Genomic DNA, 57,762 nt, shown 5'->3' with positions numbered 1-57,762 from the left:
GGTTTTTCCGCAGCGCCCATGGTGGGGGGTGTTCGCTCTGTGGGGTTAAAGCGAGCAGGTGGAAGCGATGGAAGCTGGTTGCAGCAGTTTACCGGGGTGCAGATGTCCTGGGCCCTCAGTCCTTGGCCTGAGGAGAGGTTGGCCCCGCTTTGCGGTCAGAGCCGGGTCCGGGCTTACGTAAGGGACACCTGCAAAAGCCCCGGCTTGGCCATGGGCTGCGCTTGCAGCAGAAGACGGTCAGAGGATATGAGGGTGGAAACATGCCGTATTTTCAACAATCACTTGCTAGTAGGTTCAGAATCATGATTCACGTGGTTTGTCTAAAATTGCTGGTAGCTGTTAGGGAGATATTAAAATCTCTTTACCTGGTGTCTTTTACCCAAAAGGCCATAAATTATATATGATTGAATTTTCTGTAGTCATGCTGTGGTTAGGATTAGTGAAGATTTCATTCTAAACATCTTTACATAATGCCCATACTGGGAATGTTAAACTCAGGGTTCTGGTTTGTCAGGAAAGAAATCGCAGCATGTTTTATTAACAGCATAAGTAGTCAGCACGTTCTCCTATTCAGGCATCTGGAAATATCTAGCTCATCCCATACATATGGCACTTCTGTTATCATTGCATCTTTGAATTGTATAGTCATTCTCCCCACACAAACACACTAAAAATGGATATATATCTCTAGCCTGACAATGGCTTATACAAGAATATACTTGAGGGGATACATTTCTTGCAAGGGATATTGAGGCAAAGAACGATTTGATGAAAAGCCCACCTCAGCTAGATGGCTGAAAGGCCTTACCCCCTTCATTAGGGATTTAGTGAATGCTCTTCTCCTGTTACTTTGGTTCCCACGCTGTTGTTTGCTTTGAACACAAGCAGTGTGTTTCTCTTTTTGTAAAAGGAAACTTGAACTGTTGAATATTTCTCAGGTGTGAATTGCGCTTTGTTTGTTCCTCTGGTCGTGGAGCACCGGAGGAGCTCATCTGTGTATGGCAGAAAGTTCATTTCACTGTATACAAAAAAAGAAAAAAGTTAAGAAGGTATTTTCATCAACTGAAAAAGCCAAATTGTCCAATGCTAGAAAGAAGGACTTAAGGTTCTCTCGTCCGGAAAAAACAAATAGCTTCTTTGTTCATTCACTGACATTTGATTGAAAATCAGCAATTGTTCAGAGATCATTTCTGCTAAAAGAGGAAAATGGAGTATTGAACTGTAACCAAACACAAGTCATTGCCAGTTATTGGCTAACGGTAAGTTAAATGTAAAGTAAGATAATGATCAACTGATTTTTACCAATGTGTTTTTCATACTTCCTTGGAGTACATCTTGCCATAGCCCTATGGGCAGTACCCTGAAATGAGTTTTAAAGAGGGTGAGAAAATCGATCTGAAGGAACCCCCAAACTTTCCCAGTAGAGGTCTTTGTATACATCTCCTCACAGGAGGTGATTCTCACCACACACTTGGCATAAAATGCTGTCCTGGCAGAGGGTGATCCTGGTTGCCTCTTGATCTTGGAAGAGCAGTCCTGATGCAGCGGTAATGGAGTGCTAGCCCAGTTTGATCCCTAGATTTGCTTGTGTTTGGACATTTTAATAAGCCTTTTTGCTTTTTTATCCTACCTATACTGGGTTCTACACCAGGTACAAGATCTGTGCTAATATTTGTTGGCTGTACAATTGTTAGAGCTCTGTTCAGCTTCAGCATTTAAGTGTTGACGAGCCATTTATTCATACTCCGGCGCCTTAGGCCCTGTTGAGCTTTGCAGTTAGGAGGAGCACTAAAAATTTGGAAGACACTGTAGATAATCAGCTAGTCCTTTGCACTCTAAAAGCAGGGGTACATATTAAGCCTCTTAACTTCTTTTCTGTAGTGTGATGGATCAGCTCTTTGATTTGGCTGAAATCCAGCCACTTATTTATAGATTTCAGCCAGACCAGTGAGCTGATCTGGCTAAAATGCAGAGGTGCGGAAGTGCTCAAGGCAGCACAGTGGGAAATGCCCAGGGTAGGAGTGGGTGGAGAATGGAGCTGTCCCTTCTGACTCCACGATCTCATATTGGTTTAGGATTTTCAGAAACTGCATTTTCAAAGGTGACTTGCTAGTTATATACATATATTTAAAATGTTGGACAATGTGTAGGAAGCTGTATTTTTATATAGCTCTTCTAAGAGCTGTTTGGAAAAATCTGTTGTGTAGGAACACCTACTGATAAAATCTCACAATTCAGCACATAGATGCTGTACGAAGAGACCTCTGTCAGAGCTCTGACTACTGAACATACAATGCAGCACAGTATGAAACACGAACCTCAAGCACAGGAAAATTGATTTTTATTTGCTGTCTACTAATTTCAGCAGTGGAGTGGTGAGACCATAAATCTTAGCAGAGATACTACACCAGCTGCAAACCTTCCACCTTCAGACAGGGTAATCACACGTTACATAATCTTTTGTGCAGTGCCATGTGTGCTGATACATCCAGAAGGGCTATAGCCCTTTGAGACAGAACAGAGGTTTTTCCCAGCATTTGTTTTACTCGTGTAAGAATAGCAGTGATGCGAGGTGCGAGTAAGAGAACTGATTATTAAATCGGCCTTTTAAACTTGATTGTTTTAATTTCTTTTTGTCAGGCTAGGGGAAAAGGAAAATACTGTAATGAGAGAGATGTGAGTAAAGAGCATCTCCTATTCCATACCAGTGCTTCCTTAGGCACTCCCATCTTTTTCTATGTAAAGAAGTCCTTGGGACTTTCCTGCATGTTTAGCCACTTACTCTTCAAGAACGTTCTCAGCCAACAGTGACTGAAATCAAAACCCCTTTCTTTTCTCCTTCTCTGTATATCAGCAATAAGCTCTTGCTCCCTTGAGGCCTGGGGAGAAACACAGCAGATGGAGCAGCAGAAAACAATGAGAAACCTATGCTTACTAAGAACCTAAAACAGTCAGGACCTGTTACAAGTTTCTTGATTCTCATCCTAATCAGTTTTGCTACAAATCTCACACTCATCACTGATCTTTCTTTCTACAAGGCCTAGCCTTTCTTAAAGTCCTTGAATGATTGTGGTATGTCTACTCTGTTCATTCTCAATTTTTACTGGGAAAAGGTTTTCCTAACAAATCCCTCTTGCTGCCCACGACCTCTTTGCCTATATGCCAGATAAAAAGAAAACAAATTCCACCTCTTCTGTGGAGGGGCTTTCTAGACATATAAAGACTGTCGTTGTGTCTTCCATCAATCTTTTAAATGTAAAATTAAGACGGACAGAACTCAAATCCTGCAATTCCTTGGATGTTTTCTCATAAGTTATGTTTTTATTGCTGTGGTCTGAATTCTTTCCAGGTGGTCCCCATCCTTTTTGAAATGTAGTACCCAAACTGGACATACTGCTCCAAATAGAAGAGTAGAAGATCATTTCACAAGTTTGTGAATCCCAAGTACTTGATGATATTTTTTATTTTTTTTATTTTTAAGACGGTTTTCACTCATGCTTGGTTTGTGATGCATTAAGTACTCTAGATCTTTTCTTGCAGAACTATGGGTGGGGGGTTGTTCCTCATCCTGTAATTTTTCAGTTATTCTTGCCTAAATATAAAATGTAGGACTTGTATCTCTTGAATTGCATCATTTTTTGAGACCATTTTGTTATTAGTCAGGACATTTTAAATTCTAATACTGTCCTCCTGTTTACCTGTTGCCTTTCCAGTTTCATGTCACCTGCAAAGCTAAAAAACACGTTTTTCAGTCATCTAGACCACCATGAATAATTTAGCATTATAGTAAGTGTTTTAAGTAGCATGAGGGGAAGAGGTGACAGGAATTTCTTTAGATTATATTTAGTGTATTTGATTAAATGTGTGCTATTTACAAGAAGAAAAAACTCTTTTACTCCCTTTGTTCTTTAAATGCAAAAAAATACTATTTCATTTTAGAGCATAAACTTCAGATTTTTTTAAGATTAAAAAGTTCTTAGAGTAGTATTAATGTATTTTGCAAACTACAGCAAATACCACAGTGACTTACACTTTGGTCAAAGTTGCTTATCACAATTATAATTTTGGGACAGATTTTATTTAAAATGTAATTAGTTGTTTCAGTAAAGAAAGTGGAAATATTCCAATGTAATTTGCTCTTATCACAAAGTTGAGAGGCATTGTCAAAGGAGCAAGCTGTTATACAGAAACGACTAGATGGGCTTGATGAGCAGTGTTACTGGAATGAGATGAAATTCAGAACTCTAAATAAAAAGTCATGCACTTGGGGACAATTCTAATATGGTGCAGGAACACACGGCTGGAGAGGGTAAAAGGATCACAGACCCACAGAATGACAGCAAGTTGCCACTTGTGCGTTTTAATGCTCTGCTTTAACATTGACCAAAGTTAATTTTTACAGATTTCTTAGGAGAAGCTGCTAATCTGTTTTCCTTCTGATTTTATTAATCAAGATTAATCAATTTTATTAATCAAGGAAAAGACTCAGAGCTTTCTCTCAGCTCTGTCCTGTCAAAAATCAGTCACCCTTACGTAGAGCTTCTTTGCGTATGACACTGAACACTTCTTCAACTCTACCTTTTATATGGGCCATGAGTGTTTTACCAAATGATTAAAAGACGAAGTCTACTTCAAGCTTTCAGGTGTGCCATAGTAGTGGGAAGGTGATGTGGTGGGTTGACCCTGGCTAGATGCCAGATGCCCACAGAATCTGCTCGATCCTTCCCCCTCCTCACAGCTGGACAGGGGAGAGAAAATATAATCAAAGATTTGTGGGTCGAGATAAGGACAGGGAGAGATCGATCACCAATTACCATCACAGGCAGAACAAACTTGACTTGGGGAAGAATGAATTTAATTTATTACAAATCAAATCAGAGTAGGTTAATGAGAAATAAAACCAAATCTTAAAAAAACAGCTTCCCTCCACCCGTCCCTTCTTCCAGGGCTTAGCTTCACTCCTGATTTTCCACAGTGGCCCAGGGGCGTGGCGAATGGGGGTTGTGGTCAGTTCATCACACCTTGTTTCTGCCGCTCCTTCCTCCTCAGGGGGAGGACTCCTCACACTCTTCATGAACTGCTCCAGTGTGGGTCCCTTCCATGGGGTGCAGTCCTTCAGGAACAGGCTGCTCCAGTGTGGGTCCCCCACAGGGGCACAAGTCCTGCCAGCAAACCCGCTCCAGCCTGGGCTCCTCTCTCCATGGGGCCACAGGTCCCTCCAGGCTTCCCACGGGGTCACAGCCTCCATCAGGCCTGTCCACCTGCTCTGCTGTGGTGTCCTCCATGGGCTACAGGCAGATCTGCTCTTAAATATACTATCACAGAGACACTACCACTGTTACTGATAGGCTCGGCCTTGGTCAGCAGCAGGTCCTTCTTGGAGTCGGCTGGCACTGGCTCTGTCGAACGTAAGGGAAGCTTCTAGCGGCTTCCCACAGAACCCCCCTCTGTAGCCGCCCCACTACCAAAACCTTGCCACACAAACCCAATACCACTGGTGATAGAATTATTAATAAAATGTACCTATGGCTGTAGGTAGGAAGCTAGACAGCAGTGGGAAGTTACCTATTACCAGAATTATTCCATGTTATATTTTAGGTAAATTTTGACCATGTTTGAACAATGGTTTTTAAATGTAGGTTATACTGTATTGTTTTTTGATTGATGTTTACTATCTGATTATTTTCCCTTCCTATCTCTGCTAATTTTATCTGTTACATTTACTATGGCTATGTAGTATCTAGCTATTTTAATATATTTTAAGGATTGTTACTAGCTTCTCTAGATGTACTACTGTGGTCTCCTCTCTAGAAGTATTTATCTCTTAGATTGCAAAGATCATATTGCATTTCCTGCCTATTCTGTCTCTGTAAAATACTTGTTCTTTTCACCTTACAGTGTAGTAAGATGATAGACCCAAGTATCTAAGGTAATAGGATACAATGTCCCACTGGCTATTTCCCTTTTGTCTCCACTTCTTACTGTCCTTCCTGACACTATGCATGTAGACTGTACAGCACTGGTGGAAATGAAATTGAGATATTGGGTAATTTCAGACCCATATGATAAGAAACAATCAGGCACTTTAAGTTAATATACCATTAATGGCAGAATGAATCTCCTTTTCCATGTTGTGTGAATCAGCCCAGCTTTTCAGGTACATGGTTTATTGTAACTTTCATAAGCAGCTGCATAAACACATATGTACATATCCACACATATAAATAATCAAAATACTTTTGTAGTTAGAAGCTACTTTACCGCTTCTGTGAATCTGTGCTGTCTCATAATCCTCTTATTTTGAGACTGTAAAGCAGCTCCAAGTAAACCATAGTCCTAATTAGAGCCAGCCAGAAGTTTTAATCCAAAGCTTTTTAACAAACGAACAAAAAGTTACATGGAATTGTTTGCAAAATTTCTATTGATTTCATTGAATCATTTGTGAAATTAGAAAACTCTATCAAATAAAACACTTTTCTAAAAAGGCTTTTAACAATATTTTAAAATATTGTGTAATGTTTAAATGATTCAAAACCAAATCAATACTTCTGATGTTGTTAAATTATATTTCTTATTCAGCACAGGTTTTCTTAGTTGCTGAAAATTTCAAAACCACTATTTTGATCCAGTCAATCTCTCACAATTGCCAAAGAACCAAGTTATTAATATTTGTCCCTCTCCTCATTGACGCTTTTTTCAGAGCCACAGTGGCATTTCTTCAGCTACTGTACACTTTCCTTCTCCATCCTTTCTCACTTTAGAGTGACCCTTTGCTTTGTATTACTTTCCACAGCTGGTTTAGTTTCCTTTGCAGCTGAAGGAAAGGAGATGGCAGGACAGAAGTAAATGACTGCCTGAAGGTCTGGATCTATAGTAGGAATGTGTTGCTTGAAAAGTTTGAGAGAAATCTGGGTATGTGTGAGAGTAGGAGGGATGGGCAGAAGGCCGATGGTGGGGAAAGACAGAGGCTAAAAAAGTTATATTAGTGCAGTAGGAGAAAAAGTATGAAAATCAGTAAGCATAGAAAATACAGTGAAAGCAGGAGAGTGAAAAGAAGTAGGATGGCATTTAGGTGAAGTGGTGCCCAAAGATGCTGTCTTATTGATGTACCAGACGGGAGGGGTTCGCAGTGCTCCTGATCAGCTAGGCTTTCTTCCCGGCCCCAGCGGGTGATTTCTGTGCGGGAATTCACCACTGCAGTGAACACTCAAACTGCCATTCTTCCCTCTTAGTGCTGGTTTTCCTGGATTTAGAAAGAATACACGTAAAATATGTTACTTAAATTTATTTTAGAAAACTGATATGAGCTGTAGTTTAAAATAATCCAGACTGCTGATAATCCAGTCTCAGCAACTGCTGTGGTTGTATGCTGGCTGCGCAACCTCCATTTTTCTACTTCTCTTACTTTGCTATCCCTCCTACTTTCTTTCTCTGTCACCTTCACAGTTTTAACAGCTATGGTCTCATCAGCAGTAGCTGCTATATATTAAAAAGAATTTTTGAGAATCCTGAGACCTGGCGGGTTATATAAAAATCATGTATTTTAGTCCCAGAGTCTCAGTTTAAGCAAGTGTTCGAGCATGCAAAAATTCTTTACCATTGCTGACAAGAATTTATGGATGTGTATCAGTACCATCTAGTGGCAGTAAGACGTACAGCATTTAGCAAGCTCACACAGGAAATGCCAGGTTTGACTTCAATAACCAGGATCCTTCAGCATTCCTAAGCAGTTGCTAGCTGTCACCTGTTTTTCTAAAAGGAGAAAAAAAAAAAAAAAAGGACATGATGGAATTTTAGCTGCAGGCTTCCTTGGTGCCATTCCAAACCCACATAAGTGCAAGATTCTTCACTGGTAATGAATTTTTAATTCTTTCCCGCAGTATTAAACAGGATTATGCCTTTTTGTTTTCTGTAATTAAAAATAAAATCTGGCAGGATTCTGCTGCAGGACCACTTTCATTTTCCTAATTAACCCTTCTGCTGCTACTAGTCAGTGCAGCTTGCAGCTGCAGTTTGCTACACACCACCCATGGCAGAATGCACCAGGTGCATTTGCCTGCAATGGATGAGCATGCTCATCGGGAGGACTGCAGGAGTTGGGATGTGTGTGGATGGCTGTGTAGGTGTAAATGGCTATGTGCATATGGTTGAAAAGGAGGAGAAAGCATCGTGTTTGTTTAGCAGGCTTCAAAAATATGAATTTGTTGCAGCTGGGCTGAAGTATGTGTATTTATCGAGACAGTAAAATGGGATCATGCTGATTGTATTCTAACTTGTGTCATTTTAATTTGATAATTGTTTCTTGGGTGTATTGTCTTACTCAGAAATTGTTACTTTTTATTGCATTTGCTATATTTTTAGTATGGTTACTCAGGAGAAGGACTGTTGAGAAAAATGCTTGAAGGCTACACCAGAGATCCCGTTTATGATTTCAGATCAAAGTATTTGCATTCGGAGTTCTTTTTAACTGAACTGTCTGGAGACATTAAGAAGAGATGGTTCTGCTCTTGTTAGTGAAAATTGTGAAAAATATATACAATTGATATGGTATCAGACGTAAAATATCTAAGTGCAGTATGTAATGATTAAAGATAATTTTTGTTGAATTCAGGAATTCTTCCAGTGCACAGTGTGTTGCCAGGCAGGGGATCTGAATACAGGTGCTGGTGCCTATGCCTGAATCTTGTTTCCTGAGCTAGCAGCTCTGCAAAGGCAGCGTATTTGTACCCGAAGAGTGCTTCCAACTGATCCTTCTGGCCTTAAACGGCAGTAGTGGATTCTAGGAGTCATGTCTGGTCCTTCTAGCTAGAGGGAGGGTTGATCCAAGGTGCAGCTTTCAGGATAAGGAGGAGGTGAATTATCTGGAGTCTTAACACCAAACCAGAAACACTTCAGAACTGTTGATTCCTCACACTGAATGTGATGGAAAATATCTCCTACTTTATTCACTGGAATGGATGTCATTACCCTTGATAGAGGCAAGAAGATGTTATTATATTGTCTGTGACTTTTTTTTTTTTTTATACAGTCTATAGAATTGGCAATCTGTCATCACAAGCAGTAAGTGAATTTTAAGCTGAATGTTTTAAGAATTGATACCCTCAAGACAACTCTAAGAGGCCGGCTGCAAAGGAAAATAGTTTGTCTTGAAATAAAAACAAATGAAAATCCATTTCACAGCAGCTTCCTCTTGGATGATAATTACTGAATTTAACAAGTTGTCCGACAGAAAATTCTGTGGAGGTATATTCCTGTACATTGTTTGTAGCTATTTGTGTTGCTCTAAATTTTTTATGTGTTTTTTATATTTTTAGCACTTTTTTATGAGAGAGAGGCTAAACAGTAATTAAGAAGTGCAGGATGAAAAGATGGCACAATCAGTGCTGGTACCACCAGGACCTGACAGCTTCCGCTATTTCACAAGAGAATCACTTGCAGCTATTGAGCAGCGTATCAATGAAGAAAAAGCGGCAAAATCCAAACAAGAACGTAAAGATGATGATGATGAAGATGGCCCAAAGCCAAATAGCGACTTGGAGGCAGGAAAGACACTGCCATTTATTTATGGCGACATACCTCCAGGAATGGTGTCTGAGCCCTTGGAGGACCTGGACCCATACTATATCAATAAAAAAGTGAGTGTGGTATATATTTCTATCAGACTTTAAGAAGATTAAATTACAAGGAACCCTCACACAGACAGTATTTCCAGTATTGTGGACCTGGTCTTTACATGTAATTCATTCCCCCAGCAGCTGATTTAACTGGCAAAAATCTCAATTGTAAGAACAGAAGTTAGTAATGTAAGTTTGTGGGACCTGGTCTGTAGTCAGAGATGCATTTAGGTTTATTTTAATATACCTGGTATTTTACTAAAATCTGTAACTTTCAGTGTTTTACATGCAGGAGAGTAGAAAAAGTAGCATGGGGTTATCTTTAGATTTCTTATTTTATTAATTGCTGTATTATAAATGTGAAAGGAGCAGCTGTTCAGTATGAAACCCATCTCAAAGGTTGCTAGACACCTTCTCACTAGCTTTCTTCACTGTCACATGGAAAGTCTAGGTTGCATTCTCTTGTTGCTGTGATGAATAGGGAAGTATGTAAAGGTAATTTCTCAGGATATGCCAAAAAACTCCCTCTTCCATTCTGTACTCTATAGAGGCATCATATATCTGACTTAGGTAGTCTGGGTGAAAAATTTTTCATATCCAGATTTATATTGTTCTATGATTGTTATCAAAGAGGAGGTGTTTAAAAGAGGGAAATAAATAAAGATGAGGTAGGAATTCCTCTTGGCGTGTCAATAGACTGTTACGTAATTTAAAAAATATTTTATAGAGATGTTCATTATTTAAAAAATAAAACCACATTTTATTTTTGTTTAAAGTAACTCAAGCACAAAAGTGCTGAACTTTAGGCTTTTGACCAGATGGCCTTGGGTGCCCTACAGAATTCCAGTCCCTCAGATTTTGGCATCATATGTATTGCACCATTGTTATTCTACCAGTAAAGAAGAAATTATCAATATTTTTTATTATTTTTGAGTCTTCATAATTGCTTTCTTGTGCTTTCTTTTCTTTCCTGTGGAAATTAGCTAGTGAATAAAAACAAGTGAAGTAAAAAAAAAAAAAAAAGGCAAAAAAACTGCTTCAAAGAAAAAGCAAGAAAACACCCAAGAATTGTTAGGAGTCGAACTAAGTAAAAAATACAAATGAAGATATTTCCTGCAAGGATTAGGGGTATGCCTCATCACTAATATGTTGAAAAAAATAACAATATAGGCATACCATGATAAAGTAAACAGAGAGAACAAGCTTTTAAAAAAATCAGCTGTACCTTAAATGTTCATTGCAGAATTTCTAAAACTCAATTAATGCTGTGGAGAACCATGAGTTAAATTTGAAAGCAATATTTTCATTAGATATGGTGCTCTGCTCCCTTTACTCAAGTGATTTACTGTTGAAATCTGGAAGTAAGGCAAATGGAATTTGGGTCAAAATGCTGGTCCTTTTCCTTCCTTCTTTCCCGGTTCTGCAGTAGTAGATATCTAAATTCAGAGATGGAAATCCTAAACTTATCACATGTATTATCATGCTTTGGAAACCAGAAAAATAATTCTGCAATCAGCTGTGGACACGAAGTAAAATCCTGCTTAATTGCTTGTTCCTGATTGCAAAACACATAACAGTTGTCTTGATCTTTTCCAAAAGCATAGTGCTTTCTAGTGGGAGATGTAAGACTCCAAACTGTATGTGCGTTGCAATCATAATTTCTTCTATTATTTTTCCAGGTGTTCTTTGCATTTCTTTGAACATCCTTTTTTAGGTCAGGCCCCATTTTAATTTTCAGCATCACACAAATGGTGCTTCATCAGAGGTTTTGTCAGAGTAAAGGGAACAGAAAATATTTGAAAAACTCTAATTAGAGGGCAGCTTTTCTTGATCTCCAGGAAGAATAGTAATAGAGTTGAAAAGCAATGGTAGCAAAGGCAGTACCTTATAGACCAGTCCTATCTCCTCTACAATAAATGTGGCTTAGAGAATCAATGGATATCTGGGTATACAAATATGTTCAGTTTGGAGGAGCTGAAATTTATTACTTCAGGCAGGAGGAGGCATTGTGTTTTCAGGATTTCAGCTGCTGTATTTGGCACACCTGCTCAGAAAGTAGAGCATAATCTTTACAAATGCTTCCCTCTGGTTCCAGCTGAGGCAGATCATGGCTACTGGCAGTGCTCCAGGTTTGCATGGCTCATATTCCCTTTGGGCTTTTTAGGGCTGCCACAATGCTAGCTAGAACCACTTACCTTCAATGAGCATGACATTTCACCTGTGTGTAGAAAGAAGAGATGATAGAAATAGATAGGAATTTCCCCAAATCTATGAAAATTAAATATTTAAAAACTTACTGCATGTTAAATAATGGCTTTATTATTCTTTATTTCCCACTCTTTAAGAAAATTATTACATTTATAAATGCTTTTTAAATGTTGGCAGTATACATGAGTTATTGCTGAAACTGTGTAGAGAAATAAATGGACTATTGAATTCTGCATTAGGTAAACGTAAAGCGTGACATAAGAAAAATAGACAGAATTGCAGGTATGAAACTCTCACAAGAAACAGTTGAAAAGAGAAGCAATATGCTATTCTTTTCTTAGAGTACAGCAAAAGCTATCCAGTACATCAGTGTTATGTTGAAAAACTGGTTATTGAACACCCTTAATTTCCTTATTTTCATGAAGATCACTCTTGAAATCTAGATCCTTTGTAGTACAATTGTCGTGGTACTTTGATGTGATAATTAATGCTGGTTATTTGATTCGGGGAATGTTGAAGTTCTAATGGCTCTGATTTTTTTTTTTATGTTACATACCTCAGTGTATATATTATAAGGTACAAAAAGTATACTAATTATTCACATATTACATATATTAGTACCTTATATACCTGTCTTTGTTTTCTAGCAATATCAGGGTTACTTATGGTTTCTCAATAAACTTATTCAAATGTTTTCATGCAATTGTATTTATAGTAATTTGGCTGGACTCTACTATGGAGTACTGTGTTCAGCTGTGGGGCCCCCAACATAAAAAAGACCTGGACCTGTTGGAGCGAGTCCAGAGGAGAGCCATGAAGATTGTCAGAGGGCTGGAGCACCTCCCCTATGAGGACAGGCTGAAAGAGTTGGGGTTGTTCAGCCTGGAGAAGAGAAGGCTCCAAGGAGACTTAATAGCAGCCTTCCAGTACCTGAAGGGGGCTACAGGAGAGATGGGGAGGCACTCTGCATCAGGGAGTGCAGTGAGAGGACAAGGGGTAATGGGTATAAACTGAAAGAGGGCAGATTTAGATTAGATGTTAGGAAGAAATTTTTTCCTGTGAGGGTGGTGAGACACTGGCACAGGTTGCCCAGGGAAGCTGTGGATGCCCCATCCCTGGAGGTGTTCAAGGCCAGGCTGGATGAGGCTTTGAGCAACCTGGTCTAGTGGAGGGTGTCCCTGTCCATGGCAGGGGGGTTGGAACTTGATGATCTTTAAGGTCCTTTCCAACCCAAACCATTCTATGATTCTGTGTGTGAACTCGACAAGGGGATTGTGATTCTGGGGGACATGTAAATGGAAGAAGAGTTTGACCAAATATGATTTATGATGAAATGGAAATGATTCTGGGTTTGAACTTGTAACTTGTTTGTAACATGGAATGTTTTAAATGCTATTTTTGATTCTGTGTTTCTTTTTCCAGACCTTTATAGTATTGAATAAAGGGAAGGCAATATTCCGATTCAGTGCCACCTCTGCCCTGTACATGTTAACTCCTTTCAATCCTCTTAGAAAAATAGCTATTAAGATTTTGGTACATTCATATCCTTTTCAAGTGGTTAGTCTAAAACTGTAGTGAATGAGATGTTACTTAGTTTTTAAATCATTCTCTGGCACGTGTCCCTGGATCAATATGATCTATAGTGCTTTGTCCCTCTTCTGTCTACTATTTCTGTATTCTGTTCTTTTTCTTATTCCCTTTTAACGTTTGTGTTCATTGCTGGATCTTAATGTAGTAATATCAGAAGCCAGACAACCAGTCATCGTCCTTTGCAATTTCTTCCTGTGTGTTTCTTCCCCCGCCTATTTTTTCACTTCCCTCTTATTTTTCCTATAATCATCACATCTTTTTTAATCTTTTCCCCTCCTCCACATTTTTCATAAACTGCAGGTATATTGCTCAAAATACTTTCAATTCTTCACTGTCACTTTATTTTAAAAATCAAATCTTTGATCACAGGTTTTATTATTCCTTTTTATTTTCTGATTCAGATCACAATTGCAGAAGGATAAGTTGATAAAACTGCTTAGGTTTCTTGTTTTATTATACATTCTCAGTCCTATATGTATCTTACCTGTCTGTTTTATTTCTTGGTCGTTATTGCATCATGAACTCGTCATCTTGTAGATGTGTAATCTCAGTCTTCAAGTAGGTCATGAGATTTCCACATTGCAGATAGAGATTTGCAAAACTAAATGATCATAATGACTTACGTATTTTTTTGTCTTTTCCAGTGTTCTGGTAGCTGACTACAGTAGGCATCCTGCTAGTCTGATCCCAAATGCTGGTACAAGCAATGAGGGCATTGACTTCAGCAAGTCTGCTTACTTTAAGAGCAAATACAAATGCTCACACACTTATATTTTACAAGAGCCAAACATAAGTGCATGGAAAGCAGTTTTGGGTAACATTACATATAGGGATCCTAAGATCATGTAGAATAAAACTTGAAAGAATTTTTTTAAATCTTGGTGTAATGGAAGTCTGATAATTACAGTGGTTGTTATGTGTTGGATGTTGTTATCGATGGCTAGCCTACAAATTACTTCAGAACACTACATAGCCTGTTTTGTATTTGCTTGCTACAGGTGTCACTACAAATAATTATTTGTCAATTATGTGACACTCCTTAGCATGTTATAGAGCATTATTCAATTACATGGAATAATAGAAGATCAGGGGAGTGAGATGGTGATGAAGAGCTAGAGTCACCAAAGTCAGAATTTTAAATGTTTAGAATTGTGGGAAGGTATAGTGTAGTTTTTTCTCCACTGATGAAAGAATTGTGATGATTTGCAAGTCTGAGAGGACATTTCATCAAAAAGGATTTTGAAAGCCTATGTAAAATACAGGCTTGTGAAACACAACACATTATTTTTTATGGTTTTTAAAATACCTTTCTTTCTCTCCTGCTCTTTTCCTATATGAATTATATATTGAGCAGATAAATTCTCAGTGAAGGATTTGGAATATATTTACTGAGCAGAAAACCCGAAGAATTTTTGAGTGTAATGCCACAGTTTGACAGTTCAGAAGGCAGAGGTATTTACTGTCACTTAAAGTTTTTTTCATTAATGTAGACATGCAAAGAAAACTTTGTGAGGGGAACCCCCCAGTACTTCCCACCGAATTGTACTCTTATTTCTATTGAGCAGCACCGTGTGAACCTGCCTTTTGGTTACGGAAGCTAAAGCTCTTCTCAAAATTGAGCTTTGTCCTCTTTCTAGTTTTAGATGATGGTGCCATCAGGTGGACATTTTGTGCATCTTCTCTGTGGTTTTCATTTTCGTGTTTGTATTTTCATTTCTAAGAAGGTCATCAGTCCTTAAAGGTTGTACATCCAGAGGAGTTCTGTTAAAGGCAGTGACCTGTTCTAGAATTCTTTTTGGATTTCTTTTTTTAATAATATAATGTGCCTTCCCCTCCACCAACATTTATATTAGAAAAGCCATATATAAAGCAAACAGAAATAAAATATTTTTCTCCATAAAATTTCCCTATGCTCTCTCTCTCTCTCCTACTATGTGATAACTAGATTTCAATATATGTGTTATAATGATAACCAAAAATGTTGATACATGCCAAATTTTATGGTGAAACATAGAAGAAAAATGAAGAAAATTTATTTTTCACTGTTTTGTGTGCATGGAGTCTACTCAGATTTGTCTAGATCATCCAAAACAAATGCTTGTTGTGTTATTCCACTAAATTAGAAGATACTACTTCAAACTTTCACATTTTTATTAAAAATAAAGAATCATCTAAGGTCATCTTAAAATTAAGGGTTGGGGGTTTTTTAATATCTTTCAGATTCTCTAATTTTTAGTATGTGATTGTTCTCTTCTAGCTATAAAGTAGGGACTATGGAAGCTTTAATGCATTCGGGGCTTTTCCCTGAGTGTTAACAGAGCAGTGGAGGGATAAATAACTCCTGATAGTGGAAACCTGCCAAAGCAGTGTGCTATTTGATACTCTTGTAATGAGATTTTCTGTCTTACATTCCTTAACTCTTAACCTACATTATTCAGCATGCTTATCATGTGCACTATTTTGACCAACTGTGTATTTATGACCATGAGTAACCCTCCAGACTGGACAAAGAATGTAGAGTAAGTTAAATGGATTTTCTTTGAATAATATTCAGTAATCTGAAATAAACTGCTGTGAATTATTTTATATTAGGATGGCATCCACTGCAGCAGCTACCTTGTTGGCATATCATTTCAAGAGCTATTCTGATGCTATTCTCTTCTGTGTAATATTAAATATGTATCTTTTAAAACACCTCCCTCATTATAAGTTGTTTAATGTCCATCCTCTGTTTGCAGCACTAGATGGGAAATGTAAGAACCGAAGCTCGTCTTATGACCATGCAAAAAAGTGGATTACAAATATTTTCCACTGCATTCTGTGCTATGTCTGTGCAAGAATGTGGGAAAACAGACTCTTCCATCTGTATTGCAATTACCATTACAGATAAAGGGATCATCTAGTCGATGGCAATGTTCACCATAGTGCGGCTCTCCTTTACGGAAGACAATCTAACGATGGAAAGCTTGTATAAAAAATAAGCTATTGAAAAAGTGTTTAAGTGGTTAGCTATTCTTCCCATAGGAAGAGAAAAGATCCAATATGATGTCAGCTAACTGGTGCCAATATACGATTGGTGCATATTTTGTGATAGTTCCAAGGCTGTAGACTGCAGTGTGAAACACTGCTCTGCATGGTGCTTCATTTTTGCAGTAGCATTTTATGCTTCTGCTTCTTCATTCCTAGCTGCTTTGGATGATACGTACCTGTTTAATCTTCAGTAATCAAAAGTGAAATCATAGGTCTGTTAAAGTCAGTGGAGGCACTCTCATTTTGAGTTCAATATGAACATATATGTATTTGGGATGTCTAGCATACAGTAAATAATTATGAATAAAGATAGATAGCTTGAGTATTTCTTCATGTCATTATATTGTGCCATTCAGATACACAACCGAAGTCATCCTCATCTGTTGAGTAAAGTTGTGCAGGAAGGAAATTTTTGGTTTAGTAATTGAACTGAAAAAAATCACACTGGAAAATTGGTTTCAGGTTGGCTCAAGTCTGAAAACCTTTCAAGCCTTTTAAGCAGTTTAATTTGAATTCTTTTCCATTAAAGATATAAATGAAACTAAATTTCAAGATTACATCATTTGGAGATAGAAAATGGAAATTACTCAGAATGCCAGAACTAAATATTTTTACTTTTTTACAATTCAAACACATTTTTTAGTCAAAATGAGTAGCTGAGTTTTATTGGCATTTGTAAATATTTTTGGTTGTTCTTGCACAGGATTTTTCATCTGAAAACTCCCGTTTAATTCCAGTACTATGCCTGTCTTGCTGAATGTGAAGTACTGGGTATGCTTACTCTAACAAAGTCAATGAGGGCTGATGAGGGTGGGCGCATTACCAGCTCATGGTACCAAGCAACATTTCAGCATAAAAATAACATTGAAGAAAGAAATTTTTAGTCTGTAAACAACATAATCCATCCAAGTGTTTGGTTATAACATGGATTCAGATTGGACATAAACATGCACCAATGAAGTAACGGGGAATTTTGCAACTGTCTCATTGGTATAGATTATAGAATTTGAACTGAAGCTATAAGTTGTCATTTGTCTTTTAATCATAATTGATTCCTCTTTCCTTATGGTATAAATTCTGCAGATGTTTAAGGTTGGTTTTAACTTGCCTTAGATTCTTATGTCACTTAAAGAAAAGAAGATAATAAAGCAATGAGAGCATAATGTGTAATGATAACATGTTTGTGTTTCTATAAACTCTGTCTTGCATATTTTCCTCAGATACACGTTCACTGGAATTTACACCTTTGAATCACTCATTAAAATTCTTGCAAGGGGCTTCTGTTTAGAAGATTTTACATTTCTTCGAGACCCATGGAATTGGCTAGATTTCACTGTCATTACGTTTGCGTAAGTCTTCTCTCTGTCTTGTTTTTTTTTTTTAAATCTTTCTGATAGCATGAAATTAGTGACTAAAAATTGCCTCATATTTTGTCAGCCAGAACATTTGGAGCCTGGACTTCCTGCAGTTTCAATATGTTTCTTCTACCTCTTTTACACATTTTGGTATTTCTAACTAAGCATGTGCTGCAGAGGCCAGCATGGTGTGCCAGCCCATTAGGATTGTGAATGCCATCAGCCTGAACTGTTCATATCCTGTCTCCTTTCTGCATACCAGAATGAAAGGAATCCTTCTGACTTCTTGCTATAAGCTTACCAAATTAGGTTTCAAACATCAAATCAATATGGTTTATTTTGCTATAACTTAAGTCTATAGTCAGAAGCATATTTATAACACAGGCAAAATACAGTGAACGGTGAAGAGGTCTTGATCAAAGACCCAAGCAACTAGGATAAAATCTGCCTCAATTCTGAGTAACTGTGATTTAATCCTACAGGTATGTAACAGAATTTGTAAACCTAGGCAATGTTTCAGCTCTTCGAACTTTCAGAGTATTGAGAGCTTTGAAAACTATTTCTGTAATCCCAGGTAAGAAGTAGTTGGTGTAAGGTGTTAGGCCCCTCGTATCTCCAACTGTTATTTGTGTGCTGTCATTGTGTTTGTGTGTGAACTCCCCTATTACAGATATGTGACAGAGTTTGTGGACCTGGGCAATGTCTCAGCGTTGAGAACATTCAGAGTTCTCCGAGCTTTGAAAACAATATCAGTCATTCCAGGTGAGAGCTAGGTTAAACACTGAGGCTGACTTTTGTTCCACAAAGGCTGTACTCACATTTTTAAAGCATACGCCTTGTTTGCTACACATTGTTAACAGAATAAAAAAGCAAGAATCAAGACATGTAATTTTATTTAAATCGATTCTTGCTTTTCTTATATGTTTTTTATTTTCAAAAAAATCAGCCTTTGAGTTTAACAAATTCTTGCATGAGATATTTGCAGTAAACAGCCTATGTGATTTGCATCTTATGACATCAAGCTTTCCTTTACATGTTTTAAATATAATTTTAAGCTTTCATACTGATGCAAATTTTCTCATTTATTGCAGGCACTTGATATAGCAACTTAATTCAAATTTAAGTCATGTATAAAAAACTAAACTCTAAAGGATAGCATGGGCCATGCATGGGGTATTGTTTTAAAGATGTCTTTCTTCTCCAAACCATCATCCCTCTTATATTGTAAGAAGATTATGAGGATATCATTCAAATATGCACTTATAATGTCTTTATAATGGGTTTACTAATGCAGAATACTTTTTAAAAGGTTCATATAAGAAAGGTTTGGGCAAGAAGCATCAGCAAAAGCAAATGATGCTTTTCTACATAGGGTTGAGATATAGCATGAAAAATGAAATCACTTGTTTTGGCATAAACAATGTGTTTGGTATTATCTACTTTTTATTTCCGTACACTATAAATGAAGCATAAATGTACAGCTTTTCATTCATCTTCACAAGTAGTAAGTATTTTAATGAAAATTATTGTATCACAAATATTAGACTCATTTAGTTGTCATTTTGCATGAAATCTTTAACTTGTCAGGAAAAATCACATCTTTTTTTTGGTGTGTTTGGTATCTGTTTGGCATCATAATAAAATCTTTTCTCTTTGCAGGCTTGAAGACTATCGTGGGAGCCCTAATTCAGTCTGTGAAGAAGCTCTCAGATGTAATGATCCTGACTGTGTTTTGTCTGAGTGTATTTGCACTAATAGGGCTGCAGCTGTTCATGGGCAACTTGAGGAATAAATGCCTGCAGTGGCCTCCAGACAATTCCACTTTTGAAACAACTGTTATTTCCTACTTTAATAGCTCTGTAGGTGAAAATGGTACATTTATTAATACAACAATGACAACATTTAACTGGGATGAGTACATCGAAGACAGAAGTAAGAGTTAATTGTATCATTTACTGCATTGATTTTATGGAATTTTTTTAAACAGATACAAAAACATCAGTATCTTTCCATTGCAATTAAAATGGTGTAATCCAGCCAAAGGACATAAAAGCACTCATTTTGTGTAGTAAATAAAAGAACAGTCACAATGTAGTTTAAAATACTCATAATATTGTACTTGCTACCAAAATATTTTTTTACCTTTTACTGAATATGACTTTTAGAGTAAATGCATGTTGTAGCACAAAGCAGAAATTTCCGTGCTAGCTTCCAGCCTCCTTGAAATAGTGTGACAGTCCTAATATGAGATTGGAAATTGTATAGCCACATTAGTGCAAGGTACTGCCCAATATCATAAATCCACATTTGACTGTCAGTTAGCTCATGAATCCTGCCATAGCATGCAAATGCAGCTGCATTGTTTCTTCTGGAACTTGGTGACTGTCCCCGCACCACACTCCTTTGCATAGCACAGACATGCTCAAATTTAGTTTACTATATTTAGAGTTTTAACTTAGTAATTAGGCATACCCTTAGTTTTTTTTATAAAGTCCGTATAAATGTAACTGATGCCTGTATGACTGAAAGTTAGGAAACCTCAGTTTAACAGCTAAATGCTTTTGAATCCAAGTCTCATTGACTTATAATCTTTTAATATACATATCGTCTTAGCGTGTTTGTAGTAACATAGAAATGTAATCTTGGAGAAGATTTTGGATGATAACCTGTTCTTTCTTGGAGAAGATTTTGGATGATAACCTAATCTTAAAAACAGATTCCATTTCATTCTATTTCCCTTTAGACGCTGCTGGTACTACATCACACAAATAGAAAGTTTTTTCTAAATATCTGACCTAAATTTTCCTAATTTCAGACTGAATATATTGCTGCTTCTCCTGCAGACTTAGAAATAAAACAATCATAGACTACGTTGTATTAGTCTTTATGAGATTTTAAAATCGTTACCATCTTTATTTCTGGTATTTTCTAAACCAAGCAAGCTTATTTCCTCTTTTGCATTTTCGACATCTTTTAACTTTTTTTGCCTTTTTTTGGACTTTTTTCCAATTAGTCTGGGATTTTGGTTTTTCTCTTTTCTTTGGTTTTTTTTTGTTGTTGTTGTTTGTTTTTTAAATGAGATGCTCAAATCTGGTACTTAGTCCTATAATAGAGGTCCAAATTTGAAGTAATTACCTCATGTGCCACATATGGAACATTCCTCTAACACATCTCAAAATGGCATCATTTTTACATCAGCACCATATTGTTTATTCACAGTCAACTTGCAGTTCTTGACAGTCACCTCATCTTTTTGTACAGCAGTGCCTATGGCGAGATCCTGACTATTTTGCATTTACGTGTTTGATTTTGCTTTGTGAACTGTAGCATTTTCCACTTCTCTCTGTTGAAATAAATCCAATTGCTTTTGGACCAGCTTGTCAATTTGTAAAGGTCATTCTAGATTTCAGTCATCTCTCCTGACTTGATGTCTTCAGGATACTTGATGCGTTTTTCTATTATTTCCTGTCTTGAGTTCGTAATGAAACTTGTTATGAAAACCGTATATAGCACAGATCTCTGGAGGATCTTCAGAAAGATGCTTTTATGAAGTGACATTGGGCCACAGAAAACTGCTGTCTGAGAATCTTTTTTCAAGTATTTTGTGATCATTCCAGCCAGAACATATCTTCCTTATTTGCTTATGAAAGTGTCACGTAGGACTTGTACCCATGACTGTTGCCCTGGCAGGAGACAGGAATAGTTTTATATATGGCATATTGTTTATAAACTCATATTGACTAGTTTTATTACTTTATCATTATCATCTTTGTATTGAAAAATTTATTGTTTAAGTGTTTTCCATAATAATGGTCTGAGAGTTGAGCTGACTGGATAGTTTAACTGGATCCTCTGCTTACCAGACTCCGGAGGACCTGTGCCACATATGAATGTGAATTAGGCCCACAGACAATTCTGAAAATCCATCTTGGTACCTGTCTGCATCTTTAAACTTTTAAAGCTTTTTAAGTAGGGGTTGGATCTCTCATGGGCGTGACTATGTGAGCACTGGAATGTCTGAAAATCCAGTGTTTTCTTAAGTTTTTTTTATCTGATAACTGAGAATAGATTGCAGGTGCATAAATTATGCACAAATCTCTCTCTCTAAAATAAGCAGATTTTATGCTGTCTCTATCATATACTGGTGCTGACAGAGTAGAAGCAGTCAATAGGAACTGGTTGCAGTTCCCTGCTTGTCTCTTTAGCATTAGCCCTCAGTTAGTTTGTGCCAGCTAAGCTAGTCCATGCCAGCTGGCAGTGAATTTCAAGGAACCATCTGCTTCCTGGGAACAGCCAGAACATACTTAATTTTGGCAACTTTAGCTTAATATGCCATCTGACCCAAAAATCTCCACTAGAGATTCCTGTTTTACCATAAGAACCCCAAACTAGGAATTGATGGCAATTGGTTTTCCCCTTCTGCCTCAAAGCAGAACAAGGAAAAGAAATTAATGTGCCAGGGGCTTTTAAGACATCCATCACTTTAAATTATCTTTTACTTCATTGTAATAGTTAGCCTATTAACCAAATACATATAGATACTTCAAGTATATTTCTCTGCTATTGAATTTGGTGTAGTAAATTTTTGTAACACACAATAAAAGCTTGGTTTCTCCCTCAGCTGCTCAAGTCAACATCCAGTTAGCAATTTCTTGTGTACGTTTTGGTGTGTTTTCACACTGCAAAAATGTCAGTACTTTTTCATGTAACATTTGGATAAAATAGTATATAATGAATAATAAATTAATAACACTAAATGGTATATATCAAAATGCATGAACAAAGGCAGGGAACTGCCCTCATCCTTTGTCTTGTTTTCCTGATATTTGTTCACTTATTTGCTGACATACACAGTTTCGTAATCCACCTACTGTATCTTATTCATTTGGTTAGGTTACTGAGAATTAGCTGTACAACTACCTTTCTATTTTCTAAAGAAAGACCAACTTCACGACTCTAGAGAAAATAATTTTCCTGTCAAAACAGTATTTTCCATCCTTTTTTCCTTTCTAATCATTAGATATTGCAGTTAAACTGTTTGTTAGCTCTGCTTATTTCTTTAAAGTGTAAGTCTGTCATTGCTCAATTTCCAGTAGTTATATAAGATGTCATTCTCATAACTTTTTCATTTATTTTTTTAAAAAATAGATCACTTTTACTTCTTGGAAGGACAAAATGATGCTCTGCTATGTGGAAATAGCTCAGATGCAGGGTAAGAAAATGGTAATCATTTTTCATTATGCACCAAGAAAAAATAGTTAACTACTTAGAATAGCTCAGGTGGTCAACTTTATCAACTGTACTGTAGAGATGTAAATTACTGATGTTTTGCAATTGAAGCTACACCTAAATATAACCATCTATGTGATCTCAATCTCAGGTTACACAGCCACTTTCTTCAGCATATTAAGCTAATTTTGTAAAGGTAACCACGTGAATGTTATGTGCGTAAGTGTTGCTGCCAGCTTGCTGATAACTGTTTATCATCAGGCATGCTAGTTGACATTCTTCTCTTGTCCTATGGAGGTGTCTTGATATGACAAATTCTGGAGAAGGGTGGATTACTATTAATTATATTATTAAAGCATTGAAATATCATTAGGAAATTGAATTAAAAGTTGAAAAACAGTAAGATGTATATTTTTATCTTAGGCATGTAGAATAAAATTTCACTTGTTCATAATTTCATTAGCAACTGGTACTCCTGAACAATTTTGTGATTTACTATAGCATATCGTAATCTAGAGTAGTTGTTAAAAACAGAATTTCCTCTTCTTTTGTAGTCAATGTCCAGAAGGATATATATGTGTGAAAGCTGGTAGAAACCCCAACTATGGCTACACAAGTTTTGATACATTCAGTTGGGCATTCTTGTCACTGTTTCGATTGATGACTCAGGACTTTTGGGAGAATCTTTACCAGCTGGTGAGGACTTATTAAAATAAACAGCACCATCACCAATACCATTACTACATAGTACTTGCATAGTTACTTTCATTTGCATGTCCCTAAGGCCTTTGGGACAGAAATCACCTTTTATTTCATATATGTAAGTTGTCTAAAACAACAGAGGCCTTGTTCATGATTTAGGTTCCCACGTGCTACTCAAATAGATAAGAAATAGCTGCTATTTTATGGAAGTGGTTAAGCATTATTGTTTCTTTTCACAAATGATTAAATGAACTTAAGTTGTTAAAGCTTCTTACCCAAACATGCTGTAAATAGATGCTAGCTAATTTGATTTGCAGTCTGTTATAAATATGTTGTCTTTGAAAAGGTTACATCTTGTCCCTGAACTACACATACCCTTAACCTGAGGGACAGTGATGTTGTACAGCATGACATTTTATATACTGCACTGTCCTGTAGCATTGTAGTTTGAGATTGATGAGACAAGAAGGTAAGATGCTGGTTTAGTGGCCCCACAACTGTTAGATTTAAAGGCTGTAATATAGATGTATAGTGGGGGCAGCAACTGCTACTACAGATTCTCATTGGTCGAAGTTTGAAGTATTCAAGCTACAGAATCTTACTTATCTTGACCAAGGTAGACACAAAACTTGGATTTTTGCACATGTAGTCAAATAATACTATTTGTATATGGAAAAAGTAACTAAATAATCTTGTGCTAACACAAAGAAATCTTACAATGAATTTCCAGATTATAACACAGAATCTACCATATTATGCAACAGTATTTAAAAGTCTGCTAAAAATGTGTGTTATCTCTTTTTCCCCAGACACTGCGTGCTGCTGGGAAAACATACATGATATTTTTTGTTTTGGTAATTTTCCTGGGTTCTTTCTACCTAATTAACTTGATCCTGGCTGTGGTTGCCATGGCCTATGAAGAACAGAATCAAGCAACAATGGAAGAAGCAGAACAGAAAGAAGCAGAATTTCAACAAATGCTGGAACAACTGAAAAAGCAACAGGAAGAAGCTCAGGTACCCCTGTAAAGTAAAATTCCTTCTTCCATTCATGGTTGTGATTGGATGCATTATGTCCACATATGAGAGTACTTTTACTCCCCTACTCCTATGTTACTATGACTGTAACTATATGTTACCTTCAAGTCTTATAAATTCTTTCATTTTACAAACAATCTTTAATGTTTTCCATTGCACTGCTTCTGCTGGCTTGAGTTAACCTGCTAATTTGTGACAAAAATCATAACCAATAAGCTAAAATACTGTATTTTCAAATTAGAGATGGAAATTGACTTTTTTACTGAGCACTTGAACAAGTTGTCCAGAGTGCATGTGGAATCACCATCCTTGGAGATAATCAAAAGCCATGTGTACGTGGTCCTGGGTGACCTGCTTTAGGTGACCCTGTCTGTGCTGGGGAGTTGGACACGATGACCTCCAGAGGTTCCTTTCCGACCTTAACCATTCTGTGATTCTGTGAGATGGAGATTAAGGTGTGGGGGGTGGAAAAAACACCAGGAATTCTGCCTATTTAAGTAACAGAAGCAAAACTAGTTTAGGTGCTGTGGGAGAAATATTTTGCTTCAGCAACATTTGGTTTTTTTCTACTCATTCCCCAGCTCTCACAGCAGAAAGCCAGAGTGTTCCAGCTTCTGTGTACAGACATCATTATTACATACTGCTGTGAAATTCTTTTTAATTTTTAGAGACTCTGAAATTTTTAATAGGATAATTGATGATGTCTGCTTGGCATGTGGCCACATAGTGCAGAAGTTGAACTATGTCTTCCATGTAAGCACATGGCTAAAGTCTGCAGTAGTTTTTTTGGTTAGTTGGTTAGTTGGTTTGTGGGTTTTTTTTACTTGTAAATAAGTGTTAATCAAATTCTCCACAAATGTTCAAAACTTTAAACAGAAACAGGTCTCTAATAGCCTACAGTTTAACTCAAATCTCCAATTACGATTTGCAAAACTGAGATAAACAAGGTTACACCAGATCTTCAATAGAGAGTATTCAAAATCCAGCAAAGTGGTGTAAGAAAGCGTTGCTTCCTGCTAACAGGGATTTTTTCCTGTTGTTTGAGCCTTGGTTCCTTACTTTTACAAAGTACTTCAGGTGAAAAATTTGTTGCAACATATTGCTCCAGTCTAAAAGAGATGCTTGGTAGCTTGGTTTTCTGACAGCACAGTTCTCCCTTGGGCTGCTCTAACTCCTGGTTTATGGAGCAGTGGCAAACTATGGTTCCTATGGTATTTCACAAATTACACTTCTTACAATATGCTGGGTTCAGTAAAGTGGGATCATTGCTTTTACTTCAAAATCACTTTTTAAGAATGGCAATAAATGTAAAATAGTAAGTGGTGTGTCTTTGTATAAATGTTGTAAATTGCATATGTGCTTGTACATATAGGCAGCAGCAGCAGCTGCAGCAGCTGACTCAAGAGATTATAGTGGAGTAGGTGGAATAGGTGGATTCTCCGAAAGTTCTTCTGAGGCATCAAAACTGAGCTCAAAGAGTGCTAAGGAGAGGAGGAATAGAAGAAAGAAAAAAAAGCAAAAAGAACAATCTGAAGCCGAGGAGAAGGATGGGGAAGAATTTCACAAATCTGAATCAGAGGACAGCATCAAAAGGAAAGGTTTCCGATTTTCCATTGAGGGGAATAGACTGACGTACGAAAAGAGATTCTCTTCCCCACACCAGGTACTATAGTATTGTTACTTCTTAAACCCCTTTGTTGTCTGCTCATCATATAAACAAAACCATGTGAAGTAGCTTGGACAATTCTTGCAAAAGATACCACAGATTCTTTGATATCTTAAATAAAATATAAGCAAGTTAATACTTTCAACCAAAGATGAAACTGTAAGGATTTGAGAAATTTGGTTTTTTCCCTGAATTTTTGTGTGAAATATCAAAATAATGTGTATTAATTAAAAATGAGTTTTATTTCAAGTTTCTTAGTGAAAATGGACCTATCTCCCCATCGAGATGGATATATTCAGCATGATCAGTGGGTTCAAAATTTGGTGGACACATACAAAAGAATTTCATGTTTTAAATTAGAAAAGTACTAAGTTTGGGATGCAAAAAAAAAAAAAAGCAGAAACTGCATAAATCTTTGTGTGAAATTTGACAAATTAATTGATATGAGACCATTAATTGTTTTATCTTAAAGAAGGTGGAAATATCTGTGGCAATGTGTCCTTGCATGTGTTCTCTTACATTGAAACACCAGTGACTCAGAGTGCCATCTGCATCTCCCATCCAGACATTTATTTCATTTGATAGTTTTGTTATGTTATGCCTTCTACAGTTTTCAGAGTTCCTCTTCATCTGCCCACCTCTAACTCTCCCCTCAGCACTTCAAGTCCAGATCTCACATCCATTCTGTCCTTTTTCTGCCCCTTTGTGTGCCTCAATATGCTTCTTCCTTTTATCCCCACCTTCTTGATTCCCCCTGGTCTTTATGACTTGTTTTCTCCCTCTTTTTAGTCACTATTACTAAACTCATTCCTTCCTTTTTAATCCTCTTCCATTACTGTCTCTGGAACACCTGTTTCATCCCTAAATAGATCATAAGCATCCATATTCTCTTCATGTATTACTTCCTCCAGCTTCCATTCTCAAAGAAGCTCAGACCTCTTAATCCAATATTTTCTTATTATGGACTGTGCTCTTTAGACCAGACCATGGTGGGAATATAATGTTTCTAGCTTCCTATTTCTCCAAGTTAACTCCTCCTTCCACCTGCTGATGTACTTCCTTTTTTAATAGTACTGCACCCTTCCCCCTCCCTCCTCCCACCAACCCCCCATCCCAGCCCTTGGTCTGCCACCATTTTATGTTGTTAACTGTCTAACTAGTCTCTGTAAGAGTTCATTGATGAATTTAGTTAGTTCATGATTCATTTTGTTCCTTATACAAATTTTCACACCTATATCCATTGACTTCAACTTCATGTTGAAGACTCATCTGATCCCTTAGGTGCATATTCTTGCTTGTGTCTTCATTCAGACTGCAGCCTTATTCAACTGTAGCTGAATTCATCCATCTTGTAAGAAATGAAGCATTCCTCATACAATTTGCTTCTCTTACCTTTTCATCTCCAAGTTCATTTTCAGCTGTTTACTATGACAGTTTAGCAATCCCCTCCCCTCTGATTTTCCAACCCTACTTCCTTTTCACTCTGGGTTCTAGCCACTAAACAGAAATCCCACTCGCTAGTTTTTAATAACCTTTTCCTGGACAAAACTCAGGTTTATATCTCATCTTTGACATTTTCCTTGACATTTCACTTGCCTTCAATGTAACTGACCATTATGTTTTTCTTGAAAACTTATTCTTCCTAATGTCCATGATTTTGTCTCCTCTCAATTCTCCTGGTTTAGTTGTGCTTTAGAAAATCATTCTACCCCTTTCACAGTTTTATAAGGGATTTCCACAAGGCCTTTGACTAGTTCCCTTCTCTCTCTCTTTTTATTTTTTTTTTAACTCTCCTGTGGACCCACAACTGTGAATCACTTTTAGCTTGGACCTCTTTTGAATGTCCCAGTTACTGCTGTATTAATCAAGAATGTTGTTGCAAAGAGCACTAACCTACCTCATTGCTTTTACCTAATCTGCTAGTAAACATACCTAGCTAAAGATATTTTTTTTTGATACCATAAAACATATGTGCTTAAAGTTCTTCCCAACCCACCTTGTCTACTTACAGTAAACAAGTCAAGTCCTGGCTTTGACTGACCCATGCCAGCATCCATAACCTCCTGTTAAATTTTCAAACTAGTTTCTTTGACCTCTTTCTGGTATGCTGCCCCTCATGCTTGGAAGAAGCTCCCATGAGTTTCCACAGAACACTTCATTGCTTTCCTCAAATCCCTCTTTAAAACTCTCTTTTACCATGCTGCCTACAGAAAGCTTGGCAGGGAAGTGACTTCAGGTGAGCTAAGACCACTGTTTATCATACCCATAAATTTTGCCTCTTTGTATTCCCTCTCTTTTTGTATCCATCTGTGTGTTACACTTAGATGATAAGTTCTTCACAGAGTGCCTTTTTGTTCTGCATTTTGCAGTACCTAGAACAATGGGGCTCAGGTCCATAAAGATAAGTTGCAGAAGAGAAACAAAGACACTGCTTTGTTATGTGTCATCTCTGCTTGTCATAGAGGTCTTGGGTGAAATCGGGTGCTAATGCTAATCAATCAAGTCAAGAGAATCACTGGTGTGAATTAAACTTGCAAGATCAGAGCATTATTTTGACTCTGGTCTTGAAAAGGTCCTCCCATAGCAGAACATTTATTCACATGAGTAAACTGATGAAGATTAGTGAGACTGTTAATACAAAATTACAGACATATCTTTGCATATTTGGGATATAATAGGACTTTAAAAATAAATAAAAACCTTATAGTGGCCTATTTGACTAGTATCTGTAAACATACTTATGCTTTTTAAACTAGGCAGTATTTGGGAGCTACCTCTGTGTGCAGACTGAGTCACAGGAAATTTGCCCAAAATTTTATTTACTCAGCCTGTCAGACTAATGCCAACCTTGGGTAAATGGTGTCTAGATGTGCTTACTCAGTTTATGAACAGTTGGTAATAAAACAGGCAGAATGGCAGAGGAAACAATTATGTCAAGCAGTTTCTTTTACTCTAATTAAACCAATCGATTTCATATATTCAAAGTAGTAAAATAACTAGTCTTTGTCTGTCACTTATGTGCTTTTTGTTTACTATCCAAAAGGGAGTGTATCTGGCGGGGGCTGGGAGGGCTGTACCAGTTAATTTCTTTGTAGATGACCTTACCCTTTAAAACATATTAATACTGTGGTTTTTTCCCCTGTATGGAGACATTATATATAAAAGGATTTTCATCTGATAATCATTGTTTTTATTTGCCTGCAGTCTTTGCTGAGCATTCGCGGCTCCCTGTTTTCCCCAAGGCGCAACAGCAGAACAAGTCTTTTCAGCTTCAGAGGTCGAGCAAAGGATGTAGGATCAGAAAATGACTTTGCTGACGATGAGCACAGCACTTTTGAAGACAATGAGAGCAGAAGAGATTCTCTCTTTGTTCCTCATAGACACGGTGAACGGCGCAACAGCAACATTAGTCAGGCCAGTAGGTCCTCCAGGACAATACCTCCGCTTCCAGCAAATGGGAAGATGCACAGCACTGTGGATTGCAATGGAGTCGTTTCTTTAGTCGGTGGGCCACCAGCTCTGACGTCACCTGCTGGACAGCTTCTGCCAGAGGTGATGATTGATAAAGCAGCCACTGCTAGCAATGTAAGAAAGTCTGCAATAGCTCAGGCATGATGTCTTCTCCCTGTATGATCAGCTGCTATTTCTACAAAATGTAGTCACTTCAGAATGATTCCCTTTCTGGCCAAGTTGTGAATGCTCCTTTCATATATTCCAGTTAAAAGCTAAAGCAAAACCTGAAAAGATATACTGATTTACTGGGAATTAACAGAATAGCATAGTAAACCATTGAAAAAATGTAGTCTGTGTAGTTTTATAGCCATTGATTCATTGTGCTAAATGAAGACTTAACTGGAAGTTTTTGTATTCGTATATAAGACAGGATATCAAAATGGAAAAAAAATATATTTACTTAATGGGATATATTAAATGAGTATTTAACTTCCCGCTGACCGTATATAAAACTTTTGATATAACACTGGTAGTACAACTTATATGGTTTGTGATAGTGTTCCTGTAACATAGTTAATTATTCTAGGGTTTGGGTTTTTATTTTTTGGACATGTCAACATTATTAAATATTTTTTCTTTTATTTTGTTTGAAAGTGTGTTCTCAGAAATTGATAATTTATGCTAAATTAAGAGTTATCTTAAGAAAATACACCAACTCTTGGTGCTTTCACTGCTAGCTGTGTGGGCTGTGCATTTTCATGTTTAGAAAAAGACTTCACTGCCTAACTAGAAAGAGAGAACAGCAGAGCTCATTGACAAGAATTGTGGAACTTTTTATAGTCTAAAACCTGTTTATAGTCTAAAATCTGTTTTAGTGTTTCAGCCTTGTTCCAGCAATGTTCTTTAAGTACAAGAGCAGCCCTACTGATCGATTTGACTGTTTGCTGTATACAAGGTTGGGTATACATTAGTCTATTGCATAGCCACAACATAAATGGAGCATGATGCAGGACAGAAGAGTGTTTTAAACCATTACACTTTTACAATAATTTACGATGTTATTAAATGAACAATCAATAGGCTATTTTATCAGTGTTTTATTTTCAGGGCACTACTACAGAAACTGACTTAAGAAAGAGACGGTCTAGTTCTTATCATGTTCCTATGGACTACCTAACAGATCCTAGTGCAAGGCAGAGAGCAATGAGTATAGCCAGCATGCTTACAAACACAATGGAAGGTACGTAACACAGAATTTTTGTATGACAATGCTGTAAAGTGCTATTAAATGTACGCTACGTAGTAGTGCTGTTTTAGGGCAGCTATTTCAGCCTAAAGGGCAGAGGCAAGATGAGATCTGTATACGGAGGTAGTATTTTTTTTATTAAAGATGGACTGATATATTTGGAAAAGCAGTCAAGCTTTCAATATACTAATAGGTTTCAGGTGGAAGTAGCAAACTTCCAAGTGCAAGCAGAAAGCAATTGATCAATGCAGTGTTTCTCTAGAGAAGTTATCTTTTTAGATTAATGAAACAGCTATGCTTCTTGCAGTAGAACAGTCCCTTTCTGCTGATTCACCAGACATGCTGTTTCACAAAGGATCACATTGTTCTTCCTGTAAGGCTAAATAGAATGAATCCGAATCACAGAATTAAGCAACTAATTGTAAGAAAGGACAAGACATTACTTTGAGGCTTGAATGACTATGCCCAAAATAGCAAATGGGAAAGAAATAATGAGGAGGTTTGCACATGTGGACCATAATACTGTCTAAATAGTTGTCTGACTTGAGGTTAGTTCTAAATTTTTATCTTTCATGAGGAAAATCGTAAATATTTTATTCATTCTATGTATAGAATCATAGAATGGTTTGGGTTGGAAGTGACCTTAAAGATTATTGAGTTCCACCTCCCCTGCCATGGGCAGGGACACCTTCCACTAGACCAGGTTGCTCAAAGCCTCATCCAGCCTGGCCTTGAACACCTCCAGGGATGGGGCATCCACAGCTTCCCTGGGCAATCTGTTCCAGTGTCTCACCACCCTCACAGGAAAAAATTTCTTCCTAACATCTAATCTAAATCTACCCTCTTTCAGCTTATACCCGTTACCCCTTGCCTGCTAACTACACTCCGTGATGCAGAGTGCCTCCCCATCTCTCCTGTAGTCCCCTTTAAGTACTGGAAGGCTGCTCTATGGTCTGCCCAGAGCGTTCTCTTCTCCAGGCTAAAACAACCCCAACTCTCTCAGCCTGTCATTGTACGGGAGGTCCTCCAGCCCCCTGACTATCTTCGTGGCCCCTCTCTGAACGTGCTCCAACAGGTCCATGTCCTTCCTGGGCTGAGGACTCCAGAGCTGGATGCAGTACGCCAGGTGGGGTCTCATAAGAGCAGAGTAGAGGAGCAGAATCACCTCCGTCGACCTCTGGTCATACTTCTTTTGATGCAGCCCAGGATCCAGTTGGCTTTCTGGGCTGTGAGTGCACATTGCTGGCTCATATTCAGTTTTTCATTCCCCCAAGTCTTTTTCTGCAGGCTGCTTTCAATCCACTCATCGTCCAGACTGTATGCCAGATTTCTAAGACAAATTTCTATTTTGCATCCTATATAGCATTTGCTTGTGAATGGTTATTTTATCAATTGAGTATTTAGTATTCTTTTTACATAAAATTTAAACCATAGTGGGACAGATTGTTTTTAATTGTAATTTCTTTTTACTGACAGTAGCCTTTGTTTCAAAAGGTCTACAATATTAACACATTTTATCAACAGTACCTTAGAAAACAGCATTTAGACATCAAGGAAATATTCAGGTGATACTGCAATAGAGTAACATATTTAAAATGTTATTTTCATTTTTCTCTCCAGAACTGGAAGAATCCAGACAGAAATGCCCACCATGCTGGTATAAATTTGCTAACACTTGCTTGATTTGGGACTGCTGTACTCCCTGGCTGAAAGTCAAACATATTGTAAATTTGATTGTGATGGACCCATTTGTTGATCTGGCCATTACTATCTGCATTGTCCTAAACACCCTGTTCATGGCCATGGAGCACTATCCAATGACAGTACAGTTTAGTGGTGTGCTTTCAGTAGGAAACCTTGTAAGTCTTTCACAATGTACCATATGTGTCAAATGCATTTTTCTGAAATAATTCTTCTGTGACCTGTGTACGTGTGTTTAAAAGAAAATATTGACTAGATAGTTATAGGTTTGGGATGGTTGAATTTAAATTTAAGCTGTCTTGAATCCTTCTTTGTTGACATTTATGGATTTCAGCACACTTGCTGTATGGAGCACAAGATAGTAAGATCTGTTGAGTCGATATGCATTGTGATTTTTAAAACCTTCAGCTTCTGTCATTGAAGCTGGTGATGGTATTTATGTAATGTTTTTTCTTGGATGGATACTTGTAAATCATAAAAACTTTCAGTTCCATTCCTGCACCTGTCCCACTCCTCACTAGCACCTCCTGAGGTCCTGTGTGTTCAGGGTATTGTAGAGGGGAAAGACTCAGTAAGCGTGGCAGATACACTGAAACTCTGCAGGAAATGGTGAAATGGCATGACAGTGCCTTCTGCAGGTCATCCTGAAGAATAGTTCTGCTCACATTTCAATATATTTTTTTTTCTTAATAGAGTAATTGTCCCTGTCATAAATGTATCTTTGTCTCTAGAAGCAAAAAGATGTCCCAAGGGCAAAGATGAGATCTAAGGAGGAAAAACTGAGCACTAAAATCAGAGGAGATTCTGTGTACTGGTACTTATACATGCATATTAGTAGGCTAGATTTACGTCTTTTACCCATTTACCTCTTTTTCTTTGGAAACCAAACATTGTGATGCGTATGTAAGCTTCAAATCTGAATTTAATTCCTAACTACAATGTACGGCAATATAGAGAAGCTCGTCAGATTTATCATGGATTGCTTGCTGAGGATATAACTTACAAAAAGTTGATACCATTAGTTTTATTTTTTAAAATATTTTCTCATTAAACTGAAGTAAAAAACTGTGTTTGCCTTGCAGGTATTTACTGGAATTTTCACTGCAGAAATGTTTCTCAAGATAATTGCCATGGATCCTTATTATTATTTCCAAGAGGGCTGGAATATTTTTGATGGTTTTATTGTGAGTCTTAGTTTAATGGAGCTTGGCCTTGCAAATGTTGAAGGATTATCTGTACTTCGATCATTCCGATTGGTAAATATACTAAACAAAATATGTTTCTATGTTACATTTTTGCATTTGTGCATGTATGTTGTGCATTTTTTTTGTTTGTACATTATATTTTTTGGCTAAGACAGAAGATCTTTTCGTAAGGGCTTAGAAAATACTAAATTGCATACCCACTAGATGGCATGTATCTCTTATGTCAGGTTTGTTTTACATATTATCTCAGAAACGTCTATTTTTTCTTCAAGACGTTGTCAACATCAATTCTGTTCTTGCAGTGAGCGTGCTTTAAATATTAACTTTTTTTAGTAGTACTGTCTCTCAGAATCTTTTTCTCCCTAGATGAGGGAATGAAAATGCAAGAGCCATACACCCTCAGTACCTTCAGTGACTGAAGATTAGTAAATCGCTTCGTAAATAACGGATTGGTTAACAAAAGTTTATTAACAGTTTTAGCTGATAGACTTCCATTACCAGTTTGCTTACATGGTTAGTTTTAGAAGAGAGTAATGTAAAGATTTTTCTTTCGATAGGGATTTTTCATCACTACCAGCCTTCTCCTTAGGATCCTCTGCAAGGGCCTATCCACTGTCTAATAACTTTTCTGTTGAGAAGTCACTATAGTATCTCTGTGTCTTGTTAGATATCTCTATCATGAACAGGAACTTGAAAAACCTTCGTCGTGCTGAAGACTAGGCTAGTATGCAAGTTATGTTTAAATCCTCTTCTGAAAAGACCTACACAGTAAGAGATATGAACCTAGACTTCCTAATCATCAAGCTCAACTTTTGCCATAAAGCAAAAAATATTTAACTTTAAATAAAAGTTAAATAAACCTCCTTTAAAAAAAGAGGGGGTTTAAATTTGTCCATATGCTGGTTCTCTGCATTATATTGCATTCTGCCTGAAGTCTAATGTCTGGATTGACTTCTACCTCAGTAATAGAATTCCGTTTTTAACTTCACATCTATATATTTTATGTCTCATCTCATGAAATAATACTTAGATTTAGCTTCCTTTTAGTATTGTCCTCTCAGTTGTCTAAACACTTGCTGTATCTTTCCAAATAATTTCATTTTTGTCTGTTTCAAGTTGTACTTTAATACACCACTTTCCTTTGTCTGTTTTTCACAATGTTGTATGACAAACTTTGTAAGACACATTATGCTAATTTTAAATGACAGAAGAGATATTGTTGATGATACTTGCGAGTGACTTGTGTGCCTGTCATTGACAACTCTAGTTTGTTTCTCTTTCTAGGAAAACCATTTCTTCCATCTCTCTGCCAGTTAAGATGAAAGAGGTCTGGAAGTGTCTATACACTTACAATCCTGTTAAACTGATCACATTTCATATGTGCTCATTTATTTTTAGCAATATTCTCTTATGGTTTAGCAATATTCTCTTACGGTTAACTAAAGGAGAAAGAAAGTTTTGTCCAACAAGTGTAACTTTTTTTGTAGATATCTAAAGTCACCAAAAGAAGCAAACTCTGAATTGGAGACTGTGATAATTGCAATGTAGTTGAAATGAGCATAGAGACAGTATTTTTGACTTCTTGTGACTTGAATCACGACTTAAGACTGCTGGGGCCTAGCATTGTACAAAGAACTGGAAACATAAATTTTGTAACTAAAGTTTCTAAAGGTTACATGAGACATGATTTAGACACAGGGTAACTGAATTATGAAATGTATAGCATAATTTCATTACAATTAGTAACATGAATAACTGTATATTATTTTTCTGTTTTGCAGCTTCGAGTTTTCAAATTGGCAAAATCTTGGCCAACTCTAAATATGCTGATTAAAATTATTGGCAACTCAGTGGGGGCTCTGGGAAATCTGACCCTGGTGCTGGCCATCATTGTGTTCATTTTCGCTGTGGTTGGGATGCAGCTGTTTGGGAAAAGCTACAAGGAATGTGTCTGCAAGATCTCTAGTGACTGTGAGCTTCCACGCTGGCACATGCATGACTTTTTCCACTCTTTCTTGATTGTATTCCGAGTGCTCTCTTTCCTGATTGTATTTCGAGTGCTGTGTGGAGAATGGATAGAAACGATGTGGGACTGCATGGAGGTTGCAGGCCAAACCATGTGCCTTACGGTCTTCATGATGGTCATGGTGATTGGAAACCTAGTGGTGCGTAATCAGTGGTGACTTTATAAAGCTATTAGAACATATTTCCTATTTTTTGTGATTTAGAAATCAGAGGTAAAGACTGGGGAAGGACTTTAGGAGATCATGTAATTCCTTTGCAAATATACCTTGATCATTATGAAAATGTTTGTCTACTTTTTCTTGTAAATCTTCAGTAAGTTTATAATCTCCTTAGTAAGATCAGTGCTGAATTATGCTTATAGTTAAAAATGTGTTTCAAAAAAAATCTAACTTAAATCACCTTTTACAGCCAATTAAACTGACTGGTCTCAATAGGGATGGAAAACAGTTGGTTGTCATGACAGCATTTATATTACTTAAAGGTTTACTCTCTCCACTTTCAGTCTTTTCCTTCTGAAACAAAATGAGCCCAGCTGCTCAATTTTTTCTCATAGATGGTGATTTCTAAACGACTTATCCCTTTTGCTACTGGTGTCTGAATTCCTCCCAAGCAGCATTTTGGATAGAGAGACAAGTACAGAATAATGTAGAATAATTATACTTCCATGTCTTACACCCAACATTCCTTGTGATACATCCCCAAATAACACATGAAATTTCTGTACCAGCATTGCTTTCCTGATGCAGTCTATATGCCCTTTTCTGCAGTGCTTCCACCTTGCCAGTCTTCACACCTTCTGTATATGTGCTTTTCATTTTTCATAACCAATGTTTCTACACTAGTACTTCAGAATTAAATGCCATATTAATTTTGAATCATTTCACCAATTTACCATGGTTTTGTCTAATTGTAGTTCTTTCTTGCTGAGTGAGAGCATCCCTTCTCTTTTTGGTATCATGCACAAATTTTATAAATGTGCTTATCCACAGGCATAAATGCCAAATTTAACGGGACTAATGTGAGACTCCTGTGTTATACCTTCTAAAATATTCTGCAAGGTTGAACAGGAAGAATTGACAAATATAATTTGTATATTATTTTTAATCAGTTTTGCACATAGTCTCTCATAATTACATGTAGTCCAAGTTTCTCTTGTATGTTTGTAAAATGTCATGCAAGAAAGTCTGAAGTAGTTCCCTAAAATTGAGGTGTATCACATCTGTGGACTCTTTCTTTCGTAGTTTGCCTGCCCAAAACAAAAATAGACTGACATATTCTTGGCAAATATAAAAGTTTATTATATTCTGAATTAGAGACACTGAAACAGTCTGTTGAACTGCAGAAGACTGTAGTCTGAATGTGTTCCTCTCGCCTATGAACACTACAGCAAATGGAGCTTGTTGTATCCTGCCTCCTTATGTCATTCCGCATTTTGAGAAGCAGACCTGCACTGCTTCCAGTGGGGAGGAGAAAGTCAAAGAACAGCTCAGATTTTCACCCTTATTAGTCAAGTTAAACAAGCTAAAAACGTTTTTGGCAAATTATAGTAAAACATGGGGGACAGGGATTATGGACTGGAAATAATAACAGGAAGGCTGAAATAAAGTGCTAGCTGTGAAATAAAAATTATGTCATATTGAATGACCCATAATGTTATTGCTTTTATGACTTAAAAATAAGAGATCCACTATATTTTCTCCTTACTGTCTTTTAGGTACTCAACCTCTTTTTGGCCTTGCTGCTGAGCTCATTTAGTTCAGACAACCTTGCTGCTACAGACGATGATAATGAAATGAACAATCTACAGATTGCTGTAGCAAGGATTCAAAAAGGCATAGATTATGTGAAGAGAAAAGTACGTGAATTCATCCAAAAAGCCTTTGTTAGAAAGCAGAAAGTTTTAGATGAAATCAAACCTCTTGAAGACCTAAACAACAAAAAAGACAGCTGTATTTCCAACCACACAATAGTAGAAATAGGTAAAAACCTTGCCTATCTTAAAGAAGGGAATGGAACTACCAGTGGCATAGGGAGCAGCGTGGAAAAATATGTTGTTGATGAAAGTGATTACATGTCATTCATAAACAATCCAAGTCTCACTGTGACAGTGCCAATTGCTGTTGGGGAGTCAGATTTTGAAAATTTAAATACAGAGGAGTTCAGCAGCGAGTCAGACCTGGAAGAAAGCAAAGAGGTAAGACTGTTTCTATATTTAAAATACTCTGATGCTTTTCTCTTTTTCCTAAGGTTGTTAGTGTTGAATTCAAATCTCTAATTCCTGTATAATAGCGTATACAAATTTGTAATGGTATTTAAGGTAAATTGATGTAGGGTTGCAGGTTTTGAATGAGATGGTAGTACGGTATTGCATTTACAGTAATAATCAAGATGCATAAGACAGTTTTTTAGAAAATTAATATATTTTTCTTATTTTATTTAGTTAAACTGTTTTAACAAGAAAATGAACCAATTTAATAGACCTGGATACCAAAAGTCTTATAAAATGTGGGGGTGTTGTGCAAGTTTCTCCATGGTTATTTCATCAGTGCAGTTTACTCTTTTGTCAGCTTTCTGGAGAGCCTCCTTTCAAATTAACGGTTCATTGTGATGCTTTTAACCTTTTTGATATAGTCAAAATATGTTCAGATACATCATAAGTATGTTTGAATACTGGACCAGCATCACTAAATGATTTAATATGAATCACTAATAATCCATCTGATAGTAGCAGAACCACTGAAGAAGTGAAGTAATAACCTTATGGTAAAAAAGTTATGAAGCTTTATATCTCAGTAGAAGATCTTTTCATATGGCCACCCGTTGCCATTTTTAAAGCTTTGAAATATTTGAATTTGTTACCTACTGTGATCATAAGAAAATATGCCTCTTTCTGGCACAATGTTGTGCCAAATGGCCAAATCTGAGCTAGCATTTTATGAGTTACAGTGAATGCCAAAGACCTTATTGTTTTAAGCCGGTGCTCTGTCCTCCACAATTGTATATGGTGGAGGAGCACCAGCTCAAGTGGAGTAAGTTGATGCTGTGTTTCGTACTGATGCTACTTCATTCAGAATTAGCACGGGTAGTTTTGAACAGTACTGCATTTTATGTTGTAGGCATAAACTAATGTAAAAGTTTTCATAAGTAATTTCCTTGTGCTTTAATCTGAGAGTATAAATATGGCGAAGATTCTAGTAATTCTCACTCAGAGATCCTTTATTGTACAGATGTCATATATTTAGTAGTATTTACTTGTTTTTGTCGTTGTTCTTTTAAAAATATTTATTTTTTGCAGATTGATTGTATTAGTATTTATCCTACTCTTCAAACCATTACTTGGGTGTAGAACAAAGCAGAAGTTGTTGTAATTTAACCTTTAATTGTTCTATGTGATGAAGAGGGATTACATGAAGGTTTCTTGGTCTGAGTGTAGGATTTTGGTTGATTTTATTCTAAATTTGTACATCGGATACTAAAAGGAATCTTCTTCAGGCACCTTTCCACCACACAGGGCTAGTACATTGTTCTGTCCTTCCATTCTTCTTCTGTTCCATTGTTCTGTCATCCCATTATTAACTGTTTCAAAACTTACTGTTGCCAGAGGAGCAGGAAATTCTACTGCTAATCTGGTCAAATTCCACCTGTCGGTGAGATAATCCATAATGATTGCATATGACAGTAATGGCTATTTTTCTGACTTTTTGTAAATCATGTAGTTTTTTGGTGTAGGCCTGGTCCTTCGGGATTTGTTCTTTTCCTGCTAATCATCTTAAAATCCATCTATCAGTTTCAGCCTTTTCCTTGCTTAGGAACTACTGATAGCCAGAGGATATACTGAAAGTTTGGGGATAAAGTGTCTTAAGTTAAAGTTCAGTACTAGGAAACAGAATACTTTGTATTTCTTCAGCACAAAATATTTATTGCTATCTTGGTGGAGTAACAAATACCTATCTGTCAGTCAGTATTTGTCTGTAAAGTTAGCATAGTATTTATATCAGTTTCAAGGGTGCTGTCAACCTAAACCTATCATTTTTCATAAAATATTCTAAATGTCTCAATTGGAAAGTGTGAAAGAGATACTGTTAGTTCACTCTGCAGATATATTGTAACTGGCAATGATGCTTCAGATGATATTACTGTATGAATGACACTACAAGAAAATCTTCTCACACAGATGGAGTCTGAGATGTTGGCTGTGAAGTCCCAGTACAATCATAAGTATGGACTCAGAAAAGCTCTCCTCTCTTTGCTTCTTATTTTGAGCTCCCACCCATATCAGATTCTGATGATGTTACTCATGCCAATACTAGCACTGGTCATGGTAGTAGTATATCTTGTTTTAAATTGCCCTATATACTTTTTCTGGGGTTGTTCTTTTTTAAAAGTTATGAAGTTATGTACATGTTAACTGAAGTTTCATCAAAATAGATTATAGGTCTGATAATTGGCAACTTCTGTGCAACAAGTAATTTGGAAGTGTAATTGGATTCTACTAATTTAAATGCTATATGTCATTAAAATGACCAAGAAAGAAGTAATTTAAATATTTTCCATTAGTGATTATTAATTAGCTGCTGAAGTCTTTTAAAAAACGTAATCACAGGACTGTTCTGTACTAGTGGAGTATTCTCCATTTCTTATGCAGAAGCTCCAATTGCTGTGCAGAAAATAATTTGTGATTCACTGAACAGTGGTAGTAAGAAGGAACGTGATTTTGGTGGTGCCTAATGATTAAGGCAGGTGTTTTGAGAAAGAAATCTTTCCCTGCTACAAAATCTGTCTATTTCTTCATTGTGTAACAGGGTTGCTGACTGTTTTCCGTAGACATATTTTTCCTTTTCCCAGGGGAAGCACCTCAATTTGGTTATTCTACAAGGTGACAAAAATATTTGTTTAATTCCTATAGGGAAAATTCTAAACCAACACTCTTGCCACGAAAATTACCATAGCAAAAGAAGGCTTTTTTTTTTTAATTAAAAAAAGTGACTAAAAATGGCTATGGCTTTTTGTTCAAGGCTTCCTCTTTTTGCCATGCTATAATGTGCCTCACATTTCTGCCCTCTCATGTTTTCCCATTTATATGATTCTGCTGTTGCCGAGTGTTGATCTGCCAGTCACTTCATTGTTTATACCACAAATTAAAAGAGCTTAAGTCAGAAACTGCCACCAGACCACGTTCAATTAGCAGTATCCCAGATGAAAGGCAGCTTAGGCATCCATGTACTGCAAAAATACCCTGCACAAGATAGCCAGATGCTGAGTGTGTGTCTGTGTGCTTTTGCTTTTCTCTGTGTATACACATGCATACACGTATTCATTGTGGTATAAGGTAATAAGCTGAATTTCTACAAAGTAATTATAATTTATTAGCAAGTCTTAATTAAGTATATTAATGTTTGGTGAATTCTTTATTATCACATATATATTTTCCAGTATTTTGATGGAAATATTAACTAGATGATGCCTTTCTAGAAACAATGCATACAGTATTGTGCGCGCTACTAGGTGTGAATTTACAAGGAATTTTCTAGAAAATTGCGTGAAACCTAACCCAGAATTAGTTACAAGAACATTGTGTCCATAACAATGGTAGTGGGGGAATACAATGTAATAAGAGACCTAAAGAACAAATCCTAAATAAAACTTTACTATGGAAGTAGGGCCATTAACAAATATGGGACCACTGTGCTGAGTCTGTTATCCTACACGTAAAGGTCCGTGGACCTGAGATGCACTAGTGCTATCCTGTGTAGAAGCTATAAAAGTAATTTTTCCTTTTTAGGTCCTTAAATAGTATGGGGATGGTTCATATAGAAAATTTTGTAGTGCATGTGTAGCTGTGTAATAATTAGACTTCTATGCTAAGTGTAACTTTTAGGCTAGTAATTACACCAAGATATTTTTAAATGCCTTAAAAAATATGGGATTTCCTAATGCTGTTGCAGACACCTTAATGATGTATATTTTACTTTAAGCAGTATTCAGCGCAAAAAGGCAGAGGTGCTGTGTCCTGAATTTCATTTCCTAACATTCTTACTTCTCACAGGAGTAGAACCAAGCTGGATCAGTCAAGCGGGCAGCTCTGGTGCCTTTTAGCGAGGCAGAGCATCGTGTCACCAAATTTATACAGGTTACCTAAGCAAGTTATACATCTATATGTATATACTATATAATAACTTTTAAATAGATATTGACTGGCCTGCATGCTCTTCAGCTATGATCCTGTCCCATTCATTGCAATAAAGTACAAACATGCACAGCTGCTCTCTGCTGAGTCACGGGACTCGCATCACAGCATGGTCAGGCAAGATCGGCAGTCCTAATATTTCTGTGGTTCAGATGCTATACTTTCCATGATATTTTATTCGTATTTTGCAGTGCATGCTATGTACCTTTCCCAAACTTGATGGTAAAGTTTTCAGGATTCTATTTCTGAAGGGTTTTCTTTTCTTTTGAAATAAGACAGAATATGTAACATGTAAGCTATGTTTCTCATCAGAAGCTTATGTAAGTCCATCTGTAAATTGTATGGATAATGAAAGGCTGCTAGCTGTTTTGGGAAGCTTTCATACTATTGTATTTTAGCATATAATAGAGGTAGCTTGCAAACTCATGATAGTCACATTTATATTTCACAATTTTTTTCTTTGAAATGTTTTTTTCAGTAGTTGTATAAACAGTTATTTTGGAGATTAATATGCAGTACTTGAAGCAACATTAAGCATGAAATCATTAATTTCCACACTCAAAGCATGTGACCATCATTTGGTTAAAAAAGCTCATACAAAACTGGTATTTGGCTGGTCAAACATTCAAAGATCAGTTCTGCTCTTACTTACACCCACACTTACAAGTGTAGAGGTGCAAAGAGAAAACTGATGGCAAGATCTGGCCCGATTCAGTCTTAGCTTAGCTCTTTAATTTATGCTCACAAATTGACTGCCTTCCCAAACATCTGAAATTGTCTGCCCTGAGAAACTTAAACTTATTGTCATCTTATCAGTAATAAATGAAGTTCAGCAGTCTAGTAAATAAGTTACTGATTTTTGGACCCAAAGGTCCCCAGCTTCAGTATGTTTTACATCTCGCCTGTTAATCACCATAATATTACAACACCATAGTTGTATGATGCTGCTTTCAGTCTGGTAAATCAGTGGAGTTAAAATATACTTACTGCATAGCTTTTTGTCATCTATTTTGTAGGGAATAATTTATCTGGTAAGTCATATTTTAATTTAAAAATATTAATTATTCAAAATCCTTTGATACTCTGAAGAATTTAGGCTTTCAGTTGTGAATGGGTCACATCGTGTTGGCATATTGTGATTCATAGTGGATGATATTAAGTTGTTAATATCAGAGTTAATTAAATTTCATTTAATTAACCATTTCAAACAGCAGTCCCTTGCTCTGTTTCAGAAATATCCTTTCACTATTGCTTGTGTGAATTAAAGAGCCTTTCAAACTAGCTTCCAGTGGGAGTGCTTTTGCAAATATTTCTACTGCTACTTATGGTGCTTTTGCTTTCATCTGACATTCTTGCAAATATTTTCATCCATCAAATGCTCATAAGTAAGTAGATGAAAGGAACTGTGAATAGCAATAAAGTAGAGAGTGGACTATAATTTAGGGATCCTGGTTTTTGTACTATTTGCAAACAATAATCATCACAGAATTGTTTTGCTTTGATTTACAAAGAACTTTTTCTGAACTGGTAGAGTTATTATGCCTGACTGCATAAGCACTCGAAAGAGTGACATCCAGATTCCACTTAATTACACCAGTGGAACTACAGTGATATTTACCACTTGGTCGATTCTATAGGTGATACAGCTGTATTGAAAAAGACTGGCTAAGTTTGAATATAATATTGCCATTTATATAACAAAAAATTTCATTTTCATACTGACAGCCACACAGCACTGAGAAAATAAAAACGATAGAATTTCCATTATTTAACATTTTCACAGGTATTTGGGAGGAAAGGAAATTAAAAGCAAAACCAAAATGGTGGTTTCTCTCGGTGCCATCTTCCTGCTTAAGTCTGTTCTGCTCTTTGCTCCTTCAGTCCCTTAAATTATGATTTCAACAGCTATTAGCGGCATCCTGGCCAATCATGAAATTTCAGGCTTTGTTAAAAATGTTAAACTAAGAGCTGTTCAGCTACTCTCAGATAATCATCTGGGAAACACAGAAAGAAAGAAATGTTAGAAAGTCAAAGTGTCCTGGCTGTAAGTGAAGCAGAATTGTATGAATCTATGAGATGTTGTCGAGGTTCAGAAAGTAATTATGTTAAAAACTTCCTGACCTAATCTTGGCTGCTGCTTTTTGCAATGCTGCTGATAGGAAAGCTGCTTTCCACTTTCAGTTTCTATCTTGAAAGCTAAAATAAACTATCTATCTCATACTGTACTGTATTGCTGACTAAAGCATGACTGGCAATGCTGTTAGTAGATGTGATGTAAAAGATATATAAATCTCTATGATAATTAGTATATTCCTGCTTTAGAACCGTGTAAGTACTTTCATCCCCTTATTGTCTTCTGTGAAAAGGAGATGGAGTATGTACATTCTGATGTTTTGAAAAGTAGATTTCTCTGAGAATAATTTCCTTAGCATACTATTCAGAAAAAATCTAGCATCATAACTCAAAGAGTGTCTAATACTTGACCCTGATAAATCTCTTATAATTTGGGTGACTGAACACTTTTGAAATGTAGATCCGTGAGATGAAAAGGGCTTAAAAAGGACTTACTATTATTTCAAAGATAACGTTTGGGTTTGATGCTTATCTTGTTTCTACAGGTTCATTTTTTTTTTTTTTAAAGCTGTATACATGTGAAGTATATAGCATTGCCTAAATCCAGTTGTTGTAATGCTGGTGAGCAGAGAATAATTTATCAGGTACAAAGGTAACTTTGCAATAAATTAAGGTAAAGAACTGGGACATACGCTACATACCTACAATATCAGGGTCTGCAATTAGAGGTAGTCTAGCTATCCAGGTGGATTCCATACGTGCAAACACTGGTAAGTCACACTAAGTGGTAGAAAAATTCTTCCTATGTATTAAAGCATATGGACAAAACATAATCCGCAATAACATGGTCTGTTCCCAAGTGATTTTATATTGAATGCATAAAAATCAGTACAACATCCCTAGGTCACTTGCTTTATACCAGAACAGAAGTTTGCTGTGCAAATATGTGATTGCTACTGAAAAGTTTTCCTAGCATACTGAACTGAATTGTTTGGTAAAATCTGAAGATGTTGCATCATAAAACCTTCCTAGCTCTTTGTCATGACTACTAAATTTTATAAATATTATATAGAATGCCATTCAATAAACTCAATGTTACAAATAACAAAGAAACAAATGAGAAAGAAGTAATTATTTCTGTTTAAATTTTAATTTTTTTTCTTCCCCAAATTATATTGAATTATTTATTGAATAATTTTTATTATATACTTCCTCATGTATTGATCAGGTTGGAGCTGAATTCAGGTATAAAAGAACAGCATGCTAAGGAAATACTCTCTTACATCAACAACAGAAGAGTAACTGAATTCTCAGTGGGATTAAGGCATTTAGCTGTTGTGTTTCAAGTATCAGCTTCTGTTTATTCAATTTAGCATTTTTCTGTTTAGCTTAACTCCTGTGGTTATTATTACAACTCTTTAAAATAAGCATACCAGATTTTCAGTGAGAAGAGACTTGTAAGATACAACTCACCATATATACTGCCCCACATAAATGAAGATAGCTTTCTGATGTTATTGATAATTGACTGTTCTACTGCATATTTTTCTACCTTTTCTACCTGATCTTTTTGATCTCTCCTTATAGCAGATATCTCTAATTTTCTGTCTTGAGTTAACGATTACTCATATGCAATTTTAGTAATAGGAATTCATTACCCCTTCTAAAAATTAAAATGCGCTAATTAAACTAACTGCGTAATATCTGAGTTACTTCTTCATTTTCCTGTAAAAGAATGGACAGTAGGTCTTTCAAACTTACGGTTTAACCAGTTCATAATTTTTGTTTGCTCTGCTACTACTACAGCATTCTGCTAGAAATGCTGTCCAGATCGGAATGATGCAAGCAACATTTTGAGAAAACTCTACATAATACAGATAGTCACTTCTCAGTTTAAAAATTATTTACTGTATTGTATTAATAAATGTTAATTTTTAACACCCTATAGAAATTCCTTTGGAATGTACCTTGCACTTTACAGTATATCTGGCCTTTCCTTAAACTGATGATTGACTTCCACTGGTGTTTAAATACTGTGGTCCTTACATGAGGACTACAGTATTTAGCCCATACTTTCCAGTTTCTCTATTTTAGAGGCAATATTCCACAATGACCAAACTGCCGTGCGTTATCTATAATGGGACTATACTGCAATGGGAAATTTGTAAATAATAATCTGCAGAAAAGCGTGCATCCATGTCTGTGTACATTGGACCTAACCTTGTAGATGCTAAAGCTTGTGCACAAACATGAGACATGAATATGTAAGCTGTGATTTTCAAAGAAACATAAAGGAAATGGGTGTGCAGACATCACTGAAATTACATGCATAATACACCCTACAATAAATGTTTCCATTTGTTTGGTCTTCCTCTAAAATGTGGGCTATAATGTACCATGGTATACAGAAATCAAAGTTAAGCCTATGTCAAAATCACAACACAATATATTGTCAGTGTGACTTGATAAAATCAGAGTGGGGGAGAAAGAAGTTAATGTTTTTGTTTGAAGAACATACTTAATATTGACTGCAATGTAAAATTCCATTTTATGGTACTTTCTATATTCACATACTAATATTGTTTAAATTTCCATTACAAAAAACTGTCTAGAATTTGGAACTTCTCAAACATGTTTTAAAGGAATAATGCCTCTAACTTAAGTTTTCAGTATCAGCAAAGATATATCTTTAATGTTACCATGGGCCATCTCTCTGTCTAATATTAATTCCATATAGAATGTATTCTAAATCTGCTTACATCATTCCCTTTATAAAATAAGCTACGTATCAGTGCAGCCATTTTACTGATGTTATACTCCACATAGTGATAACATTAGAAGAGTCATAGAATGCTGTGGTCAAACTACTTTTACTTATTATAGTACTCATATTTGTCTGTTGCCAACAAAATGTGATGATGTGAAAGAATTGTTTTGAAAATTTGGATTATATTGTCAGTGTGATTCATTGGTGCAGTATTGTTTTATAACAGTATTGTTTTAAAAGCATTTTTTTTCACTTTAGTCCTTCAAAAAGATTTTTTTGGCTTTTATAGTGATTGGACATGTATGTGTACTGTACCAAAGTAATAAGTAGTTTCAAAATGCACAATAAATTCAGAAAATGCATTGGCAAGTGAGAATGCAAAATATCAGCTACTGCTCTTAAAGTAATGTGCTGCTCTTTTGGAAATAAAGAGACTTTAACTATCCTATAGAACTGATAACATGTGTTTTCATGTCAATGATAATGAAAAGTTTATTTTCAAACTTTTTAGATTTTACAGAGTTGATAGAATAACATTTACCTGAGACATGAAAATACATCTGTGCAGCTTGCTGTCGGTTTGGTCATGATGTTGGAAAATTATTTGTATTAATACATGCTGTTTGAAGTGTAATGTAAAATGCAGCCACATGATTGGAATAATTAAATGGTACAAAGTGTGGAAGACACCCACTCCTAACTTACTAAAATTTCATTTCAGAATTCTTATGTGTGGCTCAGAATAGTGGTCTAATAATTTCAGCAATTCCTTGTATGAAAATATCAAAATATTTTCAATAGGGAAAATGCACATGATGTAGTTTCTAATCTTGTGACCTCACCTGTAGTAGAGCAATTTGGCATTATAGATTGTAGATAATAAATTATTTTAATGTTGGAGCACGGAGTACATGCAAAATATTTTGGGATGCATTTCAAACATGAACATCTACTCAAAATAAATAAAATATGAAAAAAAATAATCAAGTGGGGTTTCATTCACAGAAATTAAATGCATCCAGTTCATCAGAAGGCAGCACAGTTGATGTCGGAGTACCTCCAGAAGGGGAGCAGCCAGAAGCAGAACCTGAAGAAGCTCTGGAGCCAGAGGCTTGTTTTACAGAAGGTAGGTGAAGCAAAATATATGCAAGGTGATTAGACCAAACTGTGTTGATTTGGGCTGGATTATTGATTTTTAGTAAAAATAGAAGCAGCTTTGTGATTGTAGTTGTATTTTCTCTTTGTATTAGTAACTCCTTCAGAGGTACTGCCATAGGTGTACTATTTTCTCTTGCTCTCTCTCTTTCAAAGGTATTGTAAGAGTTACAAAGCTTTAACTTCAAATCATAGAATGGTTTGGGTTGGAAGGGACCTTAAAGATCATCTAGATCCACCTTCTCTGCCATGGGCAGGGACATCTTCCACTAGCCCAGGTTGCTCAAAGCCCCATCCAGCCTGGCCTTGAACACCTGCAGGGATGAAGCATCCACAACTTCTCTGGGCAAAATGTTCCAGTGCGTCACCACCCTCACAGTGAAAAATTTCTTCCTAATATCTAATCTAAATCTACCCTCTTTCAGCCTAAAACCATTACCCCTCATCCTATTACTACATTCCCTAATCAAGAGTGCCTCCCCATCTCTCCTGTAGCCCCCTTTAAGTACTGGAAGGCTGCCCTAAGGTTTCCCTGGAGCCTTCTCTTCTCTAGGCTAAAACAACCCCAACTCTCTCTGTCCTGGTACAGGAGGTCCTCCAGCCCCCTGACCATCTTCATGGCCCTCCTCTGGACCTGCTCCCACAGGTCCATGTCTTTCCTGTGCTGAGGACTCCAGAGCTGGATGCAGTACTCCAGGTGGGGTCTCACAAGAATGGAGTAGAGGGGCAGAATCACCTCCCTCGACCTGCTGGTCGCACTTCTTTTGATGACTGAAACAAAAATCCTCAAATAGGAGATACTTATGTACAAGCATCTATTGCAGTAGTACTGAAATAAGTCAAATGAATTCTGTTCATTATGATTCCTAATAAACATTTACCTTGTTCTGACATCTCAAAATGTATTATCACACTTAGGCTGTGTGCGGAGATTCAAATGCTGTCAAGTCAGTGTAGAAGATGGGAAAGGGAAAATCTGGTGGAATCTTAGGAAAACCTGCTATAAGATTGTTGAACACAACTGGTTTGAGACCTTCATTGTCTTCATGATTCTCCTCAGCAGCGGTGCTCTGGTAAATTCAGTGTGAAACTATTATGTCTATTTTAAGCAGCAAGCATTTAGAATTATATTTAATTATATAGCTGCAGGTAGTATATCAGAATTTAATATCCAATTCATAAATGTTCTAGTGACAACATATATGAAAAAGCACTTGGCATGTATTGTAAGATATATATGAGTTTGCTCACAGGCTGTGAAACAAACAGTTTGGGAAGTTCAAAATGTAGTGTTAATGGAAATAAGAACTTAGTTGTATCAGCCTGGTATTCACATGTCTTCATTTTTATAATAATAGCTTTTTTTGTCTTATACACATTTAAAATAAACTGCAGCTTAGCTATGAACTTAGCAACAGCAACTTGAATTGTCAGACTGAGATGTAAGGTGGTAACGTGATTCTATCAGGTATTTTACCAGATTCATGTTAGATTAGGTACACTGAGTAAGTAATCAGTTCCGCATGGCAGGAGCAAAATATAGTGTGCTTGCCACACCTGGGTCAATACACAGTGATTCACTGTCAATGTAGACATTTTCTTTTGAAAATAACATTATTAATCTTTGTTCAGGATTGCTTTGTGAGTTAGTGTGTATAGTTTGGTTTCAATTATTAGTTCCTCAAAAATTCTGTATCACAGAGTCATTATTAAATCCCTCACATAATTTTTATATAAAGTTGTAGCTACCACAAAGGAAGTCCTTATGTCAATAAGCCATTACTGTCCATGGAAATGAACAAAAATGAGATTTGGTGAATCGTATTACAGCAAGTTTCATGGACCACTCTTCAGTTCAGATGAAAGCTGAATATTGTGTTTGGAGCCAGCTTTATGAGCAGACTACAGTATGGAGTGAAAGCAAAAGTTGTGCTTGAGGGAAGGATATATGCCTTATCATCACATACATCTTTCCAATTCAAATTCTTTCTTGGCTACTATATACCACACTGCAAATTGTGAAGACATTTAATTATATCATAAAAAATCTTTTTCACAGGCATTTGAAGATATATACATAGAGCAACGTAAAACTATCAAGACCATGCTGGAATATGCTGACAAAGTTTTTACTTATATCTTCATTCTGGAAATGCTTTTAAAATGGGTGGCTTACGGCTTTCAAACCTATTTCACTAATGCGTGGTGCTGGCTGGACTTCCTGATTGTTGATGTATGTATGCTTTTTCATGTCCTGTACGACAGGCTCTAAAAATCAGAATATTATGTTTTCAGGATAATCTTTCTGTTCTATGGAAATTCTATTTTAAAACTGTTGCTGTGATATCATTTATAATTCTGTTCAGAAAAGAAAAAATATTCATATATATTTATTACTCTAGAGATGTTTTGTTGATATTTGCTAGTTTTGTTAAGTTATAATGCTTTATTATAATGATGCTTTTTACTATTTTTTTTTTCACTGTGTGGAAAGGATGCTGTTTATCCTCTTCAGTTTTTGCTACATATGGAATTTTAATATTTCAAAGCAATTTACTGAAAGGTTTCTAACATTCTAATCAATTACTGTAAGTGTTCTGTCACTTACTCTGTGTAATATAAAAGCAAAAGACTGCTATGAACTCTCAGTTCCATTGTACTATTCAGTACTCTTGCACTTTTCACTGCATCACATGGGCCACCTTAAAGAGACACTTGCGGAACTGTAGATGAGCTCACTTTGAATGGGTTCTCAAATTATTTTCAAAAGGCTGCACCACCAAGCAGCAGATACACATTCTCTGAAGGAGACCTACTGAGAAGTGCATTGTAATTTCAGGTCTACATGTTCAACAATGTATGCACAGTACTGGGTAGAATAAATGGGAGTCTACAGATCTTTAATCATATAGCAGATGTTAATTTCCCTTCCATCCCCCATAGCCTGACTACATCTGTCTGTGCTAATAGGGCATCTCTCAGCTCCATGCATGTAATCCCATAGAATGAAAGGTAAGAATGTGTCTTGAATCACTTGTTCGCTGATTCCGAAATGCAGCAGAATTCTCTTTGCTATGTATCTCCCTAAAGCTACAATGACATGATAGACCATGAAGTCTTTACTATAAAGAGTTTGGAAAACATTATAACTTTTAAATCCATAACAGCATTGCAGAACCTATGACAAAACATGACAATATGCACACTTAGTATTCCATGGTTGAGTCTGTACCCTTGTGAAACATTTATTGGCTCAATCATCAGATATGTAAATTACCATGACGAGTAGGCAGAGACCCTGTGGACAATATTTTACACTGTCATTATGTGTTTATTGCATTTATCAACAAATGTTTAATTCTTATTTGATAATCTGTGGTTTAGTTACTTCTGTAAACCTTAAAAATAATTTTTTTTCATGGCAACGTTACCCTGGCACAATTTTTTTGCATGGAAAAAGGTAATCTCTGAAGCATTTTTTTGTTAATCTTCGTTCAGAGGACTGAGGTAACAAAGCAAAAAGATGTGTTTGGAAATGAAAGAATTAAGAGAGCACAGAAAGGATGGAAGAGAAGGACATTAAATGGAGGGAAATACAAAATGGTTTGGGTTTTTTTTCTTTACTAGGGCCACTCCTTCCCAATGGTTTACTATAAATACATTTCTAAGGATTATTGATGAAAGATAATTGTATTATTTATTTTACAGCTATTCTAGTTTATTTACTCATCTGCCTGCAGACCAGACCAGCATTATGCAAGCCAGAATTCATGAAGTGGTTAAAGGAGTCACAGGGAATGTAATGAAGTGTGGATATGCCTAACAATGAAGCATCTACCATTGTCTAACAAACAGTTGGTTATCAGTCTTGATTAGTCTGGTTAAATTTGAACAGCACTGGTAGCTATGGCTGTTGAATAAGATTTTCTGAACGCTAGAAAGTTCTAGTTGACCAAAGGCCAGGCCTAGATCTGGTTTTTGAGAGTTTTTACATTCTCATCAAGTTCTGAAGATATCATGGGAAGTCCTGATCTAAATTGACCATTCCAATTCACCCAGCTTTTGGGAGTTTTATTTTTGCATGTAACTTCATTTTTCTTTAAATACCACCAAATGTTGACTTGCTTATGTTAATTTAGAAGGTATTTTTATACCATTCTACCAACATGATTTCATCAACAGGTACCTAGAATATACTTCTAATCTATTTGTCTGACTTGAAAGATCTTTCTGCATTACAGAGGGATTCCTGGAGAAACAGGTCCAGCCTTGAATCTTCTTGAGAAGTTCAGGGCATACATCATTCCCACAATATGTATTAAAAGGATATACAGGATGAATGAGCAATATTGCCTTTCTGTTTTTGTGTAGGTCTCTTTGGTTAGCTTAACAGCTAATGCCTTGGGCTACTCAGAACTTGGTGCGATTAAATCCCTTAGGACACTAAGAGCTTTGAGACCTCTAAGAGCCTTGTCGCGATTTGAAGGGATGAGGGTAAGACAACATGAAAGAATCTGAAATAACGCATGCATACACAGAAATAATGCATGCAGAATAATCAACGAGAAATCCATGCAGAAATGCTACACTATCATCCTATATATTTTACATTTATCACTAACATATAAGCAAAAGGCTTCATCTGCTTATATGAATTCATGTGGTATGCACACATTGTTACACTTATTTAGCCTCCTTGGCCTTTCACCCTATTTCATATTTTCCTGGAGGGCCCAAGGATTTATCAGCTGCATGGATCTATTCAATGTTACTACAAAACTGAAAACTGAATTTATCCCAGACAAATAAATCCTGCTATAGTCAGAACAGTTTTAAGAAAACAATACTTCCTCATAAAAGTGTGTGCACACAGGTATATGCACATGTGTATTTCATACCAGTATAGAATATCATGTGTAGTCTATCAAATATCTTTTAACCTACTATTCTGTAAATATTAATTGGGAATTCCTGTTACAATTTAAAAGTTTTGTATTAACTCCCATGTTAGTAGGTAAATTGGCAGTGTTAAAATACCTTCTCTCTTTCAGATTAGGATTATTGCATTCTATTTAAAACAACTTTTCTAGTATATCAAAGATAGAGCTGGTTTTATGATTTCTGGCCTAAATTGGTTGCTTACTGCTTTCCATATTGATTGAAAAATGTAGCACTAAGCAGCCTGAAAATGCATTAGAATACTTTTTCTGACAGAGCTGGGTATATTTGAGGAGTTACTGTCCCCAGCTGTTTTTTATCACCGTATCAGTTACCACAGCTGAGACTCTCAGCTGCCCAACTGAGCTCTCTCCATCTATTCCAGTGTAAAGTCAGACTTACTAGTTCAGATCACTTCTTTAGTGCACTGAAATGGACAAAGACCTTATGTATTCTGCTATGATGTGAAAGCTCTAGAAATGTTTCTCTTAGGGGCAGTACTCAAGAACTGGTGATGGCAGACATTTCTAGCTCCAGCCACAAGAAGGTGTCTGACTTACACCTTCAGGGTCCATCTGTCTGCCTTGGACATATTGCCATAGATCTAATCAGCAGATGCACCTGAGCTGAAACCCTGTTGCTGTAATTAAAAGGGATCCTTGTGTGAGCTCCCTACTGCAATCACTGATCTTTGGCACCCCAGGTTATAAGCTGACTAGCAAATGTATAAGTCAACGACAAATTGGTGAGCTTCTGAAGAAAATGTGAATGCTATATGTGTGTGGAAAGTAAAAGACTTCAGACAAAAAGGAAACAGGCTTTGATGAAAGGTTATAAATTTAAAGAGAAATTACCACTTCCTTGCCTCCAACAAATTCCTGGAACTGTGCTGAAGCGTCTTTGAGAATTTGGGATGTTTATATCAGATAAATAGGCCTAAATAATCTCAATAGTGTCTTGCTAAAAAACACATTAGCTGTTGTTTTTTTTATGGGAATGATTTGCAAAAAAAACTGAATACAAAATATTACAAATTTTATGTGCACAGTAAATTGATTAAGTGGCAATTTAATGTGGCAAGGAAAAAAACAGTCACTTTGTCATGAAGGTTTATGGGTAATTTTCAATCCCATAACTTCCATGTTGGTGTAAACTTTACCTACTGATGTAATCCTGATCTGCTAACTGTACCTCTTTGTAAAATACCCAGAGAAGGAGGAGATTTAAGACTTTAGCAAAAGATATAATAAAAAGTAGTGGATGAAGTTAGTCAGACTAGAAATGTGACCTATATTTTTATTAGTTAGGCAATTAATCATTGACATTTTCCTACCGATATAATGAATTTTTACTTATTTAAAGTAATTAATTTCAGGCTTAATGTCTTTAAAAATACAGTAGCTCAAGTTGGTAAAGAAATACACGGACATTCAAGATGTCTGTTCATAACATGTTAAACACCAATGAAATTACAATCTATAAACTGAAAATACGACAATATAGCATGGTGCACATATTTGCATAGGCACTTAAAATTACTTCCAGTGACCATTATACTTCCTATATACAAGCAAGAAGTTCTGTTCTACACATCTATAATTTTTAATCCGCCATACTATTCTTTAGGATCAAGATGTGTGCCTGCCCAAACTACTAATTAATAGAAAACATTGCAGCTATGGAAGACATGATGTTCCCCTGCATCTTCCCATCACTACTATTGCTAGGGGAAATACACTTTAATTTACACCTGGGACTTCAGGAAAGTAGCCTGTGGGAGTATAATTAATCTGTCTATGCTCCGTCCCAAGCAGTTTCACTCACTGATATGTGGTGCTAGGTACATACTACCTTTTATTTAACCAGTAAAGAAATATTTTAATGTCTTCCTAATGTTTTCCCTATTTTCCCTTGCTGTCAGGCCTTTCTCTCTTTTCTCACACCCCTACTACCAATGGAAGCTAGGAGGTGTCTGGATCAGTGTTTTCAGTGATGCTCAACAGCATGTTTTGAGTGTCTTCAAATGATTCATATTACAAGCTGGTCTTGCTGTAGCTTCAGGACTCAGACTAAAGCCAGAGAAAGTAGGTCAGCTGGAGAAATCCAGCAATTAAAGAAAGAATAACACGACTGGACCTGCAGCTATAGCAGAAAGAGGAACAGCATTCTTGGGTGTAATAAGACTGAAAGCTCGAGGACAAATATTTTCACTTCATTAACTATCCCTTTATATCTCAATAATTATTCCTGACAGGTGATATTATTACATTTAAGAAATATACTTATATTTTTAAGTAGAAGAATTGAGATAACTTTAAATTAAAAAGTAAAAATAATAACTAATATATGTTTACAAAATATTCCTGAATTGGGAAAAAATTATGTCACCATTTAATATTCCAGTCAAACTTATTGGTGAGTTCATAAATTTCCAATTTAAACTAATACTGCATTATTATTAAACTTAATTTGTTTAGGTCAAACTACTCCTCACGGCCTTCCACAGTCATGGCATTGACAAAGCTGAGAGTATAGGTCTGTAAACATAAGATAGCACCGTTGAAATACTCAGAAGAGATGTATCCATTAGTCAGGGAATCCTCTCTGCCTGGCTGATGGGTGTTAAGATGTTATCTTATTTTTGCTTATTGATTTATAATAGGTATTGCTAAGGAGATTTTTAGTATAAGTAAGAAACTATTTTGATTTTTTTTCTAATTTCCCATTAGAAATAAACATTTATTAAAATGTGATTTAAAATATATGGCAAAACAAAGCATGGAAGATTTGGACTTCATCCACCGTCCTGTGCTTTTATAGGTTCATGGAATAATTTACATTGAAAGGAACCTTATTTGGTCCAGTTCCTAAATTTAACATAACAACAATTTCCCTCAAATAGAATCCGATAGGGTCACTAATATTTTCCAAAGTATGTGTCACTCCAAAGAGGTATTGTTTTGGCATGAATGGAGCCCTGAGTAAAACAAGCATTTCTCTTTTCCTTCATCACCTACTCTAACGTTCGAAGATTTTATTTTCTATTCTGTAAAATGGCAAGGAATAAAAGATGATCTACTTAGATAATTAATTTTACAAGTAATTTATTCTATAGAACCTATTAATTGTAGATATAAATATTATGCCAAAATATTTTACAAGCTTAAGCTACATATTTGTTTCAAATAGAAACAAATAACATAGTGTGCTAGAGGATTGTTATAGTACATCATATAAACCAAATGAATTATAAATAACCTCATCTGTGTAATATCTAATGTCCTGCATTTTTCAGACAAAATCTTCATTAGGTTCTAAGGATCTGATTCGGTTGTTTTCATAAAATTGGCAGTGGTGCTCCATAGTTATTAGCTTTTATATTGTTTATTTACAGATTTAAAATAGGAGTTAACTAATTTAGCAGTTCATCAATTTCATTGTTAAGTAAATCATTTTCATTCATAATGGACCTACTTTCTCACTGATTTTATTTTCTTTACTCTTATTTTTATTCTGGCATGTTTTTAATCATCATTCATCATCATACATGAACTCATGTTCATATTTTTTTTTTTCCTGAAGCCTGATTTTTCCCAAAATTCATTTGGAATTAAATTAAGTCTCTTCCTTCTTCAAGTCTTATCTGCCACTTGCCTGGACACTACCAGCTTTTCTGTGTTCAGATACTCAGCTGGTTTCCTCATTTGAACGTGTCTGCTTTTGTGATTTTATATATAACCATTCAAATTAACATGTATACATCCTTGAGTTTTCTTTTATTTAAAATAAATCTTAAAATTACTGTCAATTAAAAATGTTCTCAGTAATATTGATTTGGACTATTTATCCAGTAAATGTATAATAGTAAAAAAATTTGTTGTGATTGATGCAATATCAGTCATTAGAGATATTATGGATATGGTTTTGCAGACATACATTAGGAAAATATTCTAAAAATAATTAGTAAATTATAATTTTTTTGTTTTTTGGGGTTTTTTTTAATTCATTTTACCTGTTTGTTCTTCTTTTTCCCATTCTTTAAAGCTACCATTTGCTACTGTTTGTATGTTTTTCCATCTAATTATGTTGACAGTTTATCTTTACTCTGTACTGCTTTTCTTACTTGTTACTCTCAACAATTTAAAAAGTGTAACACTGATATTAGAATTAAAATAGAGTGTTACATTTCAGAAAGGCTGATGAAGCATTTTTAAGATACTAATGCCTGTGTTCTTACCCTATGTGTCTTCGGTTTCATTTGTACTCTAGGTGGTTGTGAATGCCCTCTTAGGAGCAATTCCATCCATAATGAATGTGCTTCTTGTTTGCCTTATATTCTGGCTGATCTTCAGTATCATGGGAGTAAATCTATTTGCTGGAAAATTTTACTACTGTGTTAACACTACAACTGATGAGAGGTTTGATATCAGCCAAATCAACAACTATAGTCAATGTGAGGAGCTCATAAAAAACAATGAAACTGCCCGATGGAAGAACGTGAAGGTGAACTTTGACAATGTAGGCCTTGGTTATCTTTCTCTGCTTCAAGTGGTAAGTCACCAATCCTTAATTTCTGTTTCT

General features: G+C 36.2%; 1 protein-coding gene across 1 annotated transcript; it reads left to right on the top strand.

Annotated features, from left to right (window-relative positions):
* Nucleotides 1-9,368: 9,368 nt before the first annotated feature.
* Nucleotides 9,369-57,732, top strand: LOC104458202 (sodium channel protein type 2 subunit alpha-like; the record flags this gene model as incomplete). Its single annotated transcript, XM_010081328.1, has 21 exons — nucleotides 9,369-9,635; nucleotides 13,245-13,363; nucleotides 15,842-15,931; nucleotides 17,663-17,791; nucleotides 18,468-18,559; nucleotides 19,457-19,729; nucleotides 22,946-23,009; nucleotides 23,581-23,722; nucleotides 24,538-24,744; nucleotides 26,138-26,428; nucleotides 29,636-30,016; nucleotides 30,992-31,124; nucleotides 32,751-32,989; nucleotides 33,914-34,087; nucleotides 35,818-36,201; nucleotides 37,776-38,255; nucleotides 48,094-48,214; nucleotides 49,162-49,316; nucleotides 50,303-50,476; nucleotides 52,615-52,737; nucleotides 57,451-57,732. Coding segments are annotated over exons 1-21 (4,320 nt in total), but the record flags the coding sequence as incomplete, so codon positions are not given.
* Between the last annotated feature and the right edge of the window lie 30 nt (nucleotides 57,733-57,762).

This window comes from Pterocles gutturalis, unplaced genomic scaffold (genome assembly GCF_000699245.1).
Source record: "Pterocles gutturalis isolate BGI_N339 unplaced genomic scaffold, ASM69924v1 scaffold19624, whole genome shotgun sequence".
Taxonomy (NCBI): domain Eukaryota; kingdom Metazoa; phylum Chordata; class Aves; order Pterocliformes; family Pteroclidae; genus Pterocles; species Pterocles gutturalis.
This window is presented reverse-complemented; position numbering and strand designations above follow the sequence as displayed.